At 43.2% G+C, this 60,948-nt stretch overlaps 1 protein-coding gene and 1 long non-coding RNA gene across 3 annotated transcripts; both read left to right on the top strand.

Annotated features, from left to right (window-relative positions):
- The first annotated feature begins 1,498 nt into the window (after positions 1-1,498).
- Positions 1,499-25,541, top strand: LOC109616153. Its single transcript, XR_002197236.2, has 4 exons — positions 1,499-1,580; positions 22,848-22,925; positions 25,276-25,371; positions 25,458-25,541. It is a non-coding gene; the product is annotated as an uncharacterized LOC109616153 (long non-coding RNA).
- Positions 25,542-26,928: 1,387 nt separating this feature from the next.
- LOC105021530 (homeobox protein OTX1 B) lies at positions 26,929-41,667 on the top strand. Of its 2 annotated transcripts, XM_020049665.3 has the most exons (5): positions 26,929-27,672; positions 36,383-36,607; positions 38,524-38,699; positions 39,067-39,269; positions 40,160-41,667. In XM_020049665.3, the coding sequence occupies exons 3-5, from the start codon at positions 38,603-38,605 to the stop codon at positions 40,940-40,942; spliced, it is 1,083 nt and encodes a 360-aa protein (XP_019905224.2). In that variant the 5' UTR covers positions 26,929-27,672; positions 36,383-36,607; positions 38,524-38,602; the 3' UTR covers positions 40,943-41,667. The 2 variants fall into 2 exon arrangements, with proteins under 2 accessions (XP_019905224.2, XP_028978220.1); XM_029122387.2 differs by lacking the exon at positions 26,929-27,672 and having other exon boundaries at positions 36,293-36,607; positions 39,118-39,269.
- Positions 41,668-60,948: the final 19,281 nt, after the last annotated feature.

Here is a 60,948-nt window from a genome sequence, read left to right as displayed (position 1 = left end):
AGAACAATACGCCAACAATCCTGAATCGGTCTCCCTACAGGGTCACCCTAAGAGCCTGACCTGTGACATTTCAGCAAAACAAATAGGCTTGCATCATCTCAGACAGCCTGCACTCTTGGCACTTGGCCGTATTGGCCTTTAATCTAGTTCCTTTCTCTCTGTCTGTCTGTTTTTCTCTCACCCCTACAGTAGAGAACATGGGTCAGAAGTGGAACTGTGGTAATCTTCAAGTGGAACTGTGGTAGTATTTCCATACAAGTGACTGCACATGTGAAGTCCTGAAATGAGGTCTCTTATGACAGATGAGGGCTTTTTAATGGTTTTCATGTGAATGCACTGGACTGGCTCCCCTTAATTGGTACTTTGTCCCTAGTTAGAGGACTGACCTTTTCTCTTACGCCCTCCGCGTGTGCTCCTTTACGCGCTCCTTCTCTCTCACCCAGTTCCTATGTCTCTGCCTCCCAGTCATCCCCACCCAGTGCTGTGCATCTTGTCCGCCTCCCTGGTTACGGGAGCACGGGTGTACCCCTATACCACACTGTCTAGGCAGCCATTTTGACTACTGGTTTTTCAGTTTCATTCCTGTCCACTTTGCAACCCAAAAAAATCCCAATCTTCAGTACCACCCCCCCCCCCCCCCCCAAAGCACTACTATGGTTTGTCTGGCATGTCTGAAGAGAGGCTGTAGCCAACGTTTGACTCCATTTGGAGAATCAGAGATGACCTTTGCATGAATAAAGTCAAAGAGGATTAAGGGAGGAGAGGCCTTCACAACGTCGGCCGAGGGGAGCGACAGATGCAACCTCCTCTGAACGTGGCTGGAGTGTTGATGCCTCCTCTGCCTGAAGGCCACACTTACTAGAGCTGAGTGTGCGTGTGCGCGTGTGTGTTTACACATTGTCAAAAAAAAATGAAACACCCGGTTCTCGGAAGGATACGTCAAAAGGAAACAGAACTTGTCATTTTAAGATCTTAAGGAAGTGGATATATCTGCAAAATGGCTGCTAATCTCTTATTGAAGATATATGCGTTTAATTATTTCCCAAGTCATTCATCTGTTTCATTTAAGACGATAGCATCGCCACCTAATATCCTTATCTGATTTATTTGCCACTCCTATCTAATCCATAGGTTACAAGATGTAGGAACATGGGGTATATTCCGTTAAGTAAAAGATCTGCCCATCACACACTCAGGATTATAGCAATTGAGCTTAGCCTACCTTTCTTCACAGCTGAAACAGAGCCCGGATCAAGGTTGTGTATTGACACCCCACCCCCCCCCCACCCTTTTATCAATCTGAACTGAATCCTGTTTCTTAACTAGCATTAATAGATTTAGCGGATGTTGATCTTTGAGATCATACGAACAAGCTGATCCTCCTAAATGTGGATTCTCCCCGTCGTTGTCCTCAAACAGACATCTGTGCTCTCACCGCGCCGGCCTGTGTTGTCGCACGCCCATCGCTTCTGCTGTGGGAAATGAAACGCACCTGCGTGATTTCTCGACCGGTATTGGATCAGCGTGGATCTCCGATCGCAACAGAGACACTCTCAGCGTCCTCCTGGTCAGCGGATGAGGTGGGCACCTGTTCCATTGTATTCATCTGACAGAGTCGTCATTGCCTCAGAACCCAGTCAGAAGTGCGGGCCTCCCTGGCAGAGTCAGAGGTTGTGCTGCTGCTAATCTGTGTAACATTAGGAGAGTAATCCTCACGGTTGAAACTTGACTGTTGAACGGCGCCCCTTCTTCTCCTTTTGTTTTGGCCGTAAGTGATCTTATAAAATGTTAAGGGCGATGCCGCTATTCGGCCATGGCAGCGTTAATCGTAGGAAAATACGTTCTTCCACCGCTGTTTCTTGTTTTCTTTTTTTAGTTTGTGGGATATTGACATCTTTCTGAGCCACCTCTCTGGACTCGGGCTGATAAGAAAATACAAACCAGGAAGGAGCAGAAAGGGGAAGAAGGAAAAAGAAAACTACACAGATAAACCCTCTTTCCTCTACCTATACCAGCTAAACCACCCGCTACTCTCCAGAGAGAAATTCCCAGGCTTTTGGAATGAAAGAGCCCTTCAACACAGTGGGTTTTGTCTCTCCTTGTGCAAATGGAGAGAAGCAGGCAGGGCATGTCAGATTGACGTGGCACTTCTTGTCATTCAACACAAGTTTTCAACTTAATCCCCCTTCTGAATCCACTTCTTGACTTCGGGGTCCGTGGGTTTTTATTTCGGCGGTCTTCATATTTCTAAACGGCTGGTTTTCGGTAAACAGAAGTAAGCTCTTGTAAGAAGTGGATACAGGAGAAATGTGTCCGTCTGTTCGGCGTGCGCTTGCTTTGCTCCGTCCCTCCGTTAAGTACTTAAAGATCTCCCCAATACCTACACGCATCGGAACAGTAGCGCTTTACAAACCCCAGTGTAATCTTCCTTTATGGTGGGTCCTTAGTTTCATCTGCAGGGGATTACTGTACAGCTTTTTGGGAATCCGTAAAAGAGGAGGGATGTACAAAATGGCGGAAAAAGGAAAACAAATTGTAGTGTAATCTCTGGAGAGAAAAGGACGCTTGAGTGAGGGAGTCCCCGGGACCCTCTATCTTTTCTCTTTTTTTCCCCTTCCTGAAAATCCCATAATCCTTCATGTTTGATGTCTCAAAGCTAATGGCGTTTATTAGGACGGCCCAAAAGGCGCTTTGTCCCTGGCGTGGTCGCCGTTGAGGTTTTGAATGACATTGCAGGGAGAGAGCGGGTAACTTTAGCTTAATCTGGGCTTATCCGGCCCCGACGCACACACAGGTGTGTGGCCCTTAAGCCCAGGGAAGCAGGCCTTCTGCAACCCACCACCAAAGATCAATCCAGCTCCCGAGGCCAGAGACATCCAGAGGAACATACCTTTAACCCAGGAGGCTTTATCCCTCCTCGTGGATCCAAGTGCTCGTTATCAAACTTTAATTAAGTCACGGCACATGCTCTGTCTGTCTGTATCTATTTCTGCTAATGAATACATGCACTGAACGTTAACTTCCATTTATCAGTTTTCATCTTTTGATTGAATGGGGAAAGGCCGCTAGCTTCAGGGGCTAGGTTGAGCCCTCCATGACAGTTTGGCTTTCAAGCACCAGTGGACGATGGCTCTCGGGCCTGTTCTTATGAGGCTCCTTAAAGATGTGTATTCAGACATGTCTATCTATTACGGTAACCCACATGTAGTTGTAAATTGATTTAAGTGATAAATGTGTAGCAAATTTTTTTTTTTTGCGCTAGGAGTATGATTTTAAGATAGACTTTCATATGGCAAGTGTTTACTAATAGCACCAATTTCCATGTTTATTAAAAGTATTAAAGAGGGTGGTTATTGTTAAAAATGTATTTAAAAAAAATTGGGGGGGGGGGGTAGAAAATGTAGGCCTACAGTCTAGTCCGCATTGCGTTCCCTCTCACCGTATGGCAGAGGAGTTCTGACGCTCTTATTGGATTTGGAAGCCGCTCCTTCAATAAAAAGAATGCATTTCCCATAATTCAATAGCAGAAATCAAGGCCAACGGCCCAGTGATCCATAAACACTACTGTTATGAGGTCATCTTCTCCAGAGGCAGCCACCAGATATATCAGCTTAGAGTATTAACTAATTAAATTCAGCAATTAAATAATAATAACTAAAATATCAACTGACATGTTTTCATTCATGTTTGTAAACAGTAAGGCCAGGATATGGCTAGAATTTAAATGACAATGAAACCTGTACTTGATTGATCAATGTGCTGTGTAACAATTTAAGAGTAAAGTCATGTATTTACTCTGAATCTGTAGCTTTAAAAGCACAGTGTAAAATGTCTATGTATGTAAATCTTGACTACCTTAGCCTCAAGGTGACTTTTCTTTTCCCATTTAATGTTAAGGATGTAATCTTCAGTCTCCGCCATTCAAGCCACCCCCATGCACAAAGGGGGTGGGAGCCAAACTAAGAGGAATGATATCCAAAGACATACAGTATTTCCTGATGAATCTCTCTTGCACTTTCTCCTTCCATCGTGTTTTGGGGTCCCTCGTCGACCTTCACTATTGACATTGAGTTTGAATCCCTTATGGTTCAGTAAGATGGACCTGAGCTGGTTTCATTTTCTCCACGGTCAACAGTCCTATTAACCCCTGAATGCTTTTTTATGTTTTAGTTACAGAGTTTTAAATGTGAGTGCGTTTATTTGTATATTATATATAATACAAAATATGTATGGAAATCTTTACTGTTATTTTATTTGCCAGAGACAGCGGAAAAGTTTTTTTTTTTTTTTTGCTGAAAGAGCCGAGGACCAAATGAACACTAGATGATCTTTCCCAGGCCTTGGGATTCCCATCCTTTTAATGGCTACTTCTCATTGTAAAAAGTTTTGATGTAATCCACGACTAGGTCTGGGTCAGGGAAACGACTGTATATGATCAACCAGTTCCATTGGACCATTTACACTGGTTTCCCCCAAGCCTCTAAAGTCCCCTTTCTCCCTGTCAGTAAATGCTGAATCGTCACTGGACAGGACAGTAGCTGGGACCGCCTCCAATTCCTGACATTCTCTCTTGACATTTGTCACCTCTAAACTAATGACTTTGGGTGACCAACAGGGGGCATTAGCCAGCAGCTTTAAAAATCGCTTGCCTTGATATCTCTAAGCTGTTGACATACGCCTCTCATATCAGTGACAGAGAGATGAGCAGCATTCAGCGCTATTTATGATCCAGATTACATTTTGGTCAATTACCTCTCTCCACCCTGTCCTATTATTAATGTGCACCTGCGTGCTATTCCTAATGTTGGGGTTTGCGCGTGTGCGTGTATCTGCACGTGCGCGTACGTGTACGTGCGCTGTGATGTATACGTGTGTAGCTACGTGTTTCCATTTCAGGAAGGGAAAAATAGCCAGAGCCCAGAAGGTATTTGTATGGCATAACAAGATTACATTGCAGAATCCTCGCTCCCAGGGAAAGAGCGTCACACCACCCTCACCCTTTTCTGCGGTGTCTCGGTCTCTCTTTCACCACGCTTAGACGCGCTGATCCCCGGCACAACCGTCCTCTAATCCAAGCCTTGATAATGCATCAAAGCAACATGTAATTAATAGCGTGTTTGACATTATCTGAAAATACTCCCGTTTGAACATATGACCCCTCATTATTAGGATGCGTATGTTTTAATAAGCCACGTTACTCCATTGAAGTGTCTGCGCTTTAGACTAAGCTTGCCCGCAGGGCGATATTCTCCGTCTCACTGCCAAATAACGAATTTGAGGCTGTTTTCAGGACGCTGAGATGTCCCTCAATGGGCAGTAACGCATTGGGGTGACCTCAACCTGGCGCCTCTTCAGTATTAAAAATGACCTCCGTGAACATCTTCCTCTACGTTGCCTGTGAACAAACAGTAAACAAAGCAGTAAACGTACATCGCCCCCCCCCCCCCCCCAAGCGTCACGTCGTCTCGTTCGGCCTAACGAACCGCGTCCTGCTACCAACCTCCACGGGAGGATGGCGTTAGACGCGCCCCCGAAAATATTGACGCGGTCAACGCGAAGACCTTACGTCTGCCTCGTCGAGCAGGCCCCCGTGTTTCCCAAACCGACGCAGCATGGGGGCGGGGCGGGGCGGGGCGGGGCGGGGGTGGTGGGTGTCCCCTGCCATGTGCTTCTCATGTGCCATGCTAATTGTGGCCCATTGTCCTCGACTGGACTCCTGCTCCGTTCCCTTTTGATGTGACTGCGCTCGTTTTGCCTGGTTCCTTCCCCTGTCTCTCTCCGCATCCATTCATGCGTGGCTGCCGTGTTCCTCGGCGCAGCCTCTGAACGTGGCGCAACAGTGTTAATTGTCTCTGCACTTTTCTGCGGCCACTCCTTGCAGGTGGGCTCCATAATCTATACGGACACCAAAGCCTAAACGCCCGTGCCATGGTCGCTCGAAGCGATGGACGCTGGCCCTATCTAGGTTTTTGTCATTTATTTGAGGATATCAAGCGCTTTTTTTTTTCTTCTGCGTCACGTCGACCAGCTGTCGCAGCTGGGAAAACAGTGACGGGACTCTTTTTTTCCCCATCCTGCTGGTCCCAGTAGCGCCTTTGATTCTATAAATTGTCTCATTAAAGGTGATGCTGGAATCGCTGCGGAGACCCGGCCTGAGTCGGAATTTGCCCCTTGGTGCTGAAGGGCTGTTAGCACATTGGAGCGGCAGATTCCCAAGGCTTTTGGCCCGGGCAATTAGGCCTGGGAGTCAGGGAGGCAAAGGCATGCACAGAAAAATGGGGGGGTGGGGGGGTCCAGGTGAGCGTCCTTCTCGTGATCACTGGCATGTTAGAATTAGTTTAATTGGGCCTCTGTTTGATTTTCACCGACGACAACCGCCCCCAACCCCACCACCCACACAAACCCAGACAGACGCACACAGCTCCACCCCCTAAGTGAATGGCAGAACGGTGACTTGTCAGGGTTGACAGTGACCTCGCTGTCAGAGAGACGGGGTGTGGGGGGGGGGGGTAGTTGAAAACCCTTTGAAGTGTGGCACCAACTCCCTCTGACCTGACTGTGTTTAAACACTTTTTTTTTTTTTTTTTTCTTTGTCTGGAGGAAATATTTGAAAACAAATTGACACCTGGCCTTTGGGTCCTCTCCTCTGCTCCTCCGAGACCAAGAGGCATTCTACTAATGTCACCTGCTGCCAACGACTTCAATGGGATTATCGCATTCTCCTCTCTGGGACGTGGTTTGACACGCGCGGTTACTCAAACTCTTCCCCACGTCGTCAGTACTCTTTATAAAGTTTACTTTTCAGGTTGAGGTGTTCATCCTGAGATGCCTGTTCGGTCGGTGTTATCCCCAGCCCTTCAAAAGTCTTGATTGGGACGGTTGGTTGTCGTGAGGTAAAAATAAAACGGGCGAGAACACAAACGGATTTGCCGCCGTTGTCTCACGCTTGCTGGAAATTCACATTTAAATAGGCCTATTAGGACCGGCAGTCATCCTCGGTCCATCACACCCAGGTCGAGCTGCGGCACAAACAAACACACCAAGGACCCTATTATCGTCCTCGCCTCTCAAAGGCAGTCAGGCAATTTCTCTCGTCAAGTAGTGCATTTTAAGAAGCTGTACTATCTAATGTTCTGTCACTCTCTCAACCCCTCTCAGCCACTCTTGTCTTCCTCCGCGTACCTCCTCACCCCCCCACCCCCTCCTCTCTGTTGAGGAATCTGGTCTAAATGAAAGCTTGTCGTTTGTGCGGAGGACTCATCGGGGACTGGGCATCTGGGTGTTTTGTGCCGCCCCATCAGTTGATGTTTCTGAATTGGCTTGAAGGGAGATCAAAGGGTCCCTTGGAATGGAGAGCCTGCTGTCTGAGCGAGGGGAGAGAAAGAAAGAGAATGCTTCCTCGACCGAACCGCGGGTGCTACTGATCAAGCCGTCAGGCTGAAAACACAGGCACCTTCTGCTCCCCTCTGCCCTGGCAGGGAGCGTCACTGGGAAAACCACCGGGACAGAAATGGGAACACTTTTTCTTTTTCACTTTGACCCCTTTTGGTGTGTTGATGTCTGATGACCATTTACCCCCCCCCCCCCCCACTGTTCATGTTGCCTTTAACCCCACATTGTCTCTACGCGTTTTTCTGACGCTGTAGCCGAAGCTCATTTTTGACTGAATTTTCATCCCCGCTTTTAGGTCTCCATTCTTTTTCTAATCAAGTCGCTGCATTGGGGGACTTGTCTTTGTGTGACATTACAAAACCAAACCGTGTTCCATCTCATAAAGTGTGTGCATCACAAATAAACAACCCCCCCCCCCCCCCCGACAATGTGCCCCCCTTGTAGCCTGCCCAGCGCTCCCATAACCCCTCCAGCCTCACCCCGCCGCCGCTGCCCCGTATCATCGGCGCGCACACACGCCGCATCATAATTAGGCCCTGTACCAAGTCCCCCTCCGATAACATGTACAGTTTATTTTCCCCGTCTTAATTCCTTATCAGATGCATTGATCGTGCCACGCGTGCATTGATCTGGGGCCACTGTCTGGAGAGCAGCGATAAGCGGCGCCTCGTCTCCCGCTCCCCGTGCCTCACCCTCGGTGTTCACCGCCTCCCCCGCAGGCCGGAAGGTGGGGGGGGGGGGGTTGACGGCCTGGGATTAGCACCTTATTAGCTTCACAGGAGGCTGCGCTCTTTTTCATATATTTTTTTTTTTATTAAGCTGACACCTCGACAACCGTGCCGAGGCTATGTTACCAATGGGAAACATGCACACCGGCGCGGCTCCATGACAATACACTCTTTAAAAGGCTCAGAGGGATGAGAGGTTGCCTGTTTTCTGTATCCTGTATTTTATTTAGTTTAAAATGTGCAATACATTTGCATTCTATATGTGGGGGAGGATACCTAACTTCGCAGACGCAAAAGGACCCCTTAGCACAGTCTGAACCTCTGGTTTTGGGGCCCCTGAATGGTGCGGTGGTAAAGTCACTGTCTCGCAGTAGGCTGCGTCATTGTGCGACCAGGGTTTGATTCCCCCTTAAGGATTAGCCTTGGGGTCCTGTGGAGGGCGGTGCAATTTGCCAGTACTGTCTGTGCTAGGGGGGATAGTAATATGGTTGCCTTGTCTAGTTCCGCTCTAGTGACTCTTTGTGGTGGCTTGGCCACCTTTGAGCTCAATCAAGGTAGACGGAGGATGCGTTTCTTCCAGCTTGTAAGGGTTCTTGTCAATACTTTCTGGTTGTGTGAGGAGTGTGATAAGAAACTGATCGGATGCGCTACGGAAGACACGTATCTCAACATCGACTGCCCGGATCCACAGGGAATTGCTGCAATGAAGCAGAACCTAAATCACAAATTGGATGAAATTGGGGAGAAAACCCACCAGAAAAACAGTTCTATGGGGAAATGGAAACACTATCGAAAACACTGTATTCCAGGGGATCCTGAATAGTACTGTAGTACAATCATTGCTCTGCAGTTTAGCTACATAATTTTGGTCTGGAGTTTAAATTCTGGTTGTGACATGGGTTAGTTGGGTGGATGTGAGACAGGGTTGCCTTCTCCTGTTACATCGTTTATGTCTGTTGGATGCCTGAAAGCTCAATCCTTGTTGTTTGCCAAAGAATGCATTCTCCATAGGTGCCGGCAAATACTTTCTCATTGTGCAAGCAGTGTAATCAGAAGTAGAACAGCTTGGAACGTCTGCATTTGAGGCGACGTTCCAAGATCCATCTTGATCTTTGAGTAGAGCTGCTGCAACAATGCAAGGCCATAAATGGGAGGATAACAAATTGTCAAAAGAAGGATACCACTGAAAACGAATACTTTAGGCATTTAAAAACACAAGCAGATGGGAAAATGTATTAGTAGCTGAAATTCAAAATCTAACAACAATAGTCGATCTATAGATTTTTTTCAAAAATGAAATTTATTGGGTGGTGGAAATGTACATTCTCTAAGAGTATACCCTGCAGTGTGAATACAATTGGTTACTCTGTCGGTATAGGACGTTAAAGGATGCTTCCTGTTATTATATAATTATAACTGTTCAGAAAGGAACGTCCCGAACAATGTAGTCTAGCTCTCCTGAAACAGCATGCATCATAAAGCTATTTAAATGTACTGCCCCCCTTTTTGACTAATTTTGATCAGTTCTGCACATTTCAGCAGCTTGTGGGAGAAAGTAACTTCTAGTATCCAAAATCTCTAGGGAACTAGCAGGTTACTAATTTAGCGAAAGCAGCTAGTTAGCGCACTTTTGTTGGAACATACTCAACATTAGTTAGACTGCCCTGGTTAGCAGCATCGCTGACCCTAATCACTTTCATTTAATATGAAGTTTGACTGGCTGGCTCTGCTAGCATGCTACTTTTCATAGCCGGACACAGAAGACAGCAACTTAATAAAGGAAACTTGTTCACAAAACAGTTACAGTTTTGTAATTTAGCAGATGCTGTTATCTAGAGCAACTTTCAGTTATTACATACATTTTAAGAAGCTAGGTGAAGCTGGGTGGAGCACACAAATCTAATAGTATGTACACTCAGTTAATTAGCTATTGGCTACAGGGAAGTAGACAATACAAATGAAAAACGTCATTAAAATAACAAGCGTTGGTCCATGAAGGCAACAGATGGGATGGCTAGGGTTGTAGGTACGGTTTCAGATGTTTATTAAATCTGACAGAGGTTCCGCTATCTTAGGCCCAAGTGGAAGCTGGTTCCTCTATTGAGGGGCAAGGACAGAAGTGTTTTGAGCTGCTTTCCCATACAGATGGAACAGCCAAAAAGTGGCAGAGTGAGGAACTCTGGTTGGGATGTAGGGTTGGATTGTTACCTGGTACAGAGGGGAAACTACTATGGACCGCTGGAAAATACTGCTATGGAACACTGTTTGGGTCAAAATTAACACTTCTAGTTTACATTTAAATAATTGAAATGGTTCATAGAATGTGTGCTGAATTTGGGATATCTTGTGTTAGCATTTAGCTTGGTACCAGACTAAAAGCAGTTACTAGAAACTATTTATGATTTTGTTAGGATTGATTCAGCTGCTTGTTACTTTAGTTGCTTGTTGTTCTATTGAAATCCGTTCAGAAAAATAAATAATGAACTAAACGTGCAAGCTTACATAGCCCTGTGGCTCAAAGCAACAGATCGAATTTTGACGGAGCAAGGCAAATGTTTTCCACCTATTTCCGAGCTACTATATATAGCATTTTGCACTTGTTTTTCCTGTCACTACAGTGTTGTCGATGCCACAGTCACGCAAAAAGCAGACTGCTTAGGTGGGTGTGATTTCAGGCCTACTGTCCAGAAAGCTCTTGTTTGCAATAAGCTTTGCTCTTGTTTGCCAGTGGTCTTAAAACCCGGTGTGAACAAGCCGCGTGTGTTTATGTTGAAAGGAAGTGGTGATAAGTGAGAATTAATGCACAAGCACACTCCCAGTCTCTGTCTCTGACACACACGCAACACACACACACCACACAATCACACACACAGCACGAACACACACACACCACACAAACTCTCACCACACAATCACACACACACACACACACACACCGGGCAAATGCACTATCATTGTTGATCAGCGAAAGATGAACCTGTTTCACTGAGCCCCCTATCAAGACAGAGGGGGTTTGTTGACAGTTGTATTTCTCGCTCCGTCACTCCCCCGAGGGGAGGGTTGCACCACCAGTGCCTCTGGGCTAATGGCCATGAGCGGCTTGCCCATTAGGCCCCTGTTATTGGGACTCCCTCATTAGCATCTGGGCCCATTGTGCAGCGAGACAATGGCAACAAACACAACATTAACATGGAAATAGGCGAAATGTACCTAATTAGTTTTCTGTGCTTGTATTGTTACGCGTTTAAAAGATAGAGCTAAATTGCTTCGGATTTCAGCACAGTTCCAAAGCCCTCCTCCTCCATGACAGGAGAGAAGTGGTGATTTCTGGGAAGTCACAGAGAAAGAAAATCTCCACTGGTCAATGACTATGTATGTAGCCACATGCCATCGTAAGCATTTAAATGACAGGAAAGTGTCATACCAGTAAAGTGATTTCTTATGGTATTTGCTTGGTTATTGAGAACATCACATTCAATTGTTAGCAAAATACGGGACGGAGTGTCCTGTGTCGTACGTTCCTTAAAGTTCGTTTTAGGTGGCTGTTCTGTGGTCAGTGCTTTGAACATGTGTAATTGTCTTTTTCCTTAAAGTTTGCTTTAGGTGGCTGTTCTGTGGTCAGTGCTTTATACATGTGTAATTGTCTTTGTTCATTTTCTAGTTCTTGGAATGTTTGAATGATTTTTTGCCACCAGTTGTCAACACTTTATTAGGTGTAGTTATTAAGTCAAAAGTGCCTCTCAACAGAGGTCCTTGTGCTGAATGAACAGCAGTTTGGTATGTGTAATAAAGGACCTACTTCCTAGGCACCACAACCATCCACCCTGGGCATGTTTATTGAATATCTTGTCGGCCATCTTTGTTTACCTCATTAAGGCGAAGTGGGAATCCCTTGAGAGATTAACAACACTTTGCCCATGACCAAACCAAATCAGTGGTACAGAAGAACAACCAATCTTTGTAACCATGAGCAGTTCTGTTTAACATTCAGCTTGGAGACCTGGCCTGTTTCCCCAATCATGTTTTATTTTTACCATCTCGCTCTTGTTTCCGCTGTTGTGATTAGCATTGTTTTGACTTGCACTCTCTGATAATATTTCCTTAGTAGGTATAAAACTAAAATGAAGATGAGCACGGAAGATAATTTGTCACAAGCTCAATTTCTAATAGTTTAGTTTCTTCTGTCCTCTTCCCCATTCAAACAGAGACCCGTTGACTGACAGTATCTGCTTGTGATTAGCTGTTATTGGAACAAGCTCCTTGACTGAGGAGCTCTCACCAATGACCTTTGCAACCCCTGCCCATTATACCACAGACTCCAACATCATGGATGCTCATCATCAACCGCTCATCAATCAATGTAAACGCATTTCTCTGTCAAGCTGCCTGCCACTGCCCAGCCGTCATCCATTTCTGTTGGCTGCACGGGCCAGTGTTTTGGATCACTTTCGACTTTTAGATTGAGCCGGTTCTAGAGCAATTACTCTAGCCACACAATCCCATGTAACCGACATACATCAGGATCTTATGAGTCATTGCTGCCCAAAGTATTTTCCCGAATTGCGGACTGTCCAGATGAACTCGACGACAGCCAAGGTAAGTGGCAAAAAAAGGGTGAACATTGATTTTTGGTGACATATCCCTTTAATCACACCTTGGGGTCCCAGTGGACTGGATCAATACAGCCTCCCTAAACAGTGTTTTCAGCACAAGTTTCACGCCAGCTGTCAGACCCAGCGGACTGCAGACCCCTTCATCCTGGGCCCTTTGGACCAGGCATCCCAGTTTTCCATTTCGAATTAGATCTACAGGGTGGAATTCAATTCAGCGTCTTCGACTGATGACCGCACGTTTTATTTCCAGAGGTACCCATGTCACATGGTCCCAGTCCGTTCCAGTGCAGACACTGGACATCCATCACCCCCACACGTCGCTCTGATACGCTGTGCTGCTTGCCCCATTAGTCCTCCAGAGGGCTTGGGGGAATTTAAACAAATACTATTTTGTTTGAGTGGCCTCTGACACCCGAGTGCTTGAGTCCGAGGTTTATCTCTTATGCCGATGAGCGACTGACTGCCATGGAAGGTTGCAGTGTATATTATGGTTTTGGATTAGAGATTAAAGAGCTGCAAAGCCTAGGAACAAGGCCTAATCCCGCTCCTCTGCGCAGCTCATGGAGCAGCCGTGTTGACCGTGACCTCTCTGGAAAGAGGGGATTGGGTTGAAAAGGGCCACAGGACTGTGTGTGGCGCACAGAGTCAGGACAGGCTGCCGGTTAATTGATTTAGAACTTTGAATGTTTTTTTGGTTTTTTTGGTCGCTTTCTACCCCCTGGCTCAGGATCGAAGTCAGTCTCGCTCACTTACTCACTAAGGGTATAGAGATTTCATTTTTTATGTGCTGTTTTTTCATCATCCTGTTTATGGATTGCTGTTTGCACTGTAGTTCCGTCCCCTCTAAGATGCATTGTAACCTTTCACAGACCAATTCCATGCTAAGTCTTCAGACCTTGAATTATTTCTTTGTGGGGTTTTGGGCCTAAAAGAGGAGGATAAACTGCTTCCCTGTCCCCAGGAGGAACAGGCATCCCCATGCCCCTGGAGGCAAAAGAATGGGTCTTGGGGAGAAGCACCCCCCCCCCCTTCATTGGTGATTGTTGCTATGCTAAAGGACTGTTGTTGTATGTTGCAGTAGGTCCTGATAACCGCCTGTGTCACACTGCGGCTCACCTCATTAGTCACGGATCCTAGCCCCAACGTGATTTTCCATCCAAACACATTGTTGTATCTGTGCTAGAAAGTTATTAGCGTTCTCCCGTAAAACGAAACAGTCCAAGCTGTCTTAATGTGGTTTGTTGTGCTCGACCACCGCGATTAAAACATTTAGAATTTCCTAATTCATTTTTTCATTTCGCCAAGACGCTGGACGAGTCCTTTCAGCCGGCACATCCCATGCCATTCCCGATACCTCAAGCCACCCTCATTGTCTCCTTCAGGGAGATGCAGCAGGGTTAGAGGATGTCCCAGCCTGTCCCAGTGCTGTTGGCCCTGGGTTAATAGGTGTTCAACCCTCCCATTATCCAGGAACGTTTGTGAATTACCAGCCGAGTGATGTTTACCATTGATATCATATATATGCTAATTTCACCACTTAATTAGTGGGGATGGGCCAGCAGGCGGGGTGGTGGGGGGGGGTGGCGATCATGTGTAAAATTGATTTGTGAGGGGTGATATTTGATAGACCGCAGGGGTGCAGGCTGTTTGGAGAGAGAAGAGGCAGGGGGTGTTGCTATGGGGAGGGGACTCCTTCACGATACAAAGTCAGACTTCGAAATCCTGGTAAAATTATGCTAAAACAAACTTGCGCGCCTTTTTTCTCTGCCTGCCTGTATTCGATATCAATAATTAAAAAAGGAAGGTGTGAGGAGTCAGAGCTAAGTTGAGCACTTAAACATCCTGCTTAACATAATTAATAATTGCTCTTTAAGGTTATTGTGGCTGCTTTTGTTGTCTTCATATTAAATAGTAATTGGTAATAGTTAAATTTCCTAATTGTTGGTTGGGGAATTCCCAGTCTGTTAATTACAATAGTGCCCTAACGATGCCCACCAGAGGGCTCAGAGCAGCACATTTAATTAACATGTTAGTCTTTCATCCGGGGTTACAGGAAAATAACACTGGGAAGTAATACCATTAGAGGAATTAATAATTGTGATAACAAAACAATGGCTGAATTTGCTAAGTGCCTGATTTTGGGGATATTAACACAAATACTCACACGCGCACACACACACACACACACAGCAAGGTTTTCATGGTAGAGGGACATTTGCTAACTTCTGTATCCATTAAAATAAAAATATGTAATCTGTATTTACTCTTTGGTTTTCTCTTTTTAGAAAAACAGTCCAGAAGTTTCAAGTTTCTTAGATGGGTCAAATATTTATTTAAAAACATATATCATTTTAAAATCTCACCTTTTGAATGTGGCTTATAATAAAAAAAATGACTACTGAAGACAAACGTCTAAGAAAAAGTGTACATTCTGTATACTGAGCACAAATATGTTTTGCTTTGATAAGTTGAAAATGCACTTCCTGTGCCAGCCGGAGCGCTCATTGTCAAGCCCCTGGTTTTAGCCAAAGGTTTAAGCTGCCGTACGTGAGACGCATGGCTAAATGTCTGCTGGCTTTGAAACAAACAGCCCGCACCCCGCTTTAAGTATATTATCAGCCAAGTTCTTTTAGGAACGTATTGCTGAAGAAGCTTACCATTTAATTAATGTAACTTTGGCACAGATTACACCCAGGCCAGCCTTGTAAACGGAGGCATCGTGTTATTGACCTCCTATGCAAGAGCTTAAAGACACAAGAATGGCGTTTTTACTCAACTTTAATGGGATAACTAGTATAATCTTTCCGAAGTAAGGAAGGAATAAAGTGTTTTAAACATAATACCCTTCCAGGTTGTGCTTGGGAGAGGGTGAAGTGCTGGGTTGACATAGCCCCTTGTTTATTTGGGTATTAAACTTGAGTTGAACTTACGTTTTCAATTGATTTCTTTTGTAAAAGCCTGTCCTTTTCGTTGTTTTCTTAATGATGATGACATTTTGTGGAAGTTCTTTTGGTATTCTTTTGGATATTTAAAAACTCCTCATTAGTCAAAGATGGAGTTCAAATAATAAAATTTTTGTAGCACTTCATATTGTCTAATTTATATAGTTTTTGTAAGAGATGCCAATATCTACAGATTACATTCTTAACATTTGTAAAAATAAAAAAATTCAACCAAAGATTTGACGAATGTATTTTTCTTATATTTCACATTAACATTTCAATGTTTTATATTCACTGGAATGAAATTCCGTAAGATCAGTTGTTATTTTGTGAACTTGTCTTCCACATCTCCAGGATCCATTTCACGTGAAATGCAATACCCAACGTCTAGGATGAAGAACGTTGGCCATTTTATTTATTTCAAAAATTCTCCCCACATCCCCCATCCCCGCCACATTTTACCCCAGATGTTGGAGATTTTTTTTTTCTTTCTTTTTTTAGTTTTGGTGTCACCCTTTCAAACATTCTTTAACAGTGGGATAAAGGAGGGGGGGGGAGATTAGGCGACGGGATCCTCCAGGCATTGTCTGAAAATCTGCAGATAAAAAGCAATGGTTTGGTGGAATGGGAGGGGTGCTGGAAGGGGGTGGGACTGGGAGGGAGTCGCAGCGTACAGGGGCAGGTGGTGGTGGGGGCGGCCATTTTGGGGGGTGCTTAGAAGAGATAAAGCCGACTGAGGAAAATGATATTGATATTTTGATATAGCATGCTCACCAACCCTTATCATTAGGACCTTGCATTGCATGTGACACTTTCTTCGGCTGCTGAATAATGATATCAGCAATAAGCTGGTGGAATTTCGCATGGCTGCAGCGCGTTGCCAAAAAAGAAATAAGACAGTGATTGGAGCTCATTCTATTTTCAGCTTAATGGACATTTTGTGACAGGATTCTTCTACCTTTCATCTTGCAGCATCTTACTCAGTGTGGACCAGGCTGTCATAGATAGGAATTTCATGGTGGGGTTTTCAGTGTCAGTCAAATATGTTTGGCAAAGAATGGCCGCTTTAACAACAATCGGAGAATGTTGTTCATGCCACTGCATGAGAAAGATGGGTAACATATCTCCTCGTAGCTTTGCATTGCTGCGCCTGATCCATGTGTATTGATGAGCCGATTAATGCTGTCACCAATAAATTGAAGGGCGATTATATTTGTGTAACTCGTGATAGTCCATCCATTTAATTCACCTCAGTTTTCTCAGTGTATACTGGGAAGGGTTTCACATTCCAACCCATCCACAATAGATGAAGCTGAAACATTGGTTATCTTTAGGTGTGTGTGTGTGTGTGTATGGAGGGGGTGGGGGGTTACTATTCCTAATGATCATCATTTAGTTAACAAATTAGGTCCGGACAGTGTAATTGAATTTGAGCTATGTGGTTCATTAGGTGGCCCATTGACATGTTAACTGATCAAGACAGTCATATCAGTTAATGGTCAATGGCTGGGTGCCTGCTAATGATTCCTCTCCATTGACTTGCTAAACTAGCCATTCCATTTCTTAAGTAGTTGTTATTTCCTTTAGCCTAGAGTGTATTTTGGCTAAGAGACATCCACATGCCTGGAATTGTAATGCAGTTGATGAGAAACATTGGAATGACTAGGAAATGCAATATATATATAGCATCTCACAAAAGTGAGTTCACCCCTCACATTTTTCTAAATATTTGAGTATATCTTTTCATGTGACAACACAATCTTTTCAAATGACACTTTGCTACAATGTAAAGTAGTGAGTGAAAAGCTTGTATAACAGTGTACATTTTCACTTAGGGGGTTTACTCACTTTTGTTGCCAGCGGTTTTGACATTAATGGCTGTGTGTTGAATTATTTTGAGGGGACATAAAATGTACACTGTTATACAAGCTGTACACTCACTACTTTACATTGTAGCAAAGTGTCATTTCTTCAGATATACTCAAATATTTACAAAAATGTTAGGGGTGTACTCCCTTTTGTGAGATACTGTATATGGAAACATTTCACTGATTAAAACAATTCCTGATGAGCAGGTCTAATATTAAAATACCTATAAATGTTATATATTTTTAAGTTAATTTAAGTTATTTATTTTAGGAGTTCACCGTTTTACCTGTTTGAGAAGAATTACAACAGTTTATTTGCCTTTCGAGCCAGGCCCAGACTGCTTCCATGACAAGCAGCTAATGAATACCAGTTCAGATAAGAAATGAAGGTGATAGGAAAGGAAACTATTCTATTGTATTTGGGGAAGAGCCGTTGCTTTACTTTAGTTGTCTGCAACTTAAGGAGATGATCGAAAAAAACCACTCCCTGCTGGAATTCCTCCTTCAGATGCTTTGCTGTAGACTAATGGTGTTAGCGCAGCCATTAGCCCAGCAGATTAATTCATTAAGCTAATGTGAGGCTAACCCTGTCGGCCCTGCTGAAACGCGTGCAATATGACACTGCTCAAATTTGTTCTAACACATGCCCTGGGGAGTCAAACAGCCTGGCGCTAATGGGGAAGGCGGGGCCAATTACGCAAATAAGAATAGCTAGTGTCAACAGACTGTAAGTGGGACTGACTGACTGGCTATCTCTTCCTAGCACCTCTCTGCTTGCTCACTATCTCCCACTTTCTTGCGGTCGCCGTTAATGTCTTTGCGCCTTTCTTCATTCCCCTTTTTTTTATTTCGACCTCTTGTTCACGTCTCTCTCCTCTCCTCATTTCTTTTGCCCGACGCTAGGAGAGGAGATAAGGTCTGCCTGTGTGGATGTGGGAATTGGGTGGTCTGAGTTCCATTTACCCGCAAGGCCAAGAGGCTTTTCATTCAGGTCTCTGCAGGCCTATCTTTACATTGTGTGTTCCCCTGCCGTTCTGTTAGCACTCATCTGGAGCACCGTTGACTCAATAGTCTTCAGCCTCACGACAAGGGCCCTGCCCAGTATATGGTCCCTGTCACCAATACACTACACTCTCCCACAGACCCTCTCACAAGCGCCGGCTCTTGGATGTTCAGTTGTTATAGAACCGCTGGGCCTTTCCGGAGCACTATATGTGAACCGTGTAGCTCCCGTGTAGCTTAGTTGGAACGTCGGGTCGCGGGTTCGATTCCCGTACTGGGTCAGTGCAACAACGAAAGTTAAGGGACGCGACCGTCTACTGTGACCTGCCCCCGGATAAGGGTGTCTCTTGATGTTACTTGGGTTGAACCCGAGCTCCGATGTTTGGCGGCAGAAGATTGGATGTACTGTGCGCTTGCTAGATATTGACTTGACGTGTTTAGGGAACGTGTGTCGTCGTTAGCCTGCAGAGAGTCGGTCTTCGTCAGTGCTGGTGCCGATGTCTCTTCTGGCCGCCTCGAGTCGGGGCCGAGGCGGAAGAGGGCCTGGCCTGGTAGCTGGCAACAGATATGTCACGAAGGTGCTGCTCTTTCCCCCCTGGAGGCCAACATTCTTCCATAGCTGTGTGTGTGTGTGTGTCGGGGGGCGAGCCACGAATACGAGTAGCGCCGTCCCACCGCTGACTAATCAGTGCCCCGGCAACATGCATTGTTGCTCTATGCAAATCCATCCGCATTGGAACAGGGGGCTTCGTAGGGGGATCTCCAGCTCAGGCAACGGAGTTGGATAGAAAAACCGAGGCCGGCCAATAAACGAAAGTTTGCCTTAAATCCGTGGGATAATAGTGGCAGGGTTGGGGCCGAGCCTCGGAGCCGAGATAAACAGAGGGATTACTCCTCGGTTTTGCATCGCTCGCTCTCCTCTGGGTGGCCCTTAACCGGCAAGAAAGCAGAGGGGGAAGAGAGGGAGAAAGAAAGAAGAGGGGGGGGGGGGGGGGGGGGGGCGAAAAAACGTTTAACGCATGGACATTCACACAGCACATGGGGGAAAGGAGTGAGCCTAATTCCATCAAAGACGGAGAAATTAGCAATTAATTTATTCGAGCCTCCTCCTTTACCCCCACCTTCTCCGTATTTTAGGCCCAATTGTTGGTCAGTTCTGCAACATCTGGTCCTGAGCAGGCAGTGTTGCGGACGACTACGGCACCTCCACTAAAGTAGCAGGCAGAGAAAATCAGCCCCTTTTTCATTCATTTCTTTCCCCCCTCGGAGATTAGTTAGGAACGAGGAAATTAATCATTAAAAATGTTGCTCTTTTTTTTTTCCAGGCCATGCATAACCACGGGCGGCGACGTTATTTGCAATTGTAATTTAAAGAACAATTAAAAGTTAAATGATTCTGTAAATGTAGAACAACTTGAGTCTTTGTGCTCAAGGGTGCATGAACCTCCCTCCTATGGCTGGTTGCTCTGATAAACTCAGTAATGAAAGGATGTTGCTCGACACTAATGACAATTTTGAAGTGTTTCTGGATTTGCCTCCGTCCTCCATTCTCTCACGCCGGTGGTTGGCATGTGTTGTCTAATAGTGTTCGGGGGCCAGCAGTAATGCTGGAAATCCTATTTATTTGACGTGAACATTGGTGAGACAATATTGTAATCATGATGTGTACATTCTTGCCCTGAAAGGCCACCATTTGGTTACTTCTGTAAACATTATTTACAGATACACTGCAGATAGAGAAAGGAATGAACCCTGTCTCATGTTTTGTTACTTAAAATCCTTTTTATTTTCAACAACAGCTAAAGGCGCTCAATCAAATGCAGAGTGTCAAGGGGAGAGGCGATGAAGATGGCCTGGCTAACGATAGCCGAGCGTTTTCTTTTTTTTAATTCAGTGTTTGAGATATGGGCTTTGGAGCAGCGGCAGCAGATTATGACTCCCTCCAGCTCTCGTGGAAATGAGCTGTTGACATTCTTTGGGGTCATTGTCCAAGATAGCTGGGCCAACCACCAGGATTTAGTAGATAAACCCTTCCACGGAGACCTTTATCCATTTCACATTTCCCCACAACTGGGAAAGGTTAGCAGAACAACATTTGGCAATGTGTACTCCTCTATAGTCATATCTCCCTCATAAATACTGACGCAAATTTATTCTGTCTACATTTAAGAAATAAGAGTTCTGTCAACCTATTAGAAGGTTAGAGTGGATATGGGTGTGTTAACATGGCTACATTTACATGGCTTCTTACATTCCTGCTTGGCCTGCAAATCTGCCTAAAATTCAGTCTAATAATAGACTTTCTGAATGGACATTCTCTAATGCTTGCCATTTGTGAACTAACATGATAAAATGCGTCTTAAAAAGAGTACCGGTTGTTTTGACGCCTGGTTCAGATCCTTCTAACTGTTCTATCCTACCTTTATAATCAATTTCAACCACTTGGTGTCCCAGATCTAAATCAGTCCCTTATTGTTGGGTTGTAATGGGGGGAGAAATCATAGTGGAACTGGCTTTGAGGTCCAAAGTTGAGTTTGAGGGCCGCAGGCCCATGTCGAAGACGAATCGCGAAAGGGAATTAATCCAGATACCAAACCTGAGTGTGAAAGGGAATTAATCCAGATACCAAACCTGAGTGTGAAAGGGAATTAATCCAGATACCAAACCTGAGGAATTTCCCATTAATGCTGCAGTCAAGTACAGGAAGGCGAAGATGCCATTGTTTTCCTCCCGTGATCCTTTCTGCAACCTTGAGTCGTAGGAAAACAACCCTGACAACGCGACCGAAAACCCCCCTGAAAGGACACAAAAGCACAATGAGGGATGAAGGCAACGCACACCACTGGCGGCTGTCTGGGACCCAGCAGAGGAGCAGTCCTCGCCATACAGCCATGGCCACTCCAATCCGGAGCTGATGCTAATGAGGCTGCTCTGATCCCTCCGGCGCTTCCCATGTTTTCAACACCTTCAAGGACCGATGGCGCTAGCAGCATAAAGACAACTAAATGAGAAATCCAATCGGGTTTTTTTTTTTTGGGAGCCGGGGGCCTTGGTGACGCTTTTCAGCTCGAGCCCGTTCATTGACTGTTCCCTTCCCGAAAAAGAAAAGATAAGAAAGAGGGGCCAACAGGGGGTACAGATGAGCAAACGTCTATGAAAATCAGACATATTGGCAGATCTGCCGTAGCCTAATAATCGATTCATGGCTGAGCGAGGCACTGATGAGGGTTCGAAGGCGGAAGGAAAGTGAGTGCGAAAGAAAAGAGAAGATGCTCACATTTTTTGGAGGGTGTTCCTCACAAGCACCGTAATGAGATCACTAACATCTTGAGTTGGCCTCGGCTATAGTGAGCCAAACAACAGCCCGGCAGATGAAAGGTGAATGGGCTCTAGGTTCCCGCTGGCTGTTTTAGACCCCCTTTAATAGCACTGAGCCCTGTGAAAGGCTCCTGGGCAGTAGCTCATATTAGCGCCCAGGCACACTGGTTAATAGGATGATGCCTTTTGGCTTTTGTCATGAGATTATTAGGGGCTCTGTTGTCACTGGTGCCTGTTGAGCGCGGGCCCTAGAATCGGCCCTCTGCGCTCATTGTCTGGTTGATGTGGTGGAAGGGGTCCTTTGATTAGACACCTCTCAGGGATCTGTCAGGTGAGCACTGCTCTGGGGTCTCACGTCTACAACGTCCTCAGAAACATCTCAAGAGCTCTGTTTTTCACTAAAGGCCCCTTGAATCTGTCACCATCTTTGACAAAGCCAAATGCTACAGTGGTCAGGGAGAAAAGGTGAATGAATTGAATTCATTTACCTTATTACTCTTTACCTACGTACTGGAGTGGGGCTATACAAACTGAAAGGACAGAGGAATAGAATGTTGAACTAAATTGAATCCAGCCTAACAGCTTTGCATTGTAGTTCATCTGCCATTTAAAGCAGTGAATGGTGTTAGTAAAGAGTAATGTGTACTTCGTGTGTGTGCGCGCGTGTGTGTGCGCGTGTGTGTGTGCTTGCGTGCGTGCGTGCGTGTGTGTGCGCGCGCGCGTGTGTGTTGTTTTAGTACCTAAGCTTAGAGGAGAGGATTTTTATGAAGTGAAACAAACATTAGCCAGTTTCAGCAATCTATATGTCACAGTGAGTTTGTTACTCAACAAGATCTGAGCTCCTAGCTATCACCAGTGCGACACTAATAAAGATGAGTGAGCATCTTCAATAAAAACACTCATGTTGTGTTATGGCAGAAATTGTTGCTATTCTCAACTATATATTTTGGCTAGTACAAACTAATTTTGACTTAACATTTCCAGATCTGGCTAACCATAGATTCTACCGGAGGATCCTGAGCTCAGCACAGAACCCGCTGATATCCTGTCCTTTAAACTCAGGTACTGAGACAAGCCTGTGTCTGACTGTGTGTTTGTGTCTGTTTTCTACTGCAAATCTCAATTCACCCACCCAACAGAGCAATTAATGCTTTTGGGATTCTGAAACATCTGTCAAAAGACCATATGTAGCTTTTGCTCATTTTTAGGAGATGAGATAAAGGATGTTCTGGATAAAGGATAAATAATTGGCCCGGATCGTAGAAAATGGTTTAACCAGGTTGACGTTAAACAGAGAGTGCTCTATGTCCATTTCGCAATCACTGAAGACCCTTTCAATCACAAGTGCTTTATACCTCCAGATTAGTTTTGGTGACTTAAGGAGCTGGACCACCTCGCTATGCCCCCACCATCTGCGCCCCGCCCCCAACTCCAACCCCTTCACAAAAATAGTGCAAGGATACTGCCAACCTTTTCACTCACTTCTTAGCAAGACTGCTCCGAAGCGCAGGGTCCACTCCAAGTAATTAAATCAATCCTTTTGTGCTACTCCAATATTCCCCTTCAGTGGGTGGCTGCCCCACATACGAGTATCGCTCTTCATGCATATTCAGGACGAAGTCAGTTCAATTTTGTTCATAAAAAGTTTCTCACTTGTATGTTGTTCGGAGCTGATCATGTTAGCCAATTCTTAATTCCCCCCCCCCCCATCTATTCCTTAGTTTTCTGTTTGTTTCGGTGAGCCGTTAGTCTGCAAAAAGGACGAGTGGTCCCTTCGAATGGCCTGCCATGTGTTCAAAAAAAGAAAAAGAAAGAAAGAAAAACGTAGATCAGGATAAGTTAGGGTTGAAGCCCGATAGACAAATTGGATTAGGGAGTATTGGATTAAATGAAAAACGAAGGGATAACAAACAAGAAAAGCTGGCTGTGATCACAGGGTTTAATATATTTCTTTTCCTCTCCGATTCCTTTCTTCTCCCTCCCCCTTTTCAGTCTTTTCTTTTGGAGTCAAGATCCCTTGGCTTAAGACAGACTTATTAAAACCCAGGATTAATTTGTAATGGTCCTTTTTAACCTTCCGGGTCAACTGATTTGTTATCTAAACTAAACAGGAAAATTTTTACTATAACAACACCAACAAGAGCTTTGAGTCCATTTCTGTCTGGCTTTTGTGAGATTTGAGGTTTAAAGGAAAGGTGTTTATCCCTGAGATATATTTATTTAAACAAGGGAAGCGAAAACCCTATCAGGAAACAGTGTGTGCAGGCATGTGTGTGTACAGTATGTGTACGATGTTCAGCCATAATATTTAGTCTTTCAGATGACTGAACATATATCATATACCATAATTGCTTGAATACACACAACTACTGAAAAACGAACTTGCGCCGTATAATACTGAAAATTATCGAGCAAATCAAAAATGCACATCATTCACATAAGAGACGACAAAGAAACAAATCTCTTCTAAGAACATTTTCACAAAAGCCTCTTTTTTAATCATCCAAAGATACTAAAGTAATAGAATTGAGGCAGTTGGCCACTCTCATTAGCCTTATCGTCTTAATGTAGCAGCAGCTAAGATGGTAATCTTAATCTCATTTGGTTATTGAGGCTTGGGTCTCCCAGGTTGGTTTTTCGAAGGCCTTTGGGGAAATTGCTCCCCAAACCACATACTGCTGCCTTGACAATCCCTGTTACAGCAGCTCAACCTGTTCCACAAGGTCATAGTTCAAGGGGCACAGGGGTTTCAGTTGAGGAGCAGGAGGGACGAAAGTAGTGGACCAACCCCTGCTAAGATCTCAGATGAGCCCAGACATCGAGGTCTACAACAACAATACTGTATATAACATATGTCAGGCCAAACTGTTTCCAAGCCCTTTAGTTTTGAGTATTCTGAAATGAGATCAAAATCTACGTTTATTTTTCCTTTTTATCCTAATGGATAAGCTTACATGACATAAGTCAGCACTCTCTGAGATGCATTTTGTTTTTAACACAGGCCCGGACCTCATGTAGGGCCCAAACATTTAACAGTGGCACCCATATATTTCCAGTCATGTTAAGGCTTGTCATTACTTTTCTAACGCCACAAAAACTAGGACAACAATTAATTTTTCATTTGTTTTTATTTAGTGTTCAAATAGTGATGTTCTTTTACGGTCTTACCCTGGCTACCCTTCGTAGGCCTGTAGGACGTTTTGTTTTTGTTTTCTCTTGCTTTTCTTCTCAAACTATATGTATGCCTCCATGTTCTTCATCCTTCCAATTCATTGTCTTTCCTGTTTCGGCCCATACATTGTTTGATCTCTTGCCTTTTTACGCTTCACACTTGAATATAAACACCCCATTCTAGTCTGTTACCCGTATTTTAGCTGCATGTGCTGTTAAAAGATGTGTATTCTCTTCCCAGGAACAAACTCTTCATACCGCCCGACTGTTCGACCACCTGCACGCTACAATACAAATGTATTAATCCCCCACATGTGGAGTGTTCAGGTCTGACAAGGTGATTCAGACTGGACAAATACAGACAGTATCAAGAAAAAAAGAACGAATGAATGCCTCAGCTTGAAGTGCATTGTGTAATTCCAGATACTAAAAGTCCACAGCCGCCGCAGTTTAGCCCTGCCGTTAATATCTCCAGAGCGGGCCTGGGTCCTCCTTCCGGGTCCGGTTGACTTGGACCAGGGCTCCCGGGTGCAGTGTGACTCATGGGACGGCGGAGGCGGTATCCAAGGTGAGCAGACAGAAGTGCGGGTTCAGGACACGGAGGCGGTCCCTCGGGATGTCTCGAGGACTTCCGCCCGGCCGCTCTGAGAATGAGGCCCGATCTCGGAGAGCAGGTGTTCACAATGGCTCCGAGGAGGTTCCTGTTCTAAAAAGGGAGAGGTGTGAACGAGCGTATGCAGGATAAGGGGAACAAGCCGTGAAAGCACTGTAAAATGTTTGCTATGGGTGTGTGAGAACAATGAATTACTTTGGCTCTTGCTCTTTTTTTTGATGGCCTCTAGGTTTTGCTCAAACTTCAGGGTGTTTTTAAAGATGTTAACATCATACAGTACATTGCATGGCAGGGCTATTCCCTTCTATTCTGTCATGAAGGGCTTAAACTCTTCTGGTTCCGATCGTGTCCTAATAACAGACTGGTCCAGACCCAGAAAGCCACATTAAGGACATCAAAACTGCTTCACACAATGTTTTGGAATGTCTGCATTGTAATCTCCGAAAAGTCCATCAAATATAATGTGACAGTGGATGAGGTAAGCATTACAGTACCATAAAAATTGCTGTGAAATACATTGTAAATATCAAAAAAGACATTTTCATAGAGTTTTAAAACTGGTGGACCAAAGTAAAAGTAAAAGGTCCGGTGTTATTCTCCACCATCTTATGGTGGAAGCTGCAAATGGGAGACTAAAGGAAGCAATATCTCCCACATAGTGTTGCATTATTAACTAGAAGTGCTTGAGTTCTACCTTTCTGTGCGTATGTGAATGTGATTACTTGCCTGTGTGTGTGTGAGTGTCCGTGTGTGTGTGCGTGTGTGTCCAAAGGTATGCTCCAGTGACTCTAGTACATGCTCGTATAAAGTCAAACACCTGCTCTTGCAAGTGCAGTAAGCTAATCTGTACTTCCAACAAAGGAAAAAACAGTTTGTCTATTGATGTGTGCACTGTCCTAAGTGTCTCATGTTTGTCCATTTAATAGATGCTTGGCGCACGTCCTGGCGCGCTGTCAATCACAGGTGTTCAAACACAAGTTCTCTGGATCACAAATCAGAGTTCTCTTCCTCTGAATGTGTGTGTGTGTGTGTGTGTGTGTAGACAGCATGCCTGCCTGCACCAACGTTATTCAAATTGAATTGGGTTTGTTAGCCATGCGGTAACCATCAGCTATGACCACCAATGTATACCGTGTTAACTGGGAGGAATTACGTAGCATCGCTGTGTGGTCTCCGCATGTGTAGAAGTCTGTCAGAAACTCTATCAAAGTGAATTCCAGTTCTTCGGTGAAAATGGTTGGTCGTCATACAAAGTGGTTGAATTAGCTTGGCTCTCCATCCCGCTAAGAGAAAATGTGATCAATTTCTCTCCTGGTTTATTGCTATTGGTAATCTCTAACCCAAATTGCCCTCTGTTGCAGTTTGTGTATCAGCTATTTGGAGTGGATTAATGTGAGTCACTGGTGGTGGCAAGTGTTCAAATCAATGTTTATTAATGGTTTCTTTAAGTGTTTAAAGATTAAGTCATTAACATATTGATGAACTTTTCCCAAGTTGCCCAAGGAGAAATGAGCCTTTTAGTGGGGTGGCTGAAACCAAGCCAGTTTCAACACTGAGGTGGAGAGTCAATGTTTTAGCACTTTGTTTTAGTACTTTCGTTTTTTTACATTAGTATTGTTTCTGGGGATTTTGTCAGTTTTTGTTATTTTTTTGAATTCTGTACTGCAGACTGAACATAGTTAACAATGATCACAAAGATTTCATCTGTTTTAGAATTGACTCATTGCGGATGATGTGTAGCTTTTAGACTCCATATCCATTTACCTTTTGGTAAGAAAGTACCTTGGGTTTATCTATTGTCATAGCGTCTGAGATTATTGGGATAACCCTGTTACGTTGAATCAACGCCTCCTGTGTGCCTTTTAATCCAAAAGCCATTTAATCCCGACGACGGTGCCTGCGCTCCCAGCAATACCGTCAGTCAGGGTACACTCACTCACTCACCGCAGATTGATTTTGCCATTCGACGACGACCCGCCACAGCCCTTTGGCTCACCATGGTAATTCCCTCTGGCACCTGATAAGGTACCGATCCATAAGAAATCAATTGTAATTAGTTTAAGAGGGGGGACTTGGTTTAGGGGAGTCTGCACTCTCTTGTTTTTTTGTCTCCTTTTCTCTGCAGTCGTTCGCCGTATTTGTTTATTATTCAGCCGCCAGTCATCTGCACACCTGATATCAGCTAATCTCCTGATTATTAAGTGGGGATTATTGATGGAAGAGGGACAGCTGTATTTTGTTCTGTGCTCCTATCAAGGACATGAGGCTCCATTTCTATCTATCTTCTGAATAGTTATTTTGTTAGCACCCTCCCTCTTCTTTTTTAAGTCCCCCCGCTGAAGAATATGGGAAAATGAAAGGAATATGACTTCTATTTCTTGTCAGGATTGGCTGCTCAGTGCTGCCTTGTGGGAACCCTGTTTTCTCTAAGGCAGGGGAGGTGTGTGTGTGTGTGTGTGTGTGTGTGTGTGTGTGTGTGTGTGTGTGTGTGTGTGTGTGTGTGTGTGTGTGTGTGCGCGACCGATTATGGGGTGTTATAGGGTGGAGGCAAAAGCGTTTTGTCTTAGGTTTTTTCTTTTTTTTCCATCTCTGCATGCTGAAACCATTGGAACTTCATACATTAAATAATAATAAAACTATTTGAAAGTTTCCAAGAGCCTGTGGATTGTGTATTAATGCTAGTGATTTTTTTCCCTATATAAATGAGGAGGAAAGAAATCCCCCAAACTGTGGTTAAATCAGGTGAATGGGGTTAATGGGGACATCCCCCTCTCCTCATTTTGAATAAGGCCATTTTTTTTGCCTTAAGTGACAAGTTTAAGGTAGTTGCACTTGGGTTTAGAATTACAGTTAGGTTTAGGCATCAGGGTTAGTTCTCAGTTTAGGCATTAGGGTTTAGGGTCTGATTAAGATGAGGCAAAAAAAAAAGGTTGTGTTAGTGAGGTTAAGTTGAGGGTTAGTTTTAAGGTTTGAGGTGATAGGGAAAATAGGGAATACTTTTTGTTGGTCCCCACAAGGATAGAGAAACAAACGTGGGTGTGTTTGTGAGAGAAGGAGACCCCCCCATTTTAGGACTGACGACTAGCTGTCAGTCTGACAAATGTTACTGTCGTTGAAGGGAGGGCAAAGATTCGAAGTGAGGCTACAAGGTGACAGCAAACAGACACAAGCGAAGTTGAGCGAAGTTGGCGAAGTAAAGTCATTAACATGTTACACTGTCAGAAACGTTAACAGAACTCTCTTCCCCGGCCAAAATCCACTGCTACAACACCTCATCTCTGGCCATTGATTTCTCCCGCCATTTATTTTGGCGTTTTCGGTTCATGCCCTGGGCCCCTGCATTTGAAAGTTGATGCTCCTGTTTTTAAAGGGGGAATTCATGCATAGACTACTGCTCACTTTTGTAGTCCGTCGCGGGTTTTATATGATAAGCTTTTTATTTTTTATTTATTTTTTCTCTTTTTTTTTTATACGTTCAAAATCAATATGTAATCCTGTGCAGGGGCTTATCCCCTGGACTGGGCCATTTGTGGGGCTCTTTGAGCTTTGTTACAGGTCTTCTGGCGGCTCTATGCCACAGATTGATTAGGTGCAGTGCCAGAATCCTATCAAATGGCCAGCTCTGATGATGGTGCAAACTCTTTCAGGGCCTCTAGTTGACTGGAACTGGAGATAAGGCCGGATTGGCAATTCCCTCCCCTCCTCTTGTACGACTGGGTCGAGAAAAAGTATAGTGTAAGTATATGTTGTAAGTAGGAAGATTGTGTTGTGCTCCAATTGCACTTGTGTAGCTGTTTTCAATATTTGGAATTCGTCTTGTCGTTCGGCTCCTTTCTCCTCTGCACAATTTCAGGGCACACTCAAATACTTCCATCCCAATGTCTACACAACATGGGAATGGATCAGCTGCCTGTAACTATGTTTTTCATTGGTTGTTCAATTTCCTTTTCTGTAATGAACAAAAGGGTAAATGGCATTTTTAGTTTTTGTAGAATAAATCTATTTTTCTCTCTCTCTCGCTCTCTCTCTGTCTCTCTATTTCTCTCTCTGTCTCTCTTTGTTAACAAGGTAACCTTGTGGTTAAAAGTGAATCCTTTTTAGCAGCTTATTGTATACAATGAAGGGGCAAATCCACTTGATATAGAAAATGGCCCATTCTTCAACAACAGTGTATTTCAGAATGACCTAAGTTTTATATAAGTAGTTGGCCTTCTAATGAAGCATAAAACTGAACAGGCAATTTTGTTATCATGATAAAGACTTCCCTTGTCTGTGTGGAATAACAAGTGTATCATTTTATTTTCCCCTGAAGATTTATTTCCGTCCAAAGCAGAAGCGCTGAAATGACTCTTTTCGATTCCAAAACCCAGCGCGCTTGTGTGAAAGTCATTTTAGGTTCGGTAAATAGACACCCAGGTACCTTTTCCCCTAAAGCTTCTGAGAAATGCTGCGTCGCCTTGAGTATATTTTCTCCCCTCTTTTTTTTTTTTTTTTTTTTTTTTTTTTAGTGTGCAAGGGAGGGTCACGGGGAACTGAACCTGTGCATTCTTGTGTGGCTTGCCAACGCTCACATGGTTACCACTGGTGTGCATTGTTAGGGATATCTGAATGAGCACTGGCCATGCAAGTTTTAACGTGATTGCCCGGGGGCAGTAGAGTGAAAGAGAGGAGGAACAGAGTGAAGGAAAGAGGGGAGGGGGGAGAAGAGACTATAATCCTAAAAGGATTGGAAGTTGCCTTACTCTTTGCTCAGCCGCCCCCCCCCTTTCTTGGGGGGTTTTGGGGGGGGGGGGGGGGGGGGGGCTGCGATGGGGGTGGTGTTATATAGGGTTTGGGTTGGTTGGGTGACTGTGCCCGTGAGATCTTTAAGCCGGTGTCTGATTTCTCCCTTCTGCTCCTCATTTGTTCTGCCGTGTCTCTCATCATTCCTCCTCATTGTTTACCTTCCTAATGAGAGGGGCGGGAAGGCCAGCCCTGGGATGGACAGCTACATGCACCCCTCTGCTCTCCACCTCGCTCTTTTGGCCCTGTGCTCTTTCTCTGTCTCCGTTATCTTTGTGCTCTTTCTTTCTCTCCCACTCTCTTTCCCTGTATAAGCATGCCTGCATCGTGCCTGTAACTGTATTTGTCATATACGTATTTGCTCGTTGTTCCGTTAGCTGTAGCAACTTATGGGAGGAATAAGGGTTTAGTGCCTTGCTCATGGGCAGAACAACCGATTTTTGCGCATTGCGAACATTGGTTTACTTGTCAGATCAATTAGGTTAACGGCAGCCCTTCTTCAATTGCCCAAGTTTTTAACTCCAATCTTCAAGAAACATCATGAATGAGGGCCTTTCCGTTGTTCCTGTTTAGAAATGTGCGTGGTCCAAGAATCTAATTGCAATGTAGTCTAATAATTTTATATTAGCCTTGTATAATGTGGATATTTGCATTTGTAGAGCTGTGAATTATCTAGTATGGCAGTATTTATTTCCCATGGCAAAAGTGTAAGCACCAACAGGCCAAAATGTTTGTTCCTTTTCAAAACAAATTCTATTTAACCTATTTAATATAGTGTGATACAGCTAGGACCAGAAGTAAATGTGACTCCAGGTGACAACACATTTGTTTCCAACATTAGGGCTGTTTTCCTAAAGAAGTTAAAAACGATTTGTATCTTGTTTTTTTATACACAGGTTTTTGTGATAAGAGGATAATCACCGCCTTTCTTGTCAGTAACATGCAAATCAACATCATCCAAAAGATTATTAATATTATATTATTATATTATTACTAAGAATTAAGGAAGGTTTCTATAAGGAAAAGGTTGTGCCTTATTAAATATCAGAAAAAAAATAGTTACCCTGTCGACATTCAGTCTAGTACTAATTTGGTGATATAATCCGCATGAAAACAGCTCCCAATACATGGAAACCATTGGCTGCACTTTGCATTACAGTTGACAGTCAACTCCGCTCACATGATTGCAACAGATATCATAAATTAAACTGGTCCCTTCAATTCCTGTAGATCCATTGCACCTCTGTTTAAGCCCTGTTGCTCAGTCTTCCACCATCAGACATCACTATGAACCTGTGGACTTCCACTCTCACGGGGGACTTTGGGGACTCCCATTTTTCTGCTGAAGTAGTTTTTTTGGCCCCTGACATATTCGATGACATTCCAAATATTGCTTTTTGTGTATTTTAATAGAAATGTTTGGGGGTTTTATTTGATTGTGTATATTAGAATGTATTTTATCCATGCAGTTTGTTCATACCTTAAAGGTGGCAGGGAAACATCTGTGTATCGTTTTTGTTTGTTTGTCTGTATCCCAGTCTGTTTTATTCGTTTCTAACTAGTCATGCTCTTTTGCCCAAGCTACAGGTAATGGTAGTGTGAATGAATGCAGAAAGATCCTGGAACCAAGGCTTAAGTGACTACCCTTCACTCCCCCATTTAGTGCCCATGTGAAAAAGAAAGTCAGTAGACAGGCCTTGTGCGAGACTGCATGGTGCTCAGCCTTAAAGGGCCCATTTGTATGACTTTTACTGTAGTATTAGCATATATTACCAGAAGACATCTGCAGGGAAAGTTTCAAGTTCATGTTTAAACATTTATTTTCTATGTGCCTGAGATCTTTCCACTTTATGGTCAGTACGTATATCAGTTTGCATTTATTCTTAGTCCCCTCATACTCACTTCAGACAGTAGCAGTACTCTTCCCCCTCCATAAAACACCCTGGACTAGCTAATGCCATTCCGGTCTTGATCAGTAAGGGAAGAGGAGGGAAAAAGTCTGTCAGGATTCGACACTTGGCCTCTTTAATATCGTTCAGATGCATCATTTGCAGTGGAGGAGAAACCATTCATTTTGTATTTGAAATCTATACGCTACTTGTTGATTAGCTGAGTAATATTTGAATTACTCTCATTAACTATTCTCAGGGGATTATACATTTTCATTTATACCTGTCAGATTTTAAATCCCCAATTGCGGTCAATTTTTCAATATTAGAAATGGCATGCATGCTGTATGATGATCAATGGTGTTCTGTTGGGTGCCAGTGAATGCCTATAGCTTAGCTAGATAGATGGCTTACCTGTCTGACACCCCAGTGCCCGGTTAAAGCCTGGCGTGCCTAGGAGGGCATGATGCTCGTGCCTCCATTGTGAGGACATTGGGTGATATTTCAGCCCAGAAGACTAGATCTATTGAAGACAGTACCATAGTCCCCGGTCCCAGGTGTTTACAGCACAGTGTCTGGCAGTAGACTATCACAGCACATCCCTCTCAAACTGCTGGTCACGTGATGCCATCTAGCACTTGTAGTGCATGTCTATGAATAGGCCTGTCAGACATATGTGCCTCATAAATCAAATGCATTTAAGTAAGCCTTAGATTATCAATGGAAAGGATGAAACTATCAGTGCAGTATTGCATTGAAAATAAACATGGATGAGCCTAACAAGAATGCTAGTGAAATGTGTTTCGAGGCTGTCCGCATTCCGCACAGTCAGAAAGGTTTTTGTCTGTTGATCTGTTTTAAGGACTCTGATTTTACTACGTTTTTCCCACTTACATTTTAATAAGATATGCTATTAGCCTAACATGTAATATGTTGCCTTATGGGCAGGCTATTATCGCATTATTTTATGGGCCTACAATTTAAAGGATTAGAACACACAGTGCTTAGCATCTTAGCAACGATCCATTCCTTAATGAGTGTGTGTGTGTGTGTGTGTGTATGTATGTATGTGTATATATATATATATATATATATATATATATATATATATATATATATATATATATATATATATATATATATATAAAATACATAATTCATGTATTTGAAACTGAGCATGGTTTAATTGTCCTAGTATGTATTGCATCCAGTAATTTGAGTCTTCACTTAAAACCTACATATAGCCTGCCCTGCATTTATTTCCACTAAATAGTGCTGAGATTAGAATGTTGTGATTTATTCAGAAAATTATTCATTTGGCTAGACTTTTACAACACAATTGAATCTATAAGAATGTGTTGATGGAAAGAATGCATGGCAGCAGGCTTTCTAATAGGTATTATCATGCAAGCATAATAGAGGTTTTTACTTCTGCGGTCAGATCTGTCCATTTTAGCTCCGTGAAAGAAATGTTACAGCTCCATATACATCGTGAATATAGTAATTTGAAGCCTTAATTTGAGTTTGTAATGTAGTACTTAGGTACGTACTCTATTGATTCATTTTGTGGAAATCTGAATACTTCATTTTATATGTTGTATTAGGTTTAAGTCGGAGAAGCAATGTTTAAAATTTTATTGAATGAATAGCCTGTGTGTTAAAATAGCCTACCTGTTTGATTATGCATTTATATATTTTTATTTTGAAAACACCATTATTTCGGAATCTGCAGTTAAACCTGTACATATGGAAATCTCTTAAAATACAACATTTCGTCTCTATATATTCGATCAGCCTCCAAGTATTACATTTTAGCCTACTAGTCTCCCACAAGAGTTCCTCAGTGAGGTGCTCGCCTTACCTGTTTGTATTTCCACCATTGCGTAATGCTTCAGTTTACGGGTGTATCCAAAAAAAACGGGAGAGAAAAAATGTCACTCAATCCTTTACAACACCGATCATAAAACATAGAAAGTAGCTTGGTTTTATTTCAACTTCAAAATTAGCTGCTGTCTTCTCGCGCAGAGGCCTATAGCTGTTGCACGGTACTGGGTGTATTTCTGTAAGAGCAGATTGCCCCCTGTGTATTGCAGATGTGCTAGCTTTGAAGTTAGTCGCTATACGGCATTTGCAGGTGTTGATCATTGGTGAAATTGGCAAAGCCCCGTCCTCAACCACGGAGTTTTTAAAAGGACGGAAAGAGAGAATACCGGCTCCTTGTGCTCATGCTTTCTGACAACTTGGGGGATTTTATGCATCATCGTTTTAATAAGCACCGACAACATACCCGACCTTCTCCAATCCTGCCAGCTAAAGAGACAAACCTTACACCCCCACCCCTTGAGTTGCCCTGATCCCTGGCTTTACGGGCTTATAGCATTAAGAAAATTCTACTGCAATTTGGGATTAGGTCCAATACTCTTGCAACAATGGGACCTTGCTATTTGATATCTTGATACTTGTGTGCAATCGATCACTTTGGTTTTTACAGAATAGGCCTGTAGCGGTACAAAGTTTCAGCAAATGTCTGAGATTAGCTGGGAAATGTATCCCTATTGTATTATTATAATTCTACTGGAAAACGCATTGGTCTTTTTTGGGCCTGACAAAACTGACAACTGAAATTGACTTCACCATTGGAATTTATCTTATTTTTACTTTAGTTATGACCACAGTCTACCATGAAAGAAAAACGCACATAATTGTGAATTAATGTGAAAAACAAACCTCTTGTCATTTGAAACGCTCTTGATTCCATTCTACATTTTAGTTTGCCACGGTTAAACCCCTGTTTCGATTAGGCTATTCCAAAAATCAATTAACGTTTAAAAGGCCTTCGTTTAATATCACTTTTAGTTAACCGATGTTGTTAACATTATTTTGATATTAGTTCAGGAAACATTATTGCTGCTCCGGATACAGTTAGTTGGTTTTAAATTATGATCAACAAAACAGCTGCGGAGGCCGATCCAATACAGACGGACGCCTCATGAAGGTTTCAGCAATTAATCCTGAATATGAAACCACTTTTTTCATTCTTTATGCACATTTTGTGTATTGGCAGAAAAAAAGAATTTAGGCTTTTTATACCACATGGTCTATTTCACCTCTAGTTTAATTCATTTCAAACTTTCTTTGAGAGGAGAGTGAGAGACTCGTTTAACTGAACTGCACTATTATTCTGAAATGGAAATCCAAGTGAGGATTATCTCATTCATTAATATTCATGAAAATATATTACACGGTTAAATCAGAGGCTCTTCACCACTTTTGAAAAGTATTCCACTGTTATTAAAAAAATCTCCAATTTGTACATAAACGGCGGTGTATTCTCAAACAATTAGCCTATACAACCAAATTGACAACGTTGAAAGACACACAAGTCCAAATTGCATTAAATGGGAATGCAGTTTTTCTTGTTTTATTAATAATTCACATGCGTTACTAGAAAATGTATTACTTTTTAATATGTTCAATAATTTTAAATAGCATATAGGGCCTACTGTTAATTCATTGTAGCCTATATGGGTTGCATGTTTACCAGCTGGCTGTATTTTAATATTTGCCAGGTTGTTATATGTGCATCAAACTTTGGGAAAATTGTTAATTCCCGAGTTATTTAGGAGACAAGTAAACACTATATCACACTCTAGGTTAGCCTGCATGTTTAGTTTTTTTTCTGCAAATGCAAAATGTTGGCTGTTATGCACATTAAATTAGCCATGTAACCTACCACTAAATTTCAAGATTTCTAAAATTGTATTTGATTCTTATCAACTATAACTTTTTCAATTGTTGGCTCACGTGGTATAGATTTATTTTAACGTTTGAAGGGGAGGGGTTTACTTGCTACCCTCGCAATTGACTGGTTACCCCTGTCGCCCATAGTGTGGAAGAGCGCTGCGATTGGACGATGTGGGCGGTTCTGCTTGTATCTTATGTTCATAGAAGGGCAGGGTAGGGAGAAGGTGATCAATCTCTATCCGTCAACATTGGCAATCACCTTACCACAGTGCAAGACGCAGAAGATAATGCAATTCATTTAATTTTGTTTTCTTTTTCAGTTGAGAGAATTATTTCTCCAAAGCACCACTGGGTTCGATTTGGAAAATTGGTGCATTGATTTAAACTCCTTATTTGCAGTTAGCGTATGTCTCCAGCATTTGTGTGCGCAACTTATGGTCATCTCGATTTCAAGAACATTTCTTCATGTGGATATTTTTGATGTACGGGATCTTCTTGGCTTGACTGCAAATAACGGAAATAAGAAAACGGATCTCAAACGCAAGGTGAGCGACTCCTAAAAGTTTTCATTGTATTATGTATGTAGGCAATATCTTTCTCTTTGGTCTAAGCTTCTTTCCACATTGCCATTCATCATTTTGTTCGTATCAATACGTAGCTTCAGTTGCTATTTACATTATTTGAAAAAGACTACGAAGTTTGTGTTTTACGATGGCGTGTATCCTACATTCGGCTTATAAACTAGTATTGGCCTGCGTGTGCTCTTTGAAAATGTTCCTATAAATTCTCTGTCGTAAATGGAAGCTAAGAAGCTATCCAAAGATCTGAAAGTGATTTCCTAGTTGCTATTTGAATTTTTATTGCCCGTTATTATCCTAAATGCTGGGGTTATTTTGGTTTGGTTGTTTACTTATCCGAACGGGGAACAAAATCCGAGGCCTGTAAAATTATTCCTACCGAAGTTGCCAAGACAAATTGAATACGCTTGTGTTCCGTGTGTTAATTTATTTGGTTCTAATAACTTTTCCTAATGGTCTCCCCGGAGCTCTTATCTGAATCGTAATAGGGTTAATTTGCAAAGATTTGCCCCATTTACATTCTTCCTGTAGTTATGGAATACGGTAGGCTAAGTATTAACGCCTCTATAAAAATCCATCAGTTGGTCCGTGTCCACAGCATGGGCCCAAGTAGGTCTTTAGTGTCCAAATACATTGTGGCCGGACAATGACGTAAAAAACAACCTATTCTTTTCAACCTTTACACAATAATCTCCTCCCTCGAATTACTAAAATTGTTACTATAATGCCATAATGATTTGACCTGTTGGTTTCGATTGGAAATCCTTTATTTTCTTGACTTGTTTGTATTCATCTACTTTTGAGATTAATATTGTTATAAAATGTAATGACCAAAAAATATTTGAATTAGTCTTATTTTGTATAGGCCTATTCCCTAAAATAAAATATGTTATCAAATGTGGTCAAATTGTTTCTCTGCTAATCTCATTTATAGTCGGTTCGGACAGAATACACGCAAGAAGCTGTGGATATTATAAGCCTATAATAATTATTTCTAAAATATGTCATAAATAATTTTATTAATATAGCAAACATTTATAGGATAGGCCAAAGAGAGCTATTTGTGAAATAGTCTGTCTTGATGTGTCAGAAATGTGGTTAAATGGCCTACATTACCTATGGAAATAATACGGCTGTTGATTATGTACGCAGGCATATTTAATTTATGCAAGCTTTTTTGAAACTTTATTTGTGTGCTCAATTATAATCTTTTTAATTATAACGATCAAAGTAAATAATCTTATCTTGCAGGACTCTCCATGTACGAAAAATTTACGTAATGGTGAATGTAGGCTAATGTTTTTAACAGTACATGCAATGATCAAAACAAGGGCTCCAGAGGTTGCCCATAAGAAGTCATGCGTCAAATGGAAATTAATTCACGACTGGCGACAGATTTCATCCGTAATTATTTCTTTACTGTAGTGATGGATCGCTGCAACTAGAGTTTATAATTGATAGCGTTTAAACCACGTTAACGCGTCATGTCATACTTTGTTTGAAACCTTTGTAAACGGCTAATCTTTGGATTTTTGAAGGGGGAATCAGCTTTGATTCACTTCTGATACAGCGTGCATAAAGGTTTAGGCCTTTTTAGACTGTTGGAATATAGCAACCTTTTAAAATATAAAATATAAATTTCCTTTGATATTGACAGGCTATTTGGAAAGTATCAATTTAATGAACCATTTACCAAAATTAGTTTCAGAACGCACCATACAACTTAAACTAGAAATGTATTAACATGAATTGGCAAAGCAGGCTATGTCTCCGGTTCTTCATGCGGTTTGCAGAATTGACCTTTTAATATAGGCCTACTAAAAGTCAAAATAAGTATAATAAATATACTTGTTTTTTTACAATGTAATAATTTCCTTTTGCAGGATTTCATCAAGGGACTACAACACCGGGGGAATCGAACTGTTTCGCACGGACGTTGGTTTCCCCGTGTCCGTTTCTAGCATGATGTCATACCTAAAACAGGCCCCATACGGAATGAACGGAATGGGGCTCAGCGGTACGGCTATGGACCTCCTGCACCCATCCGTGGGGTATCCTGGTAAGCAAAATACCCAAATACTTCACAGCTGTGCCGAATTGGATCACCTGAACCTTTTATTGAATAGTTTGTGGTCCTTTTCTCATTAGGAAAAAAGTTGCAGGTTCTGTATTGCATGAGTGATTTGTACCCATGGATTCTTGAATAATATAACTTGCAAAGTGCTCATTAGCTTAGTTCAGCTTTAGTATCCCATATATATCCAAAATATAAGAATTGTTTTAACTTGATTGAAATTGAAACTTTAAAGCTATTTAAGAAATTTTTGAAAGAACGGACTGGAAGATATACACGTGAGAATAGTTTTCTATGCTCAACCTCATTTGATTTGATAAACAATGTTTTCTTTATGTTGTTTTATTATCAGATCGAAATGGCTTCGAAGAGTTTCCATTGACAGGTTTCTATTCCATTTCAGCGCATCCGAGGAAACAGCGGAGAGAAAGGACAACTTTTACGCGCACTCAGCTGGACATTCTGGAGTCCCTCTTTGGCAAGACGCGCTACCCAGACATTTTCATGCGAGAAGAGGTTGCACTGAAAATAAATTTGCCAGAGTCTAGAGTTCAGGTTTGTACAGATTTTGTACAATTGCAATTATTTGTTTGCCTGTGTTCGTTTTAACTTTTCTTGGGAACTTAAAGAACGGTGTAGTGCAAAACTGGACCCAAACAAGGCCCATTTCTGTACCATTAAATCAGTACTTTTATTGGCTTTTAATAAGTTTTAAAAGAGCTGTTTATCTATTTGATTAATATGAAATGCAGCCAAACTGAACAAAACAATTAATTAAATTTAAAATCTAAAAAAAAACTATGCGAGAACGTACATGTATCTGAACAAAAATGGTGATTGTAGTTGAACTAATATGTACAGCTCAGTTTAAAAAAAATATAATTCATTGTTCTGCTCTCACACAGAGGCCATCTTTAGAACTTATGAGTTCCCTTTTGAAACCGCGTGATAGCCTTTATGTAACCAGCTTTAGTACCCCTCTCACGGGCTTACTGCAATTATGGCAGCTTCCTCTAGAGTTTCACCGATTTAGCTGAGAAATGTGCAAAGTATGCAGGATAGGCCGCCAAGCTTGTAGAGAGGTAGCCTGGGAATTGAAGACGGACAGCATAACAGCTCCATGTCATTTCCAAGTATTTGCAATACCTAAATAAAACTGGGGGGAAATCAGGTGTAAATAAACAGTTGCTCTTATTGACACTGAAGAATATATAAAACTGTTCATTTAACTGGGCCTTTAAATTAGTATTTAATGAGTGGCACTCGCCTAAATAATACACAATAAAGTACTCTCAGGCAGAACTATCATTTAATTGTATTGCAAGTTGGCTTGACTGGTTTGACAAGTGCTTATTTGAGCAATGTTTTACAAACTTGTTTGGACTGATTTTGAAGTAGGACACGCGTGCCGTATTTTAAGGGTGACCTTTTGCCTCATTGCGCAGGTGTGGTTCAAGAACCGGCGAGCTAAGTGCCGCCAGCAGGCCCAGAGCGGAAATAGTGCCAAAGTCCGTCCCGCCAAAAAGAAGTCTTCTCCAACCAGGGAAAGTACAGGCTCGGAGAGCAGCGGCCAGTTTACCCCTCCGGCAGTGTCCAGCGCCGGTGCCTCTTCCTCCTCTTCATCCGCCTCATCTTGTGTCTCCCACCCCTCCGGACACGGGGGCCCGGGTCTGAGCAGCACTTCTACTTCGGTCACCGCCCCGGTGTCGTCCATCTGGAGCCCGGCACCGATCTCCCCGGCCCCCGCGCCGTCGGCAGTCCCAGACCCCGCTCCTCCCGCCAGCGCCTCCTGCATGCAGAGGTCGGTGTCGGGCACTGGAGGCACGCCCTCCTACCCGGTGTCCTACAGCCAGACGGCGGCGGCCTACGGGCAGGGGTATCCGGCCTCGGCGGCGGCGGGATCCTACTTCGGAGGGGTGGAGTGCAGCTCGTACCTGTCCCCCATGCACTCCCACCACCACCCCCACCACCCGCACCAGCTCGGCCCCATGACCAGCTCCTCCATGTCCGGCCACCCGCACCACCACATAGGTCAGACGTCAGGGCACCACCACCACCACCACCCCCACCCCCACCAGGCCTACAGTGGGGCCGGTCTGGCCTTCAACTCCTCAGACTGTCTGGATTACAAAGAACAAACGGCCTCCTCGTGGAAACTCAACTTCAACACCGCCGACTGCTTGGACTACAAAGACCAGGCGTCCTCCTGGCGGTTCCAAGTCTTGTGACTCCGCCCTCCCCTTTTCAAAGAGTTTTTTTTTTGTTTTGTTTTGTTAACGTTTTTTTTCTTCGTTTTTTCTTCGAAGCATTGACAAGTTAACTAACAGTAGAGACGATGATCAAACTTTTTTTAAGTTAATGTTTGGAAAATTATATTAATGCACAGATTAAAAAAACTGTCCAGGGGGCTTCTTCTTTGACCATTTTATGAACCTGCTTAGAACAAGCTTGTATTGGATCCATTCACCCAATTCTTTGGGATATCAAGGAATATTTTTCTACACATGAACTCCAACAAGCTAAGAGTATGTAGTTTTGAGTCAAAATTCCAGGATGGAACCAGATCCGTGTTATGGATTTTCCTTAAATATTCCCGATTACAACCAATTGAGGAAAAACACTCGTCATGGGATTTGTTTGAAGGAAAACAATATTGTGTTTGATTTATATGTATTTGATATAGCCCTACCAATTAGACATCATTTAAATACAAAATTGAAGATGCTGCTATCGTTTTCAATTTGCTCATATTCAAATGTTAATTCCAACTTGAATATTGTCCATTGTCTGGACATTAGTGTTGTATTTTGGTTAAATTGCAGCACTTGTTTATAAGGTCCATGATTTTGCTATTGTTCTTAAATGGAAAATGTGAAATAGACACGCAATGTCAGTATTCCAATGAAATTTTAAATGTACATTCGTGTCTTTATAATAAAGATTCTTAAAAAATGACATGGTTGGTTTCTCCATTGCAAACCACTTACCTCTCCGAATGGTGTGGCATCTGGCTAGTTTCTTTTACTATCAGAATAGGTCCATCCAAACTGGTGCCACTTTAGAACCATTTAAATCAATGCTCAATGTTTTGCACAATCATGTGACATATCTGCTATTACATGTTTGTACAACATTTTTGTTCATACACTGACCCTTTAAAAAAAATCTCTGAGATTCTGGCACCATAAAAATACCTTTTACTCTTGGCATACTTCTCATTTTTGGGATTCAAGTGTCATGATTGTACAAAACACACACAGAGTCTGAATTATGATATGATCTTTATACAGATGAGAGGAGTTTTCATTTTTATATAAGTGGTAGATACTCAAAATTACGCAACACATGTTGTTACAAACTTGTAGATGACAAATGGTTGTTATTTTGATGAAACCTTCAGTAAATAGTGTTTTCTTTAGATTATTTTTTCTTTAGATTATGCCATTTTATAGTAGGCACTGGGTATTCATTTACATTGAGTTTGAGGACTCAAATAGCACAAAAAACCTAGGCCTGCACATGCTAGTTGCGATACCCTATAGTTGTGTTCGCTGGAAGTTAGATATTTGATGTGGACATTATTTACAGAATGCATGAGAGCATTCGGTTTTTACATTTGTTGGTTTTTCAGAGTAAAAGTGTGGTGTATTTCCCAAGATGAATGTCTTTATAATCCTCAGCCACACCCCAATCTCCATAATGCATTCTCAGATGTATATCATGTTAACACTCCAAATGATGTTTGTTTATTTTGGGCCCAGTGATTTAATGTGTCTTTGTGCGTATTTTGGCTGCATAAATGTGTGGTTCAAAACTTTTAATGTGTAGACTAAATACATAAATATGCAAATATTTCCATAGCTATTTAGAAAACAAGCTTATTTTGTATCGGCAATTCCAACGCAAATGAGGAAACTCTGAAAAGAATCCCTCCAGCCTAAAGATGTGTTCTCCTTGGACACGCGCTCAAGTAAACTTCAGAGGGGTTCAATCAAAAAAGTCAGGTTAGCAAACATGTATCCTGGCATGCCCGGCGTTTATTTTTGCATGTTGACAGCAATGTATAATTGTGTTGATCCAAGACACAAAAAAGGGGACAAATCACGATTTTAATTAACAGAAATCCGAGCACTTGCGATGTTCCACACCACAGTGGAACAGCTGGACAAACAGGTTTGGGCAAACATAGTGGCCAGCAGGAGTAGTCGACACGATGTGTGTTTGCCTGGCTGTGTCCCACTGGGCAATGCCAGTATGCTGCCACCAATCTCCCCCCCCCCCCCACACACACACACACACACACACTCCCTCCTTCCATGCAAACACCCCTAGATTTACGACATTTGCATCCAACAAGAAAGAAGTACTAATCTCCGGGTCCATGTTCAAGGAATCAAGGCAGCTTGTTTTACTGACAGGTCCATATCCCGATCCTGTTTGGACATCCTGTCACTACAGCATTCAACTGCCCCTTTGTGTCTGGGAAGGATTTTTTGGATCTGAAAACAAGGAAATGAAAGTGTGCTGTACTGTCTTTTCTGACAAAAAGCTTTGTCCTTTAACATCATGACTCATGTTGTCCTGACTGATACCGTTTGATCAAACACAATGTTTGCTTTGATTATATTCTAAATAGGAAGACTTTTACTTTGCTCAACTACTTGTTTGGAACTGAGGTCACTGTCTGACAATTTGGGCCATTAACATTAAAGATCAATCTACCATTTTAGAGCCGGTTTCACAGACACAGATTAAGCCTAGTCTAGGATTAAACAACCAACTCAATGACGTTTTCTATGTTTTTTTGTACTAGACTAGGCTTAATCTGTGTCTGCGAAACCAGCCCTAAATGTTTAATACTTGTTAAGTGTCCATTTACAGAACCAAAAACAACTAACAACAGGGTGCATTTCTTAACTTGGGTCGATATAGTTGACATCGGTTTAAGGAGGATTTCCTCGTCCAGCCTTGTTTTCCCTCTTGGTAACCTGTGAGATAGACGCAGCCACTCTAAAGAGGACACAGAGTCCCCTACCTAATAAAACCAGGTGAAACTCCATCCGTAGTGGCCTAACTCGATCTCTGTAAATAATTCACTGAGCTTGTGACAGCCTACGGCAAACCAACCTACTTCCTTGATGACCTTAGAGCCTGGCAGTGACCTAGCCGCTCCTAATCGGGACATCTGTCCGCCAGCTGAATCGTGACAGAGATGTTGTTGGTTGTTGTGAGTGTAAATCACGGGAGAAGCGTAGATAGATGACTGGATATACATGGCCGATCCTGGACTCGACTTTTGCTGTCTGCCTGGATATGTGAGGTTAGGAGTTTTAAGAATATTGCGTAGGTTCCTTTGGGTCAAGCACAACCAAGCACAACGAGCACAACCAAGCACAGCATAATTTGATTTGATCCCAGGTCTGATAAAGGTTATAGCTATTATCAACTGTAGAGGTGCAGTAGAAGACGATCAACACAGGCCATCTGATTGCGGGCCTACAAACAGCGGCTGAACTTGAGTCTGAAAATTGACGCAATAAGTTAGCAAATAGATCAAATGAAGCGACTTGCTCATTCCTAGGTTGCAGAATATTTGCAGCGCGTTGTGGTGATTTTGCTAGAGCTAGGTTACCAGGTAGGAGAAGGCTGGAAGTTTTTGCCTTGACTTCAGAAAATCACTTGGCTAATGGTCACTTGTGTTTTCTTGGCTTTCGCTCCACCACCCTGTTGACCTCGACCACACCGTGAGACTGAGAAACACCTCTGAGGCCCTCAGCCGCACTCTCAACATGTACACTGTTCTCAGCCAAAAGCACAAAATGGAGGCCCTGTGTCCAAGCAACATCGCAGCCGAACTAGTGCAAGTACCACAGAGGGGAAAGAAGCCAAATAATAGCTTCTGATATTGAGGACTTTGTCACTTCCAGCATATAGCTTCTTTGTATGTATTTTCGTATGGAAATCCCCTTAGCATGGCGGGTAAATAGATTACGATACAGTGAGGGATTAAGGATCGCCTTGCGCCGCTGTCTCGCTAATCCCAAGTGCAGACTGTCAACGGCCCCTGACATGTCCGGGACGGGACTCCTTCTCATACAAAATGGCTCCTTCCTCGGCTACTTAAAAAGCAAATCTGGGGCGTTCCCGTCATGAATATTCTCCTGCTCATTATTCTATCTAGAGGAGTTGAGGACAGTCCACAACAGAAACAATCATCAAAAGGACATTTAGAAAGAGATACCAAATGACTGTGTAAAATACTTTCTTTCCCATGTGTAGTTTTGGGTACCTTTATATTAACTTTGTTCATATGCAAATCCATTTAGTGTACTTAAATATAGTATGTGACGCCATAATGTACATACACACCATTGTCAGTTCAAATATAGTGCATTTTTTATGAATTTTGTTCACATAGAAAACCATTCAATGTATCAAAACAGAATCTTGACATAGAAGCACCGCTTCCAAGTACCTTTTCCAGCACAGTATCTGCGAGCTAAAGCAGGGCCTCTACTTGAAACAAACGGCAATTGGGGAATCTCTTTGTCGGGCCATGCCTAAGCCTAATCTAATGATTCAGATGACTGGGGGCCGTACTTAGTTGGATGGCCAGTGGCTTGGTTCAAACAAACCCATACGGGTGGAAGTTTCCCAAGGATTAACACTTAGGAGTAGGAAGAAAAAAAGTTTCAATACTTCCAGGCAACCCCCATTAGTTTTAGTCTTGGAGTGCCAGATGAAATGTGAGCGCTTGATATTTGCTGAGCTGTGATTGAAGTCAGATTTATTACAAATAGAAAATAGGCCTTCTACACTTATGGAGCACATTAAATCCCAAAATAGCTTTGTACTGGTTAAGGGAATCATGACTTAGCTTATAGCTAATTCTTTGGCTTCTTCCCAACCATCTATCTTAAGATAAATGCACTAAATTTAAGTCTCTGGATATGAGTGCTAAATAACGAAAGAGCTGCAAAATGATTAAAATGTATATATATATATATATATATATATATATATATCTATATATTTTTCTCCCTTTGAGACTTTTTAGAGAATAAAAGAGAGAGCAAATAAATGTAGTTTCTGAATCCACATCTTCTTGTTCCTATATGGCATAACATCGCTTTGAAGGCACTCTACTAATTGAGGCACGGCAAAAAGACAAATCTCTGTTTGTTTTTATTTGGCTTTGTCGTGGGCTGTTGTGCGGCATGTCTCCACATGCCTGCGTCATGTGTGCGTCTGCAGCTCTGAAGACGCCCTTCGGTGGTGCTGTCACCCTCTGATTGACAGGCCAGCGCAACACTAGAAACCTGGGATTAAGGTTGGCCAAGCATAAACAAACACTGCTGTTTTACAGGCTGGCCTGGTACCCAAAGGCGCCAACCAATGTGTCCAGGAGACTTTTGACTTGTCGTATGGCACCAGCGCTTATCTCCTTTTTTTATAATTTATTTATTTATTGGTTTGTCATTTGGCGAACGCTCTTGTACCGTGCAACATACTACGGTGAGTGCATACATGACAGCCTATAATAATTAGTATTCAACCAGAGTTTGAATTAGGGCTTTGCCTAGCGGCCATAACTTAAAATGGGTACACACCCTTTAGATGTCACTGCAGAGATTGATTTCCTTTTAAAACATTGGCAAACAATTGGCAGTTGCTCTTGCTTGTCAGTGGATATTATTTCAGCGCATTTTCTTAAGTTGGCTACTTTGAACTTTGAAAGCAGTATGATCAATGTCACTCATTAGTTTAAAGCAAAGCTTCACCTAAAAGAACATGATTATTTTTCGTTAGTCCACTGTTCAAACAAAAAGAGCTGGTATGATGTAACAAGAGTAGGAAGAGTTTCACACCACCTGCATATCAGAATGTTTATGGAAGTTGTATATCTTATACACATGGTTGCTGATACACAGAATGTTTTATTTCACATCATACTGGCGGTATGTGCTTTGAATACATCGTGAACATTTCATTGCTGATATGCAAAACACTTTGGGACTGTATTTGGAGTGGACTAATGAAACCAGTAGAAAAATATTAAATTTTTAACTAAAAGTTACAGTTTGATGATGGTCTTTTCTGGTGACCCTTGACCTTAGGACAGTTACAAGCAAATGTAGTTTTTTTGAAGCAATGGCTGTTTCATTCTGAATCTGCATATTTGGTGGAAATATCTTGTGATTAAACTAGAACTGAGATGATGAGCTGAGATGATGTCATTGCCAATATGTTGATATGAGAGCGAAAGAAAGGGGGGGGGCATTAAAAGAGAAGAGGAAGGAGAAGAGAATGTTTAGATTGAGATTCTGACCATTTAGAATGGATAACAAACGATAATGCCGTTCATGAGAGGATCAGATATGACTGCTCTTATTCACAAATGTAACACAGGATATGCACTAATCGTATTTATTTAAGAGCTTTAAAGGCTCACAATGAGGGCTTTAGCCTAAGGAGAAATCTGCTCTTATCATTAGTTTATAGAGTGAAGGCCGATTAAAGAGGAAATTATAAAACAAAGAATTAAGTCTGGGAGCCCAATCTAGATGAGATCTCGGTCAAATAGAATCAATTTTAAAAAGTGCACTGACATATGGACTTCACCCTGGGAGATGCTAATGCACAGAGAGATAGAAGCGAACAAACACACTGGAACACACACACACATCACGTGCAAGCGCACACATACACACCCTAAAACACACACACACACACGAATGCGCCTAACCAAGGACAAATGCCCTTAACTCAGCGATTCACCCTTAGTGCGCCGCGGCTTCATTCTGAAGGTGGTTAAAATCTGCCCTTAGGTACAAATCTCCATTAAGCATAAAAAACATCTGTAATTACATTCTGCGTCCCCGTCGGTAGCTCTTCAACGGGCCGCCACGCTAATTGAACATTATCCGCCTGTCATCATCAAAGAGGCATTAGGACAATGGAATGTCATCGTCGTTATTGAAAACACCTCAAACGAACGAGCGAACCGTCCCTCCCACGCCGAACCCTCCCTCCCTCCCACCTCCACCTTCCCCTCACGCCCGGTGAACGCAGTTTCAGCCCTTCGGATTCGTCCCGTTGTTTCTGGGAAAACAATGGAACCGGACCCGGGGGCTGGGCATTTTTCGGTAGCCCGGCGCCAAGGCCCAAATCCTCGGCTGTACCTACCCCGACCCTGTCACTGTATTGTAGGGGTGGGTCCGGTGGCGGCGGGGGGGCTAGATCTGAAAGAGAAAGAATGGGGTCGACCCCACCCCACCCCTGCCACCTTACCGCCCCATTCTGTCCCCCTTCGGGTCAGTTAATTTACCCTCAGTGGCTAATTAAACGAGGGGGGGGGGGGGTGGTGGTGTTCCTCTGGGTGAAACGTCAGTGCCACCCCCTCGGCTCCCCCTCGCCCCTGTCGCCACCCCCCTTTTGTTTTCTTAAAAGTGACCGCGGGAGTGGTAATAATTTGTCACTCTGTTCTTTCTCCACACCCGGTCACTCTCCCTGTCCTCTCATGTCTCTTAAGTGATCAGGATGGGGTCCTTTTAAGGCCTCCCTCCTCCCGGTCCCGTGTCTTTCTGTTCTATTCTCTCCTATTCTCTCTTCTTTCATGGTCCAGGGCACCTAGCCCCGCCTTTTCAATTTGGCCTGCCCTGCAGTGGCCCTTGGAAGGGGAGTGGACCGGAACTGTTGCTATCTTTGCGAGGTTCTGTGATGTACTGGCTGGTTAGTTTGGGTAGGGATGGGGGGGGGGGCGCAATCAGAAACAATGTGGACTGTTGACGGCTCCAAAAGGGGGCCTTGAGAGCCCTGGCAGCTGTAAACGTTGCATGTCTGTCACCTCAGAGCTACCTATAAAAAGTGTCTGTATGAAACAGAGAACTTTCCCAAATATTGCCTATATTGGAATTCTATTCTTCATGCAATGAGCCTGCTTCTGCCTTAGTCGGGCATTTCTCGGATGCTTCTTGGCTGCTTAAGGCGATGTGGGCTAGGCAATGTAGCCAGCCAGTGGCAGCGCTGCCAAAAGTGGTATTAAGTCAGTTGCCAAACTGGATAAGGTACTGGATTCTCTTTCTCCTCCTGGTTCTGTTATCCCCCTGGACCAGATCCTGTAGCCCCTCGAGGGGGGCTTGAAGGGGGTGGTGAGGGGAGGGGGGGGGTAACTGGGCCAGGTGGCAGGGTGCTGACAGAGAACCGCAGAGAGCCAGACCTTTGCCAGGTCTCCCCTACCCTCCCGGCCCCCCTGACACCGACTGGAAGCCAAGGGCTCACGTCGAGACACACCTGCCCCAGAAATGCTTCTCCGTCTCGGGGTTGCCAGCTGCAGCTGGCCCGGTCTGGATCCCGGGGTATTGCACCATGGTGGTGGTGGCTATTCAGCGACACAGGATGTGCCAACTGGCTATCACACAGTCAGGCCACTGGACCCAGTTGGACGGGGATCTTGATGTCAGTACTTAGTGATATCAATAGCCTCATATTAACCTAATTTGTATATCAACCCAAAAGTGATCTTTTTTCTGTTCGTAACTACTTACGTGGGCCTGGTCGTTTCATGCAAATGCAATAACGCTGAGGAAATCCAATGAATATGTATGCATTGACCGAACGGTACTGCATTTATCGAAATCCCCACATTTTCTCGTGGGCAAATTGCTGCATTTAATTTTCTCCTTTTTCATGTTCTTTGTCTCCTAGTTTTGAGTTTGAGTATTAGACCAGCACTGTTCTACTCCCATGGGAGTGCGTTTTGGTTCTTTGGTAAGGGCCATCGGACCCCAAAATGCACTTCCCCCCATACTTTTTTTTATTAACATTATTACTTCTTCCACCCAAGAATGATTTGGAATTTAAATTCCTCTATAATTGGGCCTATATTTTAGCTGTCTGCCACGGCTGTGCTGCTTATCAGTGAGGGGTAAGAATTAAGACCACATAGGGAAACTAAATAACATTTTTTAAAAGCCGGGAGACTTAAGTAGAAAATTGGCTTAGCATGCAGATAGCAAACTCAACAATAGGAACACATATATGGAGCTCAGGACTGATTGAAGTCCCTGTCTTTCCGATGAAAAAAGCGTTTGATATTTTTCCACGGCTCTTACATAAACTGCTAACTTGATTTCACACCGTCGGATCTGAGTGTGACAACAAACACTTTAATTAGGAGCGAGATGCAGGACGGGGACTTTAACGTTCCTGAAGTGAACGAAGAAGGTGAGAGACTAATAAATCCGCAGCACACTCCAGACGATCTAAATATACAGCTAGAATGCTGCCAAAATAGAGGTTTTTTTTCTTCTCGCTCTACCCCACTTATGTATTATTTTCCCTCTCTCTCTCTCTCTCTCTCTCTCTCTCTCTCTCTCTCTCTCTTTCTCTCTCTCCCCCTCTCTCTCCCCCTCAGCCTGGGCTATGTATATTTTTGCATAGATTTAATGGCACACTGATATCTCACCCAAACCCATGTGTTCATTTGCATTGTGCATATTTTTCGAGTGTGCCTGTAATTAGTAGGTATGAGATTCGGGAAAACGGGTATGTATGGCCTCTTTCCATTTGGGAGTGTACCTGTCGGTTTACGTAATTCCTCCACTAAAACCTGAGTGACATTTTCAGCCCTTTGAGAAACCTCACATCTCCGCAATCAAAGACCAGACCCTTTCAAAGGGAATCCATTCCCAAGTAGTTGTTTTATGCCGATAAAAAGGAAAGAAAGAGACAGAGAAAAAGAAAAGAATGAAGGCATGAAAAGAGCAACGGACGGACACCTGAAAACCCAGATTCCACCCACATCAGCCGATCGCGAAGCACGATAAACCTCCCACTGAACGTGCTAATCAAGACTTCTTTTCTTTTTCCTGACCCAGAATTGCCCAACTCCCAACCCCTCTCACCCAGTTCGGGTTTATTGGTCAGCAAATAATCAAAGCAGTTTTTCTTTAGGGGATTAGGGAAGGGGCTGAGCTTAGCCCGCTGGACCAAACACTAGTGGGAGGCCAGGGGGTCCCCTTATCAGCGCCCGGCTTCTGGAGCCAGCCTCGCTACAGGACAGATTGCTTTCATATTCCCTCCGTCTGGTGAAACAACAAAGGCCTGACAGGGGCCGGCAATAATGCCCCGACGTCTGATGGGACGTTAAGGATCCGCTAGTCCGGGCCCCGGCGATGCCTTTATGTCTTTATGTATTCATCAGGAGGATGGGTCTATGAGATCACCCCCACACCATCGCTTCTATTAAACGGGGGTTCATTTCTTCAGCTTGGCTCCTCCGTTGCCTCTGCTCAATGGGAACAGCCCAGGTTGATTCCAGGCATATGAATATAGGTGGTCTGGGAAGAAGGGCTTTTTTCTTCTCTTCAACTTCCTCTCTCTTCAATGACAGCCCAGGTCCGGGTCGAGCCTGCGGCTATAGATACCTACGTTCCCGTTCTGTTGTAAAAAAAAAAACCAAAAAAAAAAACCGGTGTTTCCTTTCTTAGTCTTTGCTCAAATGCCCAGCTCGGGCCCGTGTGAATGGTATACGACCCGGAGCGTATGCGACGGGCATATTACAGTCTGACGAAGGAGAGTGTCCTTCACCTCTATAAGCTCCATGAGACAGGCTTGACCCCAGCCTTCACCTGGCCTCCGTCTCTCGCTCTGTCATCGTAACCCTGCTGAGTCCTCGTCTAGAGGGAGTGACGAGGGGAGGCCCCTCAAACCCTGGATGTGTGGGAGTCCAGAGATCGTCACCGCTCCCCATATGGCACATGAATGTATACATTCTATATTGTGTACATAATACAGGCCTCCATTCGGATTGCATGTAAAATGACGTGGGGCCGGGCATCTTTAAGCGACTCAGACAAGGCCGTTGGTGACTGCGAGCCAGCTTGCGAGGTTGGACTACTCTTCCAGTAGCCATGTGAAATCGTGTGGGTTGCGCAGTGAGGAACACTCGCGGAAACATCATACTGCAACAAGGACTTGAACTCTCTCAGTCCACGGTGTGGTTAGACTCAAGGCTGGCGCCGAAACGAGACGGAAAGGTAGTCTGGTAGCCCGGCATGTCCATGTTGAGAGCCAGTGTTGGACGATGAGACGGGAAGGCTGCAGTGAGTGTGCAGTGACTGGGAGTGGCTTAAGACCGGGGGGCCAATGGAGACAATGGAGACCTCTGTGTGTTAAGGGGTTGTTGACATACGACAGCACTGCGCAGACGACACGGCGTAACGCAGCGTTAGTACGCATACTTCCCATGTAATCTATTCCTGTAGAATATATGCAAGCATGTGATGCCACACTTAACTGATGATGTTGTTAGGAAATGGGGCCAAATAGGGGGTCATTGTGGGACTTGATGGGAGCACCTGTTCGGGACCATTGGTTTTTATAGTGGATGCGAGTGCCATGAACTCCCTCTAGTGGTAGCTATGAATCTTCAGATCTTGCCGCTTTTGTGTTCTTATTTCATTTCTGTGACCGGTCCGGCTTTTCTGGTGGGTCATCATTCCTGTATTCACAGCTGTATTGAGTCAGTGTGTGTCAGGAGCATGCTACCTGGATCAAAACGGTATTGGAACTCTGGCTTCAAGGGTCTCTGGTCATTCAGTTCCTCTTTTGCGCCCTTTCCCATTGTCTATGGCTGACTAGGTCAAGGGGCGTATCTAGAAATGCATGATCTATTACCTTAATGACACTCAGAGAAAAGAAACATCGTAGTCAGAGTGTAGTATAACTTCAGTAAAACTGCAGTATGACTGTAGTTAGGGTGCAGTAGCACAGAATTCTGTTCTGCTATTACTTCGTCCGTTTGATTTTACTGCAGTTTCAAGACTGCAATGTTTTTATACGGCACTGCTGCAGTGATATTCATAATCAGGCTATGCGAAATATTCAGTCAATCCGATGTTGTTTTTGCTATTGCTGTGGCATAATAGATCGCTGCCGCTTATGTCCCACAAGATCAACGACTGTTGACGACCTGATTTGGGAACCTGCCATTTCAATGCCCATTCACACAGTCAATCCTCCTGAGGGGAGTAAAACAATATCCCACTGTGAATCCCACTGGGACGTGGGCTAACCACCGAATGTCAGAATAAGAGGGACCAAGTAGGGGTGCTGTGTTGTTCCTAATGACACGGCATCGTCTTCATCTGTCAAGAAGGGAGCACTTAGCCCGGTTCCACGTCTGTTTGTGGTGTCTCGTCAACTCCTGTGATCATTGTCACATCAACGGCACAACGATTTCTGGGACCAGGCTAGGGAACACTGGGGAAACGGCAAAGTATTCTACCGTATCTTCATTAGCCAGTTGGCACGTGTTTAACAGGTTATGTTTGCGTTAAACTCGCCTCAGGCTCAATTGCTACCGGAGCCTGATAACACTGTGCTTCAAAGTGGAAATTGAAAGAGGTGTGGTTTAAAAGCAGCAGAGGGAGCAAGCTGCCTTTAAAGCCCCACACTAAATACCACACAAAAAAAAATTCTATGACACTGTGACAGAATTCTATTCTATTCAGTGTGACAAAATGTATTCTGTAAAGTGTAAAGTAAATGGGAAATTGAATATGATTTTTTTTTAAAACATTGTTTTTACAGTGCATTTCTACATGTTCTCATCAGTTTGGCAAAATATCACTATTATATAGCATCTTCTATATCTACATTTTTGGCATGTCAAAATGGAGAAAATGTAATACAGTTTAATAAAAGTATTATAAATTGGTGTTTAGAAACAAATCAAAATCATTAACTCAAGCATACAAGAGTTTGTGATGGTAATATTATATATTGTATAAATATTTACTTAGGAAGAAACTTTTGAATACTTTCGTTCACAAATAAAAAAAACGTGATCTAATTTACTAATTTCAAAATCTTTACTTTCATTTCGGTTATAAAAGTGTTTTCACCTTTAAACCTTGTCCTTTGCTCATATTGGAGAAATGTTTGCTGTATCGGTTCTAAACTCACCTCCTAGTTTACATCTAAACTGTTCTGGTGGATTTCTTAGGTAATTGACATTTTTTCACAAGTCCCCCCCCCCCCCCAAAAAAATATGTAATGTCCAATTTGCGATTACGGCCTTAACACAGTGGGTCTGGGAAAGCTGAAGATCAAGACGTGTCCTCTGACGCACATCTTACCGAGCCATTCGGTTTATTTATCGCACTGCTCACCCATGCAGGACGTTTTTGCCGACACACATGCACCGGGGGAAAACTCATTACCAGGGTGCCGTCTTCATCCCCGATTATGAGACACATTCATCACGGTGCAGACATTGATGGACAGAGATTTGGAGACGTTTGCCCCGGCCTCTCTCTTTCATCAGAACAAATACCCAGGTCAAACATCAAAACAACAAGGCAGGGAGACACATTGTACTCAGCCGCCACTCTCCCCATTAATTTCTGTCTGCATACAGCCCCAAGCTCAGAAAACTGTCCCTCTCTGAGATCACAACGAATATGTCACGCAGGGCAGTCGGGAGATGAAAAAACTCAGGTTAAAAAAGGTTGACGCGCACAAGTGGCTGTCCCCGGCCCCTTTGATCTAGTTGACCTTCACCTTTAGCATTGGCTGGATACCTAGCTACTACCATAGAAATAAACACGGAGAGAGTGGTTCTCGAAATCTGTTCTATTGATTTTGTGTCTATGGCTAACACATGGCTTTGTGGTTGGGTCTATTGTGTTTCCATGGGGCTTCATCATTACTGTTGATTCTCCTGAAATACTTAATAATACCATAGTGTATACACTGTGCTGTGCTTTACAAAGCTTGACATATACTCTTTTGCTCTATAGCAGAGGGGGAAAAATCTGACATCTAACCCCAATTTGCGTCACACTAATTCAAAGTCTAAAGTTACCGTGCTTTCTTGCATTCTCTCTCATTCTGCCTCGTACATACTCTCTCTCATTCTGTCTCACAACTTCTCTTCCCTCACTTTTTCTCAGAGCCCTCCGGGTAGCCGCCCATTGAGAGAGGAGAAGAAAGGCGACATAAAGGGGAGAAAGTAAGGGCTGAGGAGGAGCGCAGGGGACACAATGCTCTCTGGAGGAGACTGTCCCGGCGGAGCAGCTCTCCCATTGACGAGGATACAGGGACAGAGTGGCGCCAGGGCTTAGGGCGGACACGTACACAATCACACAAGGCAAGGAGAGAGAGAGAGAGAGAGAGAGATAGGGAATGTGTGTGACAGATTAGAGATCAAAGACTAAAACAAGCTAAAAGGAATACATTACCTTGTGTGTGTGTGTGTGTGTGTGTGTGTGCGCGCATGTATGAACACCCCTGTGTGTGCACGTACACGCCACCTGTGTAAGCGTGTGTGTGAGTGGTCCTCAGATTCACGGCTTTGCTTACAACGGTCGCTAACCCTAACCCTAGATTAGCAGGTGAGTAAGGCGGGGTTAGGGTAAGGTGCGTGAGAGTTCAACGCACGGGTGTCAGTCTGTTTGTCACTCACGCGGCCGGGCCGCTGTCAGCTCCAAGCCTGGCCGCGGGACTTTTCAGTGGACGGGCATGAGGTGACACGACGGCGTGGGTGTGTAAGACCGCCGGCCGTCTTAAGAGGTCACACAGGACACATTCCCCACCCCTCCGCTGTTGGCCCTCAGGACACGCGCAGAGTTGAAAAGTTCACCCGAGGACAAAAAGTAAGGAAGCCGGTCTGGCAAATATGAGAAGATGACACAGGAGAGGATTAGTGTGACCAGGTGAAAGAGGAGAAAAAACAAGATGAGCACAAAACCCTGCCCTGGGATAAGTGGTTTACAGGGAGAACTGAGATGTTTTAGCTATTTTTTTCTGTGTGTAAATGTTATTCTAATTTGTAAAAAGGGTTGAGGCTCATTATTGACAGTCACTAGTAGAGATAGTTGATAATGCTAAGACTAACAGCAATGGTGTTTAAGTAATGTTTTTTTAATGGTTTATAACACAACAGCATCATTCAACTCATTGTTCATGATTGAGAAACAGATGTTTATTTTTTCATGGTTTATTCCGTCTTCCATCCTGAGGTGACTGACTGACATTCTCGAGGGTCAAGCATTGGCCTTAACTTACCCCGACACCTTTCCACTGGTCCTTACGCCCCAGATGATAACGAGCAGCTGATCAGGGCAGACAGAGCCTACATTCTTCACATTGTTTCGTTCATCTCATGGCTTGTCTGTCAAATAAGAAGCTCTCCGGAGAGAAACGCGTTTGTTCTAGAAGCTGGATATTGCCTTATTTCAATCCAATCATTATAACCATTATGTGTTATAGACAACAAGCCCTTTGGCTGGAAACCAGCACTTAAGGGCACTTTCTATCAGCAGTGTTCCAGGCAGATGGTGAAACGAGTGTGATTGGCAGAACGGAAGAGGGAGGCAGGGCGACTGACTGAGAGGACACTGTTGCCAAGGAGGCGAGGGTTGGGGGAGTTGAGGGGGGTGATCACTCGTAATTATCCGAAAGGGACGTTGCCAAGCGTTGGCGCCGTGCCAGCTCCCGGGAATCGAGTGACAGGTTGCCAAGCTTGGTGGAGAAAGAGCCAATGGATGCCCTCTTTGGGTTTCACATGACAAATGCCAAGTGACTAATGCTTTCGGTAAATTGGGGGAGATCGCTGACGCGCCATCAAACGCACACCAATGGATTGCCCACCGGTCGTCGTCGTCGCACGCGTTTCGAAACAGCCGTTGAGCAACAACACCCGTCCCAGACCAGAACGATACCAACCATATCTGGCAGTTGCGAGGCTTTCCTATCAGTCCGATCTGAATGGCCCCACACTTTTTAATCCTTGGTTTAGATTAGTTTCCCGCACCAATCTCTCAAATCCCTCTTGGAATGTTTTCTGGGCTGCATGTTAGCCTCATAGAGATATGGATCGACTGTTAGAGCGATGGGGCGATTGATTGGTCATTGACGGCAGTCACCTCATGGAGTCAGTTGCAAAACTAAACAAAGCCAGCCTCCATGTTGCATGAGAGATACTGCAGGTGTGGTGCGACTATCAGAGGAGGCACTGAAATGGCGGATCAGTGTTGGGTTCATAGGGGCGAAGAAGGGGCGGTAGTAAGACATTGGCTGGCCTGTCCTTGTTGCTGGCCTTAAAGAATCACTTTCTTTCACATAGGTATGGGAGATGGGATGTAGATAGCCTGATGAGATCACCGACTCTGGGTTCAACTGTGTGTCAGGTGAAAATCCCACAATGCTCCCTGTTTTCATAGTACACACCGACACGGCACTCAGATACAGTCTTCGCCCGCTTTTGTTGTCTTTCAAGTCGTCTCTTGTGTTGGTGTGGCGTTTTGAGGCCTGCAAATATTTATAATCCCCTCATAACAGACACAGAAGACATAACAAACAACCGTCACCCGTCAACCGTCACTTGACGCCAGTAGCGCCCTTAAATCAGTCATCGTTTGGATTTATTCTGAAACAACCATGTTGGGTCCATATAAGTTCAACTGGCGAGCAATGAAAGCTACAGCTAGTATCCAAGCTCACTGGTCAGTCAGAAGACAACATTCCGTACATTCTTTTCCCTTTTATGTCAGCTTAAGCTTTGCACTACTTTGAGACTTTTTCACTCAAGTGGCGTAATTACTGTGAAAGAAAGGCAACAGGAAATTGTTATTCGCAAACTACCTTGTCTCTCACTCCGTCAAAATGCTCGGGCAGACGCACCGTGGTCGTTCGGTCATCCCTCTCCTCGGGCTTGTGTCTGACTGACAGTGGAAGCCAGGTTTGGGAAGGTAGATAATGTGCGGTAATGAGAGAAGTGATAAACAAGTTAGGCCATGCTTCTATCGCCGCTCCACAGCTTAGGCGCGAGGTGTCAGTCATCTGGAATGGCACTTTGTTTGCATATCAACACTCGAGAGCGGGCCGGAGAGGAAAGAATGTCTCATTAAAAACCGTTTGTGATTAATATTTCCATGTCGCTGCAGAGGGATTCGAAAGGTGGGCGTGCGCATGTGCAGGCTTCCGCGATTGTGCGCACGAGCCTATTGCACAATGTGCTCGCGTAGGTTTCTACATTTGTGTTTTTAGCTGTCGGTGTGTGCCTGTTTCAGTCTGGAACTTGTAGTATTTTGCCTGCATCCAAGCTCTGAGTGACTGCTACACTTCAGGGGCCAGTTAATTGGGTACACATCTCCGTTCGGCAAAATTTAAGTGACTTTAGACGTAGTGTGACCGTGCGTCCCAAGTTGGCAGTTCCATTGCCTTAGAAATGGCTACCCTCTTTAGCTTTTCAGTCATTACTCAAGTATCTTCGGTTTACCAATAATGGTTTGACTAATGAAAAATCCAGTCAGCAGCAGTCCTGAGGGCCAAAAAAGATATATGTCTTCCGAAGTACACCCGAATCACATTTGTCTGAACCAGAATCCTGACACACTTGAAGAAACAATATCTGTTTTTCTTTATCGATTGAGTTCACAGGCACCCCAAACCGCCACAAGTACTAGCTAGAGTGCAATGAGGCAAGGTGACCAATCTAAATTACTAACCCCAAGAGCATCCACCGAGGTGCTGAGCAGGATCGGAACTTTGGTTTCACAACAATGCAGCTAACTGCAAGGCAGTTACTTTACCCATTTTGGATTTTAGCCATTTTCAAGGAGTTAAGTCTGGTGAAAATGGGCATAGTGGAAATAGAAATAGTTTCACACCCTTATCCCATTCAGCTGTGTTGTCTTGTCTTCCACCCCACCCAGGTGTCTCCCATCTCCCATCCAGGTGTCTCCCATCTCCCCATGATCCCTTATGTATTTAATCCAAGTCGTACCCGCGTATCTGTTCTCAGTTAATGTCTCCTAGATTTCCTGTGAACCGACCCTCTGCCTGCCTCGACCCGATCACGCCGGCCATGTGCCTGCCTTTGGATTGTTACACTGTGCATTGCCTTTGGATTGTTTTAATAAATTGTTCTTCAACCTCCTGCCTCCTGAGTTTGCATTTGAATCTTTTGTCTGAGCCTTGACTAATAGATTAACTATTAGGGATGCTCTGATCCAATATTGGCATTGGAGGTTTGTTCAATGCTGGCAATAAATATAATTATCAAGTCTTTTAAATCATTAAAAAATAACGTAGTCTTTGCAAATATTGCTAGTAATTTATTCAGAATAAGAAAGGATATTTTATTTGGGAATTCGTTACCATGCTGCACACCAGTGTTATTTTATTTACACTATTCCGATTTTTTGTTTATGTTTTAGAGAATACTATTATTAAAAGTTATTAAAAAATTATAAAAAAAAAAAGAAATAAAGTTGTACAAAACTGTTTGCTTTGATCTCTTGCGTTTAACTTTTAGCATAAACAGTATATACAAAACAAAAGGTTGTGTTTTTTAAAATGTATTTCAAGATTATAATGACAAAATAGATATACAAATGAATATATCGTCATACATTTTTGTATAGACAAAATATCTTGAAAATATTGTGTTGAAAGTTTTGGGCCATTTCACCCGGCACTAATTTGAGCATATTTTAAAAAGATTTGATGCTGTGTAAGTTTCTCTTGAAATATTAGGTTAATATTGAGACAGTAAACCTGTAAATGCCATGATTGTGTATGCGTGCATAACCATTGAAATGAGCGGTTTAACTGTAAAAAAGAATGAGAGGGATGTATAACAATTTTGAAATCATTACAGCCTATTGTAAAACATCATGAAAACCAACACTAAGAAGTGGATGCAAGATGGCACCACCAGGCTATTGCAAAGATCAGAACATCCTTCTAAAATTGATAACAGAACAAGGAGAAAGATTATCAAGAGGCCAACGGGATCCTTAAAGGAGCTGCAAGAATTTATGTCAGACACACTCTTCATATTACAAACTTTCTAATATACTTTCCAAGTCTGAGATGTGGGGGCAGAGACCACTTATAACAAAAAACATATCCAAGCTGTAAACAGTCATGTAAACAGTCATCGAAAATTAATGTGGGGAAAATATGCTCAGATATCTTTAGAACAAAGTCTGCATGGCTCATCCTCCGAAGTACACAGTACAATACCTGCTGTCAAACATGGTTTTGGCAGCATCATGAGATGGGGCTGCTTCACTTCAGTACGGTCCGGGGGATAAAGAGATAATAAATAGCTCCAAATATCAATATATTTAACACCAACCCTGCTCCCCTCTGTCAGAAAGCGGAAAGTTAATGAAGAATTTGAATTTTCAACACAACAACGATTCAAACTACACAACCAAATCAACCAAGGAAGGGCTTATAAAAAGGGTCAATGTTGGAGTAATTTGACCAAGTCAGTTAATGTGTAACAATAAGAATCCATATGAAGTAGTAATTTGTTAAAAGCATAGTTTGATTATTCTAACCTACTAACCGAACGGGAAATCAAATGGAAGCTGAATTATTAACGAAGGATTTACCTGCTGTATTTCTGCTGTTTTGAGTGCATTGTTAGAGACAGATGGGACCTATTTGTAGAAAGCATTGGCTCATCATTTGCTGTTTTATTTCTTTTAAACATATTTTAGAGAGGATAATAAAAACTCGAGTTTAGTGTAACAGAAACTTTTCATCAGGACCGAACAGTAGGGATCTCACCCAGTATGAGCCAGATAAAAAATGCCCACAAAACAGTTTCAAGCACTTTCCATCCACTGTCACTTTGGTTGGAGTCGAGAAGTTACTTTGTTTAATTGCCATTAATGTTTTGTTTTTTTAAAAATGCCAAAGATGCTGTTGAATTTGAATGTTCTACAAACCCGCATTGACGGCTTTTGCATAGGCTACTTGAGGAAGCTCAAAACGTTTTTCCCTAAAGACACATAAATTGTTGTCACCGTCCTCCCTTTAGCTTTTATTAGCAGTCAAGTGAGCAACAATGGATTGAGATGAATAAATAATGATTGCAAACATTCAACATGTTATGCTACGTCACCCAGGTCTACAGTGGGGAGAACAAGTATTTGATCCACTGCCGATTTTGCAGGTTTTCCTACTTACAAAGCATGTAGAGGTCTAATTTTATCATAGGTACACTTCAACTGTGAGAGACGGAATCTAAAACAAAAATCCAGAAAATCACATTGTGTGATTCTTTAAATAATTAATTAGCATTTTATTGCACGACATAAGTATTTGATCACCTACCAACCAGTAAGAATTCCGGCTCTCAAAGACCTGTTAGTTTTTCTTTAAGACGCTCTCCTGTTCTCCACTCATTACCTGTATTAACTGCACC

Source organism: Esox lucius, chromosome 9 (assembly GCF_011004845.1).
Source record: "Esox lucius isolate fEsoLuc1 chromosome 9, fEsoLuc1.pri, whole genome shotgun sequence".
Lineage (NCBI taxonomy): Eukaryota > Metazoa > Chordata > Actinopteri > Esociformes > Esocidae > Esox > Esox lucius.
Note: the sequence above shows the minus strand (reverse complement) of the source record. Positions and strands in the feature narration are given on the sequence as shown.

What these genes read in the sequence shown, in the direction of transcription:
- LOC105021530 (XM_020049665.3), top strand. Translation starts at nt 38,603, where the DNA reads ATGATGTCATACCTAAAACAGGCCCCATACGGAATGAACGGAATGGGG. An exon ending in CCCATCCGTGGGGTATCCTG is followed by an intron (nt 38,700 to 39,066) that starts GTAAGCAAAATA and finishes TTTTATTATCAG; the next exon opens with ATCGAAATGGCTTCGAAGAG. An exon ending in TGCCAGAGTCTAGAGTTCAG is followed by an intron (nt 39,270 to 40,159) that starts GTTTGTACAGAT and finishes CTCATTGCGCAG; the next exon opens with GTGTGGTTCAAGAACCGGCG.